The 60,948-nt window shown below is 38.6% G+C and overlaps 4 protein-coding genes across 4 annotated transcripts; 1 reads left to right on the forward strand and 3 right to left on the reverse strand.

The window, feature by feature from the left end:
* The first annotated feature begins 8,357 nt into the window (after nucleotides 1–8,357).
* Nucleotides 8,358–35,582, forward strand: LOC103704802 (cullin-associated NEDD8-dissociated protein 1-like). Its single transcript, XM_039133558.1, has 30 exons — nucleotides 8,358–8,376; nucleotides 8,408–8,442; nucleotides 9,702–9,789; nucleotides 9,888–10,057; nucleotides 12,517–12,727; nucleotides 15,253–15,418; nucleotides 15,560–15,689; nucleotides 20,045–20,159; nucleotides 20,245–20,402; nucleotides 20,484–20,607; nucleotides 20,914–20,964; nucleotides 21,056–21,138; nucleotides 22,187–22,271; nucleotides 22,351–22,452; nucleotides 22,560–22,658; nucleotides 25,859–25,969; nucleotides 26,075–26,158; nucleotides 26,236–26,376; nucleotides 27,721–27,813; nucleotides 27,938–28,059; nucleotides 28,142–28,304; nucleotides 28,384–28,626; nucleotides 28,827–29,075; nucleotides 29,164–29,349; nucleotides 29,433–29,579; nucleotides 29,669–29,785; nucleotides 30,501–30,669; nucleotides 31,011–31,088; nucleotides 31,180–31,318; nucleotides 35,192–35,582. The coding sequence occupies exons 3-30, from the start codon at nucleotides 9,754–9,756 to the stop codon at nucleotides 35,286–35,288; spliced, it is 3,669 nt and encodes a 1,222-aa protein (XP_038989486.1). The 5' UTR covers nucleotides 8,358–8,376; nucleotides 8,408–8,442; nucleotides 9,702–9,753; the 3' UTR covers nucleotides 35,289–35,582.
* Nucleotides 35,583–36,759: 1,177 nt separating this feature from the next.
* Nucleotides 36,760–40,221, reverse strand: LOC103704801 (PHD finger protein At1g33420-like). The gene is made up of 4 exons (XM_026803737.2): nucleotides 40,100–40,221; nucleotides 39,746–39,961; nucleotides 38,044–38,631; nucleotides 36,760–37,831 (listed from the first exon to the last, which is right to left on the reverse strand). Exons 2-4 carry the CDS (start codon nucleotides 39,937–39,939, stop codon nucleotides 37,015–37,017), a joined length of 1,599 nt encoding a protein of 532 aa, XP_026659538.2. The 5' UTR covers nucleotides 39,940–39,961; nucleotides 40,100–40,221; the 3' UTR covers nucleotides 36,760–37,014.
* Nucleotides 40,222–40,614: 393 nt separating this feature from the next.
* LOC113462577 (PHD finger protein At1g33420-like) lies at nucleotides 40,615–41,150 on the reverse strand. Its single transcript, XM_026803738.2, has one exon. It carries the CDS (start codon nucleotides 41,069–41,071, stop codon nucleotides 40,631–40,633), a length of 441 nt encoding a protein of 146 aa, XP_026659539.2. The 5' UTR covers nucleotides 41,072–41,150; the 3' UTR covers nucleotides 40,615–40,630.
* Nucleotides 41,151–48,386: 7,236 nt separating this feature from the next.
* Nucleotides 48,387–53,186, reverse strand: LOC103704873 (protein NRT1/ PTR FAMILY 4.4-like). The gene is made up of 5 exons (XM_039133559.1): nucleotides 52,696–53,186; nucleotides 52,088–52,305; nucleotides 51,199–51,639; nucleotides 49,766–49,896; nucleotides 48,387–49,404 (listed from the first exon to the last, which is right to left on the reverse strand). Exons 1-5 carry the CDS (start codon nucleotides 52,817–52,819, stop codon nucleotides 48,516–48,518), a joined length of 1,803 nt encoding a protein of 600 aa, XP_038989487.1. The 5' UTR covers nucleotides 52,820–53,186; the 3' UTR covers nucleotides 48,387–48,515.
* Nucleotides 53,187–60,948: the final 7,762 nt, after the last annotated feature.

The raw sequence follows: 60,948 nt of genomic DNA on the forward strand, positions 1-60,948 counted from the left end.
CTAAATCTCTATTTAGAAATGCGGTCTTTACATCCATTTGCCAGATTTCATAGTCTAAATGTGCTGCTATCGCAAGCACAATCCGAATGGACTTGAGCATTGCCACAGGAGAAAACATCTCGTCATAGTCAATACCATAACGTTGACGATAACCCTTGGCAACCAAACGGGCTTTATAGGTCTCTACCTTTCCGTTTGCGCCCCATTTCCTTTTGAATATCCACTTACACCCTATGGATTTAATTCCTTCGGGTGGGTCAACTAATGTCCAAACATCATTGACCTTCATGGATTCCATTTCGGATTGCATGGCTCCAAGCCATTTATCAGAGTCATACCTCTGCATTGCATCCATATATGTGATCGGATCCTCATCGTTTTCATCAAGTTCGATAGGATCCCCATCCCGGACCAAGAAACCGTAGTATCTGTCCGGCTGACGTGGTACTCTACCCGATCGCCTTAATGGTGCATCTAATATGGGTTCTGGATCTGATCTAATCAAATCCGACTCAACTGGTTCAGTAGATGGTGTCGGATCTTCTACATGTTGAACTTCTCTAAGCTCAACATTAGAGCTATTTGTTCCTTCACCAAGGAATTTCTTTTCTAAGAAAATTGCTCTATTGCTTACGAACAACTTTTGTTCTTCAGCAAAGTAGAAGTAATATCCTTTAGTTTCTTTAGGGTAACCAACAAAGAAACATTTGTCAGACTTGGGTTCAAGTTTGTCTGTCTTCAAACGTTTGACGTACGCCGGACACCCCCAAATCCTAAGGTGAGAGAGCATCGGCTTACGTCCAGTCCACATCTCATGTGGTGTTTTATTTACAGACTTACTTGGAACCTTATTTAGAATATAGCAGGCTGACTCAAGAGCATATCCCCAAAAGGATATGGGCAGATTAGCAAACCCCATCATGGATCGAACCATGTCTAACAGAGTTCGATTTCTCCTTTCTGACACACCATTATATTGTGGTGTACCAGGAGGAGTCCATTGGGAGAGAATCCCATTTTCTCCTAGATATGTCAAAAATTCACTGGAGAGGTATTCACCTCCTCGATCTGATCGAAGAGTTTTAATACTCTTTCCAGTTTGTTTTTGTACTTCATTACGATATAATTTGAACATTTCAAATGATTCAGATTTATGTCTCATTAAATAGACATAACCATACCTAGAAAGGTCGTCTGTAAACGTAATGAAATATGAATACCCACCTCTAGCATCTGTGCTCATTGGCCCACATACATCAGAATGTACAAGGGTCAATAAATCACTGGCTCGTTCACCTTTTTCGGTAAAAGGTGATTTGGTCATTTTACCAAGAAGACATGATTCACAGGTTGTCAATGATTCACAATCATTAACATCAAGGATTCCCTCTTTACTTAACCTGTTCATCCTATTCTTGTTAATATGACCTAGCCTATGATGCCAAAGGTAGACATCCGTGACATTATCTATTCTAGGGCGCTTATTGGATTTATACATGACATGAACAGGCTGTGACAAAATGTAAATGCCATTACTCAGAATTCCATTCATTACAACAACACCATTCCAAATGACATTGCAATAATCCTTGTTTATTGATATTTCATAACCATTTTTGGCCAAAAGGCCTACAGAAATGATATTCAATAGAAAACTTGGACAATAGTGACAATCACTAAGGACATTTACATGAGAGCTGAATTCAAGTTTAAGAATTCCTAAAGCTAGAACTGGAACTGGTCTTCCATCTCCAACATTCAGGAACCTTTCTCCTTCTTCAAACCTCTTACTGACTGTAGCCCCTGCAACGAATTGCAAATATTAAAAGGATTACCGGTATCCAATACCCAGGTCGAATTATCACAAATAGAAAAATTGCAAGGTGTTATCATATAAGTACCTTGATTGGCAACTGATTGCCCACTTTTCTTAGGCCGGTTCGGATCGAGGGATGCAATGTAAAGAGGACAGTTTCTCTTCCAATGTCCTTGCTTCTTGCAGAAGAAGCACTCCGCCTTGCTCTGATCAGCCTTTTTATTCTTTTTCTGACTAGGCTAAGCATGGTGCACCTGTTTCTTTTGGATTTTATTTTTTTTTTCCCTTTTTTAAAGGAGCGACCCTTGGATGAACCTCCCACTAAATTCACCGTCTTCTTAAGAAGTTGGTGATCATTCTCAAACGTCTGTAGTAACCCCAACAATTGGTGATAATTCACTACAGGTTTCGTCATACGAAAATGAGTGAGAAAAGGACGGTATGATCCAGGCAATGAGTTTAGTATGGCATCCTTTCCCAATTGATCATGAAGGAGAAAGCCAAGAGAGCTTAGACGCTCGATCAACTCAATCATGTACAGTACATGATCAGTTACCGAGGTCCCATCTTTCATTCGGGCGCTGAAGATGGCACAACTAGTTTTGTGCCTCTCAACGTCGTCAGGAACGCCGAATGATTCATTCAACACTTGAATGATATCTTCCGGCTGCGTATTCTCAAAACGCCTACTAAACTCATCACTCATTGCTGCCAACATGATGCATCGAACAGTGATCCGGTCACTGAGCCACTTCTGATAAGTGTCTCTGGCCAATCTTGATGCATTAGCAGCGGGCTGCTCAGGTGCTTGATCCGTTATCACATAAAGGATCCTCTCATGCTCTAGCACTATTTTCAGTTTCCTATGCCAATTATTGAAATTTGGACCAGTCAACTTGTCATTGTCCAACAATGAGCGAAGTGATAAATTAGTAGCCATTTCTGCATAAAAAGAAAATTTGGCTATTAGTATATGAATTGACTAAACACAGTAGACTTGGACTTTAGTCTAAAGATATTCCCACTATTTTATACAAATTGGTAGCCTCTACCTCTAATTCAAAAAATTACTCCTAATTCTTTAGTGGGCACTAGAACCCAATAGATCCCATATAGGCCCGAGTGTGGCTCGGCCAACCCATATGCACCTATTGGTAGGTTCTTAACCAATTGCTTCACCAAGCAACTTCTAGTGATGATTTTGCCCTAGGTTTTTCGGTAGGCGTGTGGCGTCTCCACCGAATACCCTAGTCAGGTCCAACCATTAAATGATAGGGTTAAGTCTAATCAATTAATAGACGACCAAGCCCGAGTGTGGCTCGGCTCACCTGACCGCCTATTGAAGGTACACTTAACTCATCATATATTGAATGACAATTCCAATGCTTGATAAGTACCAGGCGTGTGGCGCCTCCAATAATTATCAAAACATTGGACCCATTATCACCCAACTTAATGGGAGGCTATGACCTAGTTATCTCCATAACCATTTCATTTTAAGGACCTAATAATTTTAGAGGATTTCATAATTAGGATAGATGAGAAGATCCGGTTAGTCTAATTTCTCCCACTGACTTCACCAAATCAGATTAGACTCAAACCGGTTAAGGAGACACCTAAATCAGTCATACTGATTTTCCTTAAGGCATGGGCTAACTCGAATCATTAAGTGATCCAATCAAAATGTGATTGACCATGTCGGCCAGGTAAGTGAGATCGGTGGAAGGGATATGCCATTAACTCGACAAAGACGAATCAGTGCGAGTAGCTCCCAATTAAAAACCACCGGTCAAAACTGCCAAACTTACCTTAGACACCGACTGGTTAATCAATTTCGATTTGATTACTCAAATGACTCGGGCTACACCTCTGAGCCTAAATCAAGTTCCATCTTGGTCTAATCAAAGACATGGAATTGATCAATCTACAACTATTGTATTTAACCTAGAGTTTCCTTGACCTAATCTAGTTACTACTTAATTAGATTTGATCAATTAACTCTAATTAGACCATGTTTGATTCTAACCTTAGGTCTAACCCAATCCTAAGAACTTGATTCAAGCTAACCCATATGCCCAAAGAATTATGCAATGTCAATTAATTGAGTTACAATTCTATTTCATAACACTTAATTCTCAATTAAGTTTAGACTTATGAAAGTTTTGATCATTGCATATTTCTTTTTAATTACATATTAATTACAATCTTTCAGTTCTTAAAACACATTTTCAGATCTGAGTTTTTGTAATTAATCACATGTAATCAGATTTAATTCATGTTTAAGTCATTATGTTTTATGTTCATGCATCACATATACATAACAACATGAATTAATACAAACAACATACATCTTATGTATTTGTTTTTTCACTTTTATTTTCAGATCTGATTTGTTCATTAAAATCAGAGATCATATGAATCATAAACTTTATTTAGATCTAATCTAAACAATATTATGATTTCAGATTTATTCATGTTACTAATCCTAACACAAACATGCATCATATGCATCCAAAATTTCAGATCTACTTAATCATGCATAATCAGCAATTAAATCAATCATAAAAAGCACTTTAGATCTAATCTAAACATGTTAATGATTTCAGATTTAATTGCAAGAATTAAAACATAAAAGTTTAAACATAAACTTGGCTCTGATACCACTGAAAGTGAATCCTAGGTTCTTCGGTGTTTAGCATGCTGAATTTTTTTTTTTTTTTGAAAACCATGGCTGAACCTGATCGGGTTGCCTACGTACCCCTTCATAAGGGGGATCAAGCCATACGTAGTTCTTTTAAGTTTTAAAACGCAGCAGAAAAACTGAATCAAACAATTTAATTCATGCATGCTTACAAGATCAAATCTAGAAATCAGCACCTTAAGAACACATAGGATTATGCCGGAATCGTTTAAACAATTATGCTAAAACTTTTATGCATGATTAACTATCAAATCTGAAACTTAAGAACTCTATTCCAATTAATCTCCGAATATCCATCGAATGGATTCTGGAGATATCTCCGTGAGGAGCCCCAAAAGAGGGTAAAACCTCGGGAAATTGGACCTAGACCTTGACACCATAATAAATGATTAATGCTAGATTAATACCTTTTATGATGGATGAAAGTTGTGAATCTGATTCTTGACTTCGCAGCCACGTACACGAATGGCCTCTACGAGAAGTACACGCGAAGTCCTGAAGGATCTTCTTCCGCAACAGTGCTAGCAGCTGCAGAACACTTGAAAGCTGAAATCTGCCCGCTGGGATTCAATCAACTCTTGATCAATCGTCTTGAAGCAGATAGAGATGAGGTTTGTAAGGGAAGTAGAGGACTCAGATCTGATCTTGAATCTTCTAGATATTCACCCTGAAAACCCTATCTAAAATGGAGAAGAAGAGGAGGAGGAGGCGGGTGAGGAAGAAGGCTGCAATGGATGTGTTTTTGGTGCCCATGTTTGACCCCTTTTAATGGCCTCCGAATTTTCATTCAAAATTCAAAATTTATTTTCAGAAAACCTCTTTTAGTTGGCACATGCAAAGGAATAGGAACAACCCAAATCAGATCTCAACCAAATCTGATTTAAATTCAAATTTTAAACACATGTGCAAGAGGGAAGGAATTTGAAATCCATGCGGCAAGGTAAAACACTTCATAATTTCGAAATCACCTCTTGAAATTCGAATTTAATCCATTCAAAAACTCAAACGCCACCTTGGCTGATGGTTTGAGTGATTAAAATCATTTAACACATTGCTTAATGTTTGAATTTAAATTCAAATAACAAACAATGTCGCCATGTGTCAAGCAATGGGTCCATGTGCCATGCAATAATTTTGGTTTATTTAAAATTCATGAAATCCAATTCCATGTCACCAATAATTGCCACATCATCTGAGCCTAATCCCCTTGGGTTGCACCTAATCAAATTTGGTCAAACCCGAATTAAAACAAAGCAATTTGGTTGAACCCAATCTAATCAGGTCAGACCCTGATTGAGCTCAAATTGAATCCAATTCAATTTTGGCTCATGCAAACTCAATCAAATTGAATTATTACTTTGTGTTGGACCTAATTCAATTAGGTCAATCCCCAATTAAGAACAAATTAATTTAAAATTAATTTGATCAGCTTAAGTCCTTTTTGGTTCTGACCTAATCCAATCAGGTCAAAACCCTGATTGAGCCCAAACTTGAATCCAATTCAATTTGGCTCATCCTTAGCACAATTACTCAATCAAATTGAGTTTATTAGTAATTTAATTACTAATTAATCCTTCAATAATTACTTTAATTATTTTATAAGATAATTTGCCAATCAAATTGACCAAATTACCCCTGAATGATTCTTAATCATTCATCAGCTTTCTTGATCAATCAGGAATCTTCTATGCGTGTGACCTCATAGGTTCGAACCTAAGCCGGTAGTATAGCAATGGTACCCGACGTCCGGATAGGTCGAATATATGCGAAGCAAATATTCTGAAACCCTGAACTATGGTTACTGTATAATTCAATCCCTTTGACTCCTAATGCCAGGATGACTTAGAGCTCACTGTCAACCCTATAATGAGTACATCCATTATGTGATTAACTTTAGATATCCCGTGACTCCTCACTGGGATTACCCTGGCCAAGGTTTTGCTAAATTAATCACAAGACATTATCTTCTGTTTTCAGGAGGGGTCAATTCCATCTTGACTCACAACTGACTACGCAAGTACTTGACTGCACCCAGTGACCTTCCGTCACTGAATTAGAAATTCAGGTAGTCCGATACCAAAGTACAGTGAGTTGCTTGCTAGTCACAGGTTGCGGTCTCAGGTCAGAGGGCCAAACTTATACCTATATCCACTCGGAACATCTCTCGACAGTAGAGCGTTCCGGAATTGGTCACGTTTAGTGAAATGTACTTCTACACTTCACTTGTGTAGCATACCAGTGTCTCCATACTGCTTGGTTAAGAGGACAACCAACATATATGTCACACAACGACCTAATCTCGATAATGTTATCATCCTAGTAACAACATATCATTTCGTCGCAAACAAGTTTAAGGACTCAAAGATAAATCCTCCTTTATCATAACATAAGTCCTAAGGACTTCATCATATAAGAGTTCATTTGAAGATGAAATGATGAATAATACCAAATAACACTTTATTAATTTGTCAATTCATTTACAAAATTCAATCATCAATATGCTGACGATTGACATTTAGGATACAAATTCCAACACCAAGATAATCTAGAACCACACACCTAGTTAAAAAAACTTGTTTTTTTGTGTGGTTACACTCTTGTTGTATCACAAATTGCCAAATGAGATAATTAACATCATCAAGCTGATGCATGTATTTGCCAAATAAAAAAAAAAAAAACCCTAAGCAAAGCACCCATACACGTCAAATCGGCAACAACCATTCCGCGAACATCCATCCGACCGTACCTTGTGTACATTGCCTGTACCGCAGGGACCCCATCACAACGGTCCTTGTTCACCGGATCCGCATCCGAAGCCTACCCACGGGTTTCCCACCCGGGGCACTCCAGTAAAATAAATCAAAATACTGAGGGCTTTTGTGTAAGTCTATACAGAACGGTATTTTTATATTGGGTGGTTCTATATACACCCCCCTATTGCTCAGGACACCCCCCAAAAATTTAAAAAAAATTAAATACTCTATACACCCCCCATTTGCTAAGGACACCCCTAAAAAATTAAAAATTCCTAAATTACCCCCCACCCTCCCCACCCCCTCACCTAAATTGCTCTCTACACCCCCCAAACCCCCCCCCCCCACCCTGCTCTTCCCCTCCAAAACACCTCGCCAACGCCCAAAACCCCCCGTTCCCCCTTCTCCCTCTCGTCGCCGGCATTCTCCCGATCTCCGACCACCTCGCCGGCTTCTCCCGGAACCACCTCGCCGGCTTCTCCCGAAATTTTTTTTTTTCACGGTTCGTGCTCCATTCGGCACTGGATCGCCGAACAAAAGGCTTCTGTTCGGCTGAACAGTGCCGGACAGAAGCCTTCTGTTCGGCACTGTGCAGCCGAACAGATCTGTTCGGTTGAGGGTTGCCGAACAGAAGGCTTCTGTTCGGCACTGTTCAGCCGAACAGAAGCCTTTTGTTCGGCGATCCAGTGCCGAACGGAGCACGAACCGTGAAAAAAAAAAAATTTCGAAACAAGGTGGAACACGTACCTTTGCGGCCGATTCTTCGTCCCAAATCACTAGTTGCTTGTCCATGCTTCGAATGGGGCTTAAATCTCCTTCAAAGATCGCCTAAACGATGTAAATGGATCGAGGGGTTTAAGGGGGGTTTGAGGGGTGTTTTTTTTTCTTTTCAAAACGAAACGGAGGAGGAGGAAGGGGGGTGTATGAGAAAATTTCAAGGGCAATATGGTAATTACACTAAAGGTTAGTTTGGGTATTTTTTTTTTGGTTTTTGGGGGGTGTCCTTAGCAATAGGGGGGGTGTATATAGAACCACCCTTTTATATTCTACTGGACTGCCCAAAGAGCTCCATCCCGCTCCTCCGCTTTCTTTCCCTCGATCGCTCATCTCGCCCCCTCTCTCTTCTTAATCTAAGGTTCTGGGCGTCGCTTTTTAGCCCGGAGACGATCGAAGTAAGTCTTCTCTTATTCTCTTTTAGGGTTTTGGTTCGCTTCCCCATCGATGCACGATTCGGCTGCTCGTTTTCCCTTTTCTTTTCGCTCTAATGTGCTTCCGTGGCTCTTCGATTTCTCGCATGGAGTCCATTTTTTAGAATTACTAAGGAAATACCGCATCTCGAGACTCATTTACTCCGAAATTTAGACAGAAATGGAATCGTTATGCTGGGATCTTGGGTAGAAACAGGTGATATTTTAGTAGGTAAATTAACGCCTCAGACAGCGAACGAATCGTCGTATTCCCCGGAGGATAGATTATTACGAGTCATACTTGGCATTCAGGTCTCCACTGCAAAAGAAACTTCTCTAAAACTACCTATAGGTGGAAGGGGTCGCGTTATTGATGTGAGATGGATTCAGAAAAAGGGGGGTTCCAGTTATAATCCAGAAATGATTCGTGTATATATTTCACAGAAACGTGAAATCAAAGAGTTCATGCCCACTTTAGATTCTTTGTTCAGAATCCTTTTGTTTTCAAAATCACGTCCTTTTCTGTTGGGTTTTTGTTTAGTTTTCTTGGTGAAATGATTCTAAGTCTGCTCAATTGTTGGCTTTCTTAGGGATTCTTCTTCTCTTTTGAAACTTTTAAATCAGATAGAGACAGATTCTGGACTTTTCGTCAGAAAACAAGCTATAATTTTGATTCCTGAACATTGGTTGATAAAAGAATCAAACTGATGCCCGTTTAACGTGTGAGCAAAAAAAAAAAAAAACTATGGTACTTACTTTTGATGTCAATTTGTAATTTTTCTGGTATTTTTTTTGGCAAGCTTTAATTCATGGTTTTGATTGTTTCAATCGATGAAACTTGTTGGTAGTTTTGTTAAAGCAGAAATTTGTCTTGCATGGTTAACAATTTTTTTATGATTAATATATTAAAATAAACTGATTTATAGCATTAATGCAATTTTAAATATGTTATTTTGTGATTGCAGTGCTAGTGTTTCTTTTGCTATGTCTTGTAGAAGTGATGTGTGAATTAGGACCACTTGATGACCTGGATGCAGAAGTTACTTATTTTGTTTGCTGCGATACTTTCATGCAATCATCTATTCTAATTCATTCTTGGCTCCCGTTGTTGTTTTCCCATGGTCCATGGGAGTTTTCTATACTTTATATATGGACTGTCACCATTTTTGTTTTAATAAAAAATTTTAGTCTAAGAAACATCCGGGCAATTTTGGCCTAATCATCTGCAATGTTCATTGCTGCAGGCATAGTGCTGAACTCAAGGCAGCATTCTGAAGTTGGAAAGAACAACAAAAGATGGCGAATATGAATATAAACAACATGTTGGAAAAGGTATTCATTTTGTCAAAGTTGGTAAGGAAGATATTCTACAATATATCATGTACCGGTGCTCTGTCTTGATACTGGCTCTTTCAATGGATTTCTGTCAGATGACAGGCAAGGATAAAGATTATAGATATATGGCAACCTCAGATTTGCTTAATGAGTTGAACAAGGAAGGGTTTAAAGCTGATCCCGATCTGGAAGTGAAATTGTCAAATATTGTCCTTCAACAGCTTGAAGATGCATCTGGGGATGTTTCTGGTTTAGCTGTGAAATGGTTTGACCTTGTTCATTATGCCATGTGATACTGTCAACAGTTTTTCTATTATTTTTGACTTTATCACTGAAATTAGAGTTTATAATCAGATTGTATAAATTTGTTGTTAGACATATATATTTGTAAGGCCCTGCCATTCTTTTACCTTATATTTTCCTTTGGTTCCACCATGACCCCAAAGGAGTGGGTCTCTACATAGATTAGGTTGCAGTTAAGGCAAGGTATGTTACATCATGACTGTGATGGCAACACACAATTTATATGAACATTTTAACAATCTATGATATGATCAGTTGAGCAATGATTCAAATACCATAGGACGGGGCTATACCGATTTTCTTTTGTAGAATGGGATGTGCGGTTGACCTACCCAGAATTGACACTCTAAAGAGGGGATATCTTGGGACATTCCAAATGGGACACTTGGATGATGGTGGGACAGGCTTGTCCCAACACCTGGGATGGTATCCCATCCTGACATCTCGTGGAATGTCTCGTAGGGGCTTGAATCATTGGTTGTGAATACAGATTGACACTGGTGAAGAGATGGTTGGGGCGGATCGGTCATCACTTTGTCTAGATCTGAAATCCAGCTCAGATCTAATTTTCATGAGTAAATTTGAAATGTTTATAGATTTTGATGCAGCAAAGAGAAAGAAGATTATAGTAGGAAACAAGAAAGAGAATTTTAGTAAACCATCACAAAATCACTGTCCCCTGCTTCATTTTTATTTAGCCCAGAAATCAAACTTAATCAATCCTGGGAGCATGAGGGCATTATCTTGATCTAATATCTACAATTTGAGAGGATATTAGGACCCATAGGAAGTTATGAAAAGTGAACGAGAGGGGGTGAAGTCTGCCTAGTCAGCTATTCCTCTCTTTTCCGCCTTCAGATACTAACAGTAAAAAATTAATGGAAAAAATTGAAGAAAATCAACTTCACCAAACCCAATCTAACCATTGACTGCATCAAAAAAATAACTTAATCTAAACTCAAACTCTTGATTGATTGCATCATGGTGCAGTGGGAGAGCCAGGATGGCTGGGTGGAGGGTGAAGGGGAAATTAATTGACAAGCTTGATATCCATCTATCCCAAAGATCATATTGTGTTCTCAAAACCTGAAACTTTGTCCATGTAAAATCTAAAATTAAAAAAAAAAGGAAAATACTCAGAAATAACCTATTACCTATGTTATACAGACCTGATACTCGATCACACTATAAAGAGAACTAAACGAAGCAAAGGTCAATAGAGAAATATCGTTGTCTGAAAACTTAATCAAATTCATTAGAATTCCTAAGTGTATTGTCTATATTAGAACTTTTATAAGAAACACCAAACTTAATCCCATCACCCTTAAAACATGTTTTAAGCAACCCAAAAACCCCATCTTTAATATCTTATGATTTCAAATAATATGGGATAATCATAAAAATAAAAAGAGCGAAAACCTGTTTCAAAATCCAACTTTCTTGAACTAGAAATGACCTATTGAACAAAGGAAACCAGCATACTTCCCAAAAGTCCAATTGAACACTCGATATAGGGCAGAATTTTTTTTGAAAAGACACATATAAAGAACCCCAGGCGTGCGCGAGCATGTGCACTTATGTGCGTGTGCGTGCAAACAAAAAGAAAGACCTTCGATATTGGATTTCATATGCAAAGATCAAGGCATTTTATTGAATATATTGTTGACTTGACTTGCAGACCCAGTAGGAAATACATAACTGGTTTCCTAAATTTTATCTAGTGAATATCCTGTATCTTAAATTCTCAATGGTGCAAAGACCCAATTTAGATATCTCTCGGTTTACTATATTAGAGAAACCTCATCTTCATGGAGGGCAACTTGCCCTGCTCCAACCCCCCACCTCAAAAAAAAGAAAAGAAAAGAAAAAGAAAGAAAGAAGAAAAAGAACCACTGCCACGCAATTTGATCAATGCCACATATTTGTTAGTACATTATTGTAATTTGTTTGTCAATACAGTAATTTTTTTCTTTTCCTTTTCTTTCCTTTTGTTTTTTGAAGTAGTGGTTTGTGTCTCGTGCTTCATGTATTCTGTCTTGGGAATTCTCAAAATCATGACAATATGCTTGTGACTATTAATTAATTCTTGCCACATTGAGCTTCCTTTTTTCATGATTCTTCCTTATCATATAAAACAATGACCCTTGTCGGACTCAAGTTGGAGGTTTGGAAGTAATCATACTATTAAACATTATTAGGTATTCATTTTCAGAATTTACACAGTATTTTAGTAGTGCTAAATTGGGCTTTTGTTATTGGAGAAAGGCATATTCTCACTCTTTATCTGCCTCAGCGAATATTTATGTGGATCAGTTGACTGTTTATTCATGCAATATCTCTAGACATCTTTTCCTAATTTCCAGTTACATTGAAGTGTGCCTATTTATTTACTTTTCTCTTTTGGGTTTTCCTTGATTGTAGCCTGGCTCCACTTGTTAAGAAGGTCAGCGAGGAGAGAATACTGGACATGACAAACAAGCTCTGTGACAAATTGTTAAAGGGAAAGGACCAGCACCGTGATATTGCTAGTATAGCTATGAAGACAATAGTTTCAGAAGTTACTACAACATCTCTTGCTCAACGCATTCTAGTTTCTCTTGTCCCCCAATTAATAAAGGGCATAACTAGTTCTGTAAGTATCTATAAGTTATTTCGTTGCCTTTCATGACCTGTAAATCGTTGCGAGGTTTGTGTGATAAATTAACTTTTGAAACAAAAATTTCTGTTATTCCTCTTACTAAAGGCATCTATTTTGGTTTTCTTTAACTGGCTAGTGTTTTTAAGTTTATTCTGATTATATTTATGAGCATTCTGAAACGTATTGTCTTCTCCACATTTCCTGACTTATGTATTGTGATTCATGAACTTGGTTACTTGTGCCTCTTTGTCATCTAATGCACTAAATGGGATGGGTTTTGTAAATCTCTATATTGAGGAAGAGAAGGGAGATTATATAATGCTTCTTTCCCCCCTTCTTTTTTTATTAGCTCATTCTTCCGTCATGTTTGTAAATAGTTGACATGGAAAGACATGTAAATAATATACTTATTATGGGACATATCACTTTTCAGAAAGTTCATGCTGATGGAAAGTTTAATTACTCTGCTTTTGCACCATTGACAGCTATGACTACTTGATGGGTATTTTGGAAATGACATGAGTGTTGTGAGAATATGATTGTCAGGCATGTTAATTAATTCAAAAAAAATAAAATGTTCTTGAACGTTGCCTCCTTTCTTTTATGGACCTCCTTGCGCTCCCATGTGTCAATAGAAGTGAAACGATGTTAAGGAAGGTAAGACATAAGTTTTATCTAATTTATGTGATTATTACGTATTTTATCTCTAAGATATATATTTTTCTTCCCTTATATGGCGCTTTTATATGCCTGCTATGAGTGTTGTCTGTTATTAACTTTAGTATTTTGCCGTCATGTTGGACCTAAAAATAGATTTTTATATAATGCATTCTTATGTTTGGAGTTGGTGAAAAACTTGGAATTACTTAATAAGTTACACGTCAAAAGTTAGTACAGAAAGATCAAGAGTAACTTAATTGCTTGTGTAGTTGCTCGTTGATTTTCTGCAAACTCTAGAATCTGTTATGATAGAATCACCAAAATTTGGTTCATTTTCGAATTGCTTTCTACTTATTTTCTTCTTCTTCTTTTTTAACTAACCCTTCTTTCTTAGACCATCATTAGCTCACTAATTGCATCACCTTGTCCTTTGGCTGCACCCCCTGGTCCCCCCAAAAAAGAGAAAGGGAGAGAGAGAAATACCTTTTCTTTCTCCAATTTGTACTTTCGGTTTGATTTTTTGGGGCTGACTCCAGTGGTCATCGTTTTCTTGCTTATCTTCATGTCTTATGCTGTTTTATTGGTTGGATCTTCTTCAGTGTTGCTCTGCACATTGGGCTGCTTGCTTATGCTACCTTCTTCACCACTGCAAAGCTTGCCTGCAGTTGGAGAATACTTTTACTAGCTTGGCATCGGTCGTCGAAGCCTTGACATTATCAATCCTTTGAATTAATCTCAGCTACCTTACTGTTCTGCTTGTTTTTTTAATTCATTGGCAGTCTCTCCTTCTGAAATTATGTTTGAAGCTCTTCAGGATTCTATCTGTGATGATGCATCATTGTCCTCTGTCTTCCTGCATCTGTTGCACTTTGCATCTTTACAGCTTTGCTTATGATTCTGCCACCAAATTCTTGACTGTCATAACTGCTGCCGAGGTGCCCATGCCCCTGCTGGGTCTTCTTGCTTGTGGCATTCATTCTCACTATTTGGATTTTGGACATCGCAGTGTTATCTCAACTTACAACTTGAAGCTCTCTGTCACCAGCTTTTGATTCTCATTGAGTATCTTCTTAGCAAGTGTAATGATGCATGATGGTGCTGGCAGTCAATTTATCATAGTTGGATGTCCTTAAGTATCTTGTTTGCTTATCTATTTGGCTTTGTGCTTGGGCCACTTTTTTGCTTTTGCCAACTTGTCACTCTTAGTTTCTTTCTGTTCCTTATTTCTTTCGGATCTGTTGCTGGAGCTACGCCATGGTTGCTCTGTGTGGCAAAGACTTTAGTTGTAATGCAACCAAAATTCGTGGGCAATGCTGGAGATACTTCTATTGGTACCTTTTTTGTATACATGTATAGTATTCTGCTCATTTTGATGGATTATATTGTTGTTTATTGTTGATATAAGTTTGTATACCAAATGTATTTAACATGTTCATTCTTCCTAAAATGTGGTGATGATTTTGGCCTTTTGGGTACAGGTATCTGAGTGCGTCTGCATGAGTGTCTAATGAACATTTCTGCATTTGTTTTAAACAATTCACTCATCTATTTCACAGATGTACTGTGGAGGATATTTCATAAATGTTGATCAGCATAGTACTTTTATTTTTGAAATATTGTCAACTGGTTTAAATCGATGTTTAGCCAACATGTGTTGTATATTCAAATATATTATATCATTTGATTGCCCTATTGACATACCGGTCTAGCTTATATTCTTTTGGCATGTGAACTAATTCTGTTGTGGCAATCTTCATAATGATCAGGTGTACATTTGTATTTGAAGTTTCTTAGATTTAATCTTCCTCCATTCAAGAGACTTCCGCAGAATTTAATTATTTTTTTTTCTTATTTGCCAGGGGAAGAGTACTGAAATCAAATGTGAGTGTCTTGATATATTATGTGATGTGCTCCATAGATTTGGCAATTTGATGACAAAAGATCATGAGGAATTGCTTGCTGCACTTCTATCCCAGTTGTGTTCCAATCAAGCCAGCGTCAGAAAGAAGTCAATTTCGTGCATAGGTGGGATTAATTTTTCAGTCATAGCTTTTATGTCACATAGTTGCATATCTATGCTAGTCAGTCTTGGCAATGCATCATCTTTTGTGGTTGACTTCCCTGCAACTTAACATTTAAATTATATAAACAACATGTCTGCTGTAGCATCTCTTGCTTCAAGTTTGTCGGATGATTTACTTACGAAGGCGACTTTTGAAGTTGTACAACTGCTGAAGAATAAGAGTATAAAACCTGAAATAACCCGGACAAACATTCAGACGATTGGAGCTTTAAGGTAAGTTATATAGTGCCAAGACTCCTAGGTTTTAGTCCTCTATATTGTTTGCCTATTATATATGGTGTACTTTGTTTGCCTATTATGTATGGTGTATACGTCATCATGCAAGTGCATACCTTTTGATATATCTGTATACCTCTGTTGGTTTTGAAAGTGGATATATTTATGTATGGATGCTTGGCAGTCTTGGAGTGTTATTATTACTGTTACATTTTTTATTTTATTTTATTATACAATATGCAGTAAAATTGGTGATTTTTATTACTAAAGGAATGGCAGTTAAGATGAAAGGATGGTGACAAATGTTACTTTTATGACTATCCCTGGATACATTGTAATATTTGGATTCTGAGAACTTCCTTAGAAGTCCAGGGGTTCTGGTAATAGTAAGGTGATGTATACGTGTATCTTGTGATGGATACATATATCTTGCTAGCATGGCTGGTCCCAGTTACACTAAAATAATGAACAGAAGCTGAATATGCAACCAGCCATGTTTTTAGTTTATTCCTCCTAGGACCTAAAGAAGCAGAATTGTTCTACTGTTATAGTTTATCTTTGGAATCTCGTGATGCATCAGACTCTTAATCTAGGAGGCAAGGCAGCCAATTCTCATAACAACTTCCTATGGAACTCTTTTTTTTTTCTTCCTTTGGCAAGAAGATCTGTGTTTGTGCAATCAGCAGATTGCTATATCTTCATTGTTAAAACCACCAATCTTTCACCAATCCATGAGATATGTGACATTTAAGGAATATCTGACTAACACCATTAAGTGATGAAAGTCCATAGCCCCTAATGTGCTAATTCTTCATTTTTGAAACCACTCATCTTGGAAAATCTCGTGAGATATAAAATGTTAGAGATTGCTGAATGAACACAATTAAGTTGAAAAGTTTGGTCACTTTACACTCTAGTTCTGTCTAAATCTGCGATTACTGACAAGGTGTAAACAGGATCACTTCATTGCATAAAAATGCATCTGTTTTCGTGTTGGTATGTTCTTTTCTTTACCTTAGTTTTCTGGACTTAATTTTTGTTGCAAACTGCTATCTTGATATAGGATGGGATGGAGAGATGTACTAGATGCAATTCTAGGATATATGACTCAGAGGACTTCTTTCAAACATGTAGATGGCTTCTTGAGGCCAGTTTTGGGACTGCTGCAATCTTCTTTATCTTCGCAATAATTACTTGCTGATCTTAGGGTCTCTTGAGAGTATCCGGGAAGCATAGGCTAGTGCTAGTGAAGAAGTCAATTATTGATTTTACTACAGATCTAATGACAGGTTGACTCATACTCTGAGTTGTTATGCAAACAACAATTTGCTGCTATTTTGGGATTCCGAGAGGGAGTCTTGGGAACTTTAGAAGAAGCCACTCGAGTGTCTTTTTGGTTCTTTTTAATGGAAGCAGGTTGTAAGGATTGAAGAAGAATTCCTGAACTGTGGGAAGGCGGCTCAAGGGTTGTTTGGTGGTTTGCTGGGTTGTTTTGGGAGGTATGATTGTGGTCTGGATGGATATGAAGTCAGAAAGTGCTGAATGGGTATATGGAGTATGCTTTGGAGTCAAAATAGGGCCTGGCAGGCTGATCTGTATTGGTGACTCTGTTGGCTGTCAGCTGCAGCAGTCTGTTCCTGTTAGGTTGTGGTGGCTGTCTTCAGATGTTGGCTGTGTGACCAGCAGCAAGAGAGATTAAAATAGATGGGGTGGAGGCCTGTTATGGAAGCCTGCAGGGGACTGGTTTAAGGGTGATGGGGAAGAAAGGAATACATATTAAAGCAAGAGCAAGTAAAAGAATGCAGTAGAAAGTGGAAAAAAAGAAGAGGATAAGGGAGAAAAGGAAGAGAAAAGGGAACCAAGGTTTTCAGGTAGGTATTTTTAAGAAAAAAATTAAAAACAAAATTTATTTTTCTAAGAACAATAGAAACCATAGGGGCAGCCAAGCTTCCCAGCTCTCCTCCCTCCATAGGATTCATTTCAAAAGACGAAATCTCTGAAAAATAGGTCCCTAGGCTCCATAATTCTGTATGTAAATTAAATTTATGTTAACTAAAATCAACTAATTAATAATTCAAATAGGCTCAATAAGTTATGCAAATATTACCGTGGTCCTAAACTACTACATCACATCCCTATCTTGTCTATCACATGTCATTATGTGGCCACAGGTATGTTTACGTTTCAAAAATCATGAGGCTTGATAATATATCAAATGTGAGCAAAAGCTTTGACAGGGATCAAGTCCATAATTCTAAAGGGAAATTCCTGACTCTAAGATAGAAGAGAGTGAAAATAAGAGAAAAGATGAAAAATTATGTATTCATTTTCTGTTGGAAAAAGATATCAAGAGTGATGACCCTTTTTAAACCTTAGTCATCCTCTTCTTTCTCCTAAAATAGAACTCATACCTGTAAAAGGACTTTACTCTTGTTTATTCTCTCGGCTTTAGAAATAGAAAGGAAAGAGATACGAGGGACCAACTGACAAACAAAGGATCATGGTTTGCCATCTCAGTACCGGATATCGGTACCATTTTATTATAGTGTCGGTATGCTCGACGTGGGAGCTAGTTCGGCGTACTAAATGTCGGTACGCCTTCTGTATCATGTATCGGTGCCGGGATAGTACGATCCAGCCGGTGTGCACCGGCACTAATTGTTACAGCAAATCTTGCAAAGGATAAAATTAAGATTCAGCCAGCAAGCAACTTCTCTCCTTTTGTCGGCACTTAGAAACAGCCTCACCCTGTGTCTCTCTATATCTCATGCTCAAGTGGGTATTAACTGTAATATCCAGCAATAAAGGACCTTCTTGTGGTGGCTGTCCTGCTCAACTTCGACCATCTTTAGGAGTAGGTTTCCTATGCTGACATGGCACAACAAAAGGCTTGGCCTAAAAAGTAGACTTAGGATGCCACCTAATCATTGAATTGCAGTCTATTAGCTAAACACCAATGGCTAAGAAAGACAACCATCTAAAGTACCAGAAATTAAAATGGAACCTTTCTTAAACCCCGCGCTCCACAGAAGGAAGAAAGAAATTGCCGCTTTTACCCGAAAAAAAAGGAAGAAAGAAAGAAAGAATGTTTAATTAGTATTTTTCCTCCCAAATTAATATTTGAGTTAAAAATACAGCTTTATGCAATTTAATATTTTCCAAGTCTTTCTCTTTAAATCATTAATATATTGTCTACATTAATTGCATCATTGTCACATTTTTTTGTACTTGATCACATAGTATGGCAAGATGAGAATGGGATACCACAGTGGCAGTCTTTTTTCTTTTCTTTTGTTATTTTTTGTGGAGGTAATAGGGATTAATGCATGTGCATCCATGCAATGCTGTCCAGAAAATTTGGAAGGGTTGCTCACTAGAACATTGGAAGAGGGAACCTCTGAAAGAAACAGAAGTATGATACATGGATTTATAAATAGAAGCCAAAGTTGTAAGTAACGCAATCTTATTGAAAGTCGCATTCATAGCTCTGGGAGAGAACATGCTTGACTGAAAACATGTATTAGACAACAGTTGTGGGAGCAAAATTTTGAAGTGGGCACGCCATCCTGGTTTCAAGTTCTCTAAAATGCACAAAATTATCCCCTACTGTCATTTTCCTTTTATCCCCAGGTCATACTGTTTTGTGGGCCATCCTAGCTCTATCACACTCAATAGCTATTCTTTCAGACTATATAGTGCTGCTTGTCTTGTCTTGCCTCAAGATGCCTTATCTTTTATTTCTTTTTTCAAGTAAAATTAATTGAACTGTGTTTAGACAAGCTCATTATTCATATATTAATAGGAGGTGTTCGAACCCTGCTGAACGAAATGGATGTAACTAATTAGTAAAGGTCAGTGGCCATAGGATGCATTGTCTGAAGTAATAGGATGCATTGCCTCAAGATGCCTTATCTTTTATTTCTTTTTTCAAGTAAAATTCATTGAACTGTGTTTAGATAAGCTCATTATTCATATTTTAATAGAAGGTATTCGAAGCCTGCCGAAGGACATGGACGTAGGTAATTAGTAAAGGTCAGTGGCAATAGGTTGCATTCTCTAAAGAAATAGGGAGGTAACTTTAGCCATTCATGGATCATGCATTGGGTGGCATATATTGACTTGATGATCAAATTTTAATATGTTATCTTGTAAATGATGCATTTTTTTTTCTGTGTTCTCCACTTTGGAAAAGACTTAATGGACATACTTAAAATAATTATGGATTAAATCAGAGCTTAATTAACATGCTTAAAATGGTTATGGATTAAATCAGTTTCTCTCCTGACATTCCAGTAGGAAGGTTAACTTTTTTGATTTTCTAGAAAACCATAGTAAACTCTGTCATGTTGCAGTCGTTCTGTTGGATATCGATTTGGGCCTTACCTTGGTGGAACTGTTCCATTGCTTATTGATTACTGCACAAGTGCATCAGAAACCGAAGAAGAACTTCGTGAATATAGTCTGCAGGTATTCTAGACAATAAACTTGAAGTAGTCTTAGTTGTACTTTGTTTGGTTTTCTCAAATCCATTTCTTTTCAAAATTTCTTGCAGGCACTGGAAAGTTTCCTACTTAGATGTCCAAGGGATATATCGTCATATTGTGATGACATTCTAAATCTTACTTTAGAGTATATATGTTATGATCCGAATTTCACAGATAGCATGGAGGAGGACACTGATGATGAAGGCCATGAGGAGGAGGAAGATGAGTATGTTGCTTGTACATTCACATGGTAGTTTTGAACAGTTCCAATGCATCTTATTGAATCATCTAAAACAATTTTTGGCAGTGAAAGTGGAAATGAGTATACTGATGATGAGGATGTAAGCTGGAAAGTTCGAAGAGCCGCTGCAAAGTGCTTAGCTGCTCTCATTGTTTCACGACCAGAGATGCTCTCAAAAATGTATTTGGAGGCATGTTAAGTACCTTGAATTGTTTTGATTCTGTGATGATGCTGATCATGATATATATCTTCCTTAAGTGAAATAGCTCTACATTAACTTGTTTCTTTATAATATTTTTGGAATAAATTATAAATTTTTCGATTGAATCTGATTGGCTAATGGTCTTTGAATTAAGTGATGATTTCTTCCCTCAAAGTCTAAGCTAATTCTGTTGACCAGTTCTATATGCAACATCAATGTTTTGACTTTTCTTTCATGTTTCATGGATATCCTAATGTGAAAGCTTGAAGTTTATAAGGTTTTATGGTACCGCAGGCATGCCCAAAGTTGATAGAGAGGTTTCGAGAAAGGGAGGAGAATGTAAAGGTACTACCAGTTCTGTGAATTTATTTGATGGAAGTACTTGTATATGCTCGTTTGTTCATCTAGATCCTTACAAAGTTTTATATTTCTTCAGATGGATGTATTTAATACATTCATTGAGTTGTTACGCCAAACTGGAAATGTGGCAAAGGGACAGATGGATATCGACGAGTCAAGGTAGTGATAATTGGTTATAGTTTCAATTAGAATGGCATCTTGTTTTTACTTCATGATTTATCGAAGTTTACCGGCTATATTCTTGGCACATGGTACAATGATATGAAATAAATAGAATTGGGCAATCTTAGATTCTATGCGCACAGATCATTGTTATTGGAATGTCCTCCTATCATGATTGGGATGGCTCTCTCTCTCTCTCTCTCTCTCTCTCTCTCTCTCTCTCTCTCTCTCTCTGCGCACGTGTAGCCATCACCCATCCTGCTTGTGGTGCTGGTGGCTACTTGGTCAAATGAATTTACTTTTCTCGGAGTGTTGTTCTTTAACTCATGGTTTTTAATTATCAACATATGTTCTCAAGAAAGATTGTCAATAAGCAACACTGAGAAGTGAGAATTATGTTTATTGAATCAAAGTAGATTACAGGAGGAACTTTGACATTGATTTTAAATTGCAGGTCACCGACAAGCGATGACATTTTTCCTTTTCTTTTTTCCCCTCTTCCTTATCATTTCTTATATTCCTTTCTCCTTGTACTCTTTTGCCTGTTTCTCTTTGATTTTCATTTTCATCTCTCTCTCTCTCTCTCTCACACATGCACACAAAATGCATACGTACGCGCGCGCGCACAGACGTGAAAGCTTTCCATTCTTCTTACTTTTTGTCGAGGCATTCAGGGATCTCCTATGTGTTGAAATTGCCAGGCTGCTTTGAGAACCTCGGTTTGATGCCGCTTGCAGATAATGAACGCTATAATTTTCTTCAAAACATATTAATATTTTTACCTGAACCTCTTAACTTTTCATATATACTGCAGTGGCTGCGCCAGCTGCTCATCTTTAATTACCAACACTGGTAAAGGTGAAGCAGCAATTAAGCAACTTACATCAGTAAATAGATAACTGTACAAAAGGATTTATGCTCTCACATTTAGAAAAAGACCACATGGATGTTCATGTATAAATTTTTCTTTAAAGTTACACTTTTTCTAAAGTGAAGTTAGTGAATAAGGCATTCTGTTGGTTCCTTTTTCTTTTGTGAATTGCAGTCCACGATGGTTATTAAAACATGAAGTGCCAAAAATTGTCAAATCTGTTAATCGGCAGCTACGTGAAAAATCTATCAAAACGAAGGTGGAGTTTTGTACTTCTTTTTTGGCCTTTTCTGGTTTAATATTTTGGCAGAAGTGATTTCTATTCTATATATTTCCAGGTCGGGGCATTCTCAGTATTAAAAGAACTCGTTGTTGTCTTACCAGACTGCCTTGCTGATCATATTGGTTCGCTTGTTTCTGGGATTGAAAAGGCTTTGAATGTGCGTTAGTTCGTCAATGTTCTTCATTATTTTTACTTTTTCCTTGCACTAGAATTCTTATAGAATTTTCTTCTGATCCTCACAGCTGTCCTTCATTATTTTCCCAGGATAAAACCTCTAACTCAAATTTGAAGATCGAAGCCCTTTTTTTAACCAAATTAGTGATGGCATCACATTCTCCTTCTGTTTTCCACCCATACATCCAGGTACAAGCAATATTTGTCGTGTCTTCCATGTGCACTTCTTATGATGCTTACAAGTGCGTTATAAATGGGGGGGTGTATCTCTGAGTAGGTTTCCACTAATTTTTGGTACGGATGGTCATGCTTTCTCAGCAAGTTTGTGAATATAGTTGACATAGAAATTGTACACTCATCCAGTATTACGAACATCAACATTCACTTGCAGTATATTACTCTTTTTTCCACATCCTTCAAGATGTTTTTCTTACCTTTTCCTATATGGCCGTCTTTAGCTAAGTATTTTGCTCCTTGTTTTTTATACTGTATTCTATATTTGATTTTCATGCATGCTTTATTGTAAGATATGCAGTTATAGATTTTACGTTTTTTTTTAATTGTTCATTAAGATATTTGCTTGGCAGTTTAGGCAAAATTCATGTTTTCATAGAGAACTTGATTCCTGCAACACAATGTTACACAAGATACAGGGATCTAAAATGTAAAATGTTGAGTTAGTTAATTTTAGATCTATATGGAATTAGTTTTAATAATTTTTGAGCAGGCTTTTAGTTATGTTCTAAGGTATTAACTATTAATGGTAGTACATAGATAGAGAATCAATGCATATAGATTTTAAAGAGCATATTTACCTCAGTTATTGGGAGGATTTAAATGGTACAACAAAGATCAAGGAAAGAAAAATCCAGAGCATAGTTTTGAGCTCCAAATTTCAGAAGAATATCTCACTTGGTTTGAACCTGTGGGAGCCCTTGATTGATGTGCTCAAGCATGTGAATGATGAAGAGATCCCTGCCATGGGTTATATAGGGGGCAATTCAATGAATGCTAAGGAGGAGATAACCTTGCATTTGAATGAAGATGAGAAGAAATATCTTCCAATTTGGAAAATTATTGATTCATGATGGAATGCAAAACCTACATGCCTGCTGCATAGGGCGGGCTACTTCTTGAACCTCTACTTTTTCTATGACAATAGGAATGAAATGGAAAATGATGCATAATTTATGGATGGGCTGATTGAGTTTATTTTGAAATTCCATCATAATGACCAAAATTTGTGGGACGTAATTTCAAGGTAGGTCCCTTGTACACCAATTCTGTAGGGTCTTTTGGAAAGGACATGGCTGCCAAACAAAGTTCGTGGCTTAAGCTTAATCCAGGGAGTTTACCAAGCTTTTCACTCAAGCTTAGTGACTTGTGAGTGATTATTTCCAGGGAATTTACATTTACTGCTTGAGTGTGTTGCTAACCACTAATATCATAGTCTCCATGTAGCTGAATGGTGGTTCAAGCATGGAACTGATGCAAAGAATTTAAGGGTGATGACTATGAGAATTTTGAACTTGACATTGTAGTTCGTCTTGGTGTGAATGAAATTGGAGCATATTTGAGATGGTTAATATTTAAATTGTTTGTTATACTTGTCATTAAATTATGATAGGATAAATGAATATTTAAAATTTCATACATAATCTTTTCTTGCATATATACACAAGAAGAGGGACCAATTAGAAACAAAGAAATTAAGACCTAGTCTTTATCAAGTTCAATGCAAGGCTCAAGCAGAAGAGTTTCAAGAAGAAAAGAGATTCGATAGTAGTGAAAGATTTTGATGATGGTGAACCTGTTCAGTGATTGGTGAAGAATTCAGCAAATGAGCCTGGAGATGAAGAAATTTTCCATGGTGAAGGCTGACTTGGAGGATGGTCAAGGAAGCAACTGGGGCTAGTAGTGTTAAGAGATATACAAGGAGGAGAGCTGGATCTAAAGAACCTGGAGCTGCAGGATCATCTTCACGGGCAAAGAAAGCAAAGAATCAAAAGATACACATTGATGAGATTAAGTTGAGTCACATCAGAGTCAAGTGAGGAGGATGTTCAGATGGTTGACTTGGACTCGTCTGGTTCTGATTTTCAAGGAGCAGATCTCCTAGAAGTGGCAGACATTGATTGGTCATGGAGATAGTCAATCACCAATTGGTCATTTGCATTTTTATCTGGACTTAATGGTCTCCATTATTTATTGATAATGATGTTTTTGTTTGGTGCATTATGTTATACGAATATTATTGTGGGCATCCTTATTTTATGGTTGATGTTATGTGATTGTGGACATCTTTATCTAATGTGTGATGTTTTTCTGTTTGATGGATGATAATATTTATCATTAGATTATGGACCTTTATGTTATATGTATGTTGATATGATATTGTGATATTAAGTTGATGATGTCTTATCATCTTTGTCCTTTTTTTGCATGAAGTTGATGTAAAGAAGCTATTGCCTTTAAATACATTGTTAATGCTTATATCATGAAACTTTCCTTGAATAATATAGTTTGAGTTTGATTTGGCTGTAACCTGTAAGTTGTCACTTCCTCCAAAAGGCTAAGGGCAAAGAAGTTACAACTGAAAGTTTAAAACTGACAATACATGCTAAACTACTATAGCTAATTTTGTTTGATATCTGGAGGGGGTATGATATACAAAGTAATGCTGTTTGTTGAGGTCATTTAATTGACAACTGCACCTCAATGCATTTACATGTGATTATATTAGTTCTTTGGATGCATGGGATATGTTGGTGCGTGTTTCATGTATCTTCATCATTTATGGCCTTCTTTGATGAGAGTGCTGCTGACTTAGTGAAATGTTTTGATAGATGGAAGATCCTTAAAGGGTTTTTGGTGGACAATCCAATACAAAATCACTGCCAGATATTGGCCTTCTCTTACTAGATTGTTTCAATTTTTGTTCCCACTGTAATCTGAAAAGTTGTTTTCATTGAGTTATCGTACATGACTGGATTGTAATTGTCAGAGGTTTATTTAGAGAAACCTGCTAGATTGACATTAATTGACCTCTTTTCCCTTTAACCATTTAAAGAAATTATGTATTGGATTCTCCAGTTGTTATGAATTACCCCATTCTAACATGTCCATTTTTAGCTATGATTCTGAATTGGTATTTCGGCTTTTTACGTAGGCAAAATGCTTTCTATTCTCAAGTTATTTTTGCATACGGAATTTGCTTATTTCTCCAAGTGCTTTTAAAAACCTGTGTTACTTATGATTATAGGTACTCAGGGTTTTTTTTTTACCTTATGATTCATTTAATTACCTTGCTGGTGTTATCCTAGAACTTTTTAGATGCTGTCATGAGTTGCTTCTTTATGCATATTTCTTCTGACTGATGTGAATTGCAGGCTCTTTCAAGTCCAGTATTATCTGCTGTTGGTGAGAGATATTATAAGGTCACTGCTGAATCTTTACGGGTCTGTGGAGAGCTTGTCCGTGTTCTTCGCCCAAATTTCGAGGCAATTACTTGTTAGCTGACTTTATTAGGGAGAATGTTGTTAGCTGACTTTACTATTTGGAAATATCACCGTATCTTTATTGAGATGAGTTGCCTTGTGATGCAGACATGTACTCTGGATTTCCGACCTTATGTCAGTCCGATTTACAATGCTATTTTGACACGCTTAGCAAATCAGGATCAAGATCAGGTTGGTCACACTGCATTTGATAATTCTGAAATTGTCACTATTTCTATCTAACAACAATTTGATTGTTTTCTTACCAGGAGGTCAAGGAATGTGCTATATCTTGTATGAGCCTCGTAATTTCAACTTTTGGTGATAACCTTCAGCTTGAACTACCTGCTTGTCTTCCCATACTTGTTGATCGGATGGGTAACGAGATAACACGACTCACTGCTGTGAAGGTAAATTCTTTGAGTACCCTTGTATTATTTGTCCATTGAAGGGGTGCTGGTTACCTTTGACCTTTAGAATGTCTTACTATGAACTAAACCACGAAACTTTTTTTGCGGAAGAAAAATTACTGCAAAACAATCTTATTGCTGTAAACTATTGTACTAGAAAAATTTACGGTGCTTGATATGGTCCTTTGCCTATGCCTTAATGCTGTCTACGTTATGTAGCTTTTGGCATCAGATAAATACATCTTCTAGTTGTCTAGGAATAAGAATTTTATTGCTAGCTTTTTACCGGTTAAGATGCTATTGGTGTATGCGATGAAGATCTATGGGGCCCCAGTAAAGTGAGAAATTTGGATGTGAACCTGTTAAGTTTGAAGGTAAGGAAGCGGTAGGAAAACATGAATGATAGTTCTGATAAAAATAATAATAAATTGCTATGGTAATAGGTGAATCTTGTAACAAAATAACTGAAAAAGATGATTTCTGAAACCAACATAGAAGCATGTTACTTTGGTTGTTAATTATGGTAAGGCTCGCTATATCAAATTATATAAAAAAAAATTATTTTGGTTCTAGTCTACTGTGATTCCCCAAGGTTTTCTAGGCAACTCTTTACATGGGTAACAGGCTGGTTCTTCTAATTTGGGAAGAGTGTAAACACTTATCATTATATTGTAAAGTCTAGGCTCACTACACAATCTCATATTGTTTCTAAGGGATATTGTGGAAAACTGGAAATGGCTATAGAGAAAATGGCCAGGGATATTATGGAAATGACTATAGAGATAAAAAGCGGTATGTTTTGTGTTGGATGGTCTTGAATTAGATAGGGATAGTTATTATTAGAGAAATCAGTGTAATAAATAATTTTTACTGTTAAATAATGATGATATCAGCTGTCAACGACTAATTTGAAGCTTAATAATCCAGCAGAAACTCAAGAGAATTAGAGGAAGTGGTGCAAAAGTTTAAAGACCAGCATCTCCTCCTTGTCGGGATGATTACACATGCTTCCCAACATGAAATTGGTCATCCTGGCTCAGTATCAACTGTACTGGGCAAAACATGGAAATGACCCCTCCTGCTTCTCTTTCTGTTTCCTTTTAGCTATGATTTTGTTTTACCTCTATGTTACATTCTCTCTTTCTTGTTTAAAATAGCAGGGGGATCATATTCTCCCTAATTCCATGGAGGTTTGATGGCCGGTACAAGTTTCTTAAGTGATTGCAATATTTTAGTTAAAAAGTTACAACATGACACTCTTATGGTGCTTGTTATCTTGATTTGGGATGTTAACTTAATGTTTTCCTGTTCTACGTTATCAACATTGACGTTTTATAATTCCAGGCATTTGCAGTAATTGCTAACTCACCTCTTCGGATTGATCTCTCATGTGTCTTGGAGCAATTAGTTTCAGAATTAACAACTTTCCTGCGGAAGGTACCCTCGAAATAGTATATGTACCTAAGGGACAAATGACATACCTGTAATAGATGTCTTGTAAAATCAGGAAACTTGAGAAGTATCTTGCTAATATATTTTGATCATTACACTTCTTTTACAGGCTAACAGAGCATTGAGGCAGGCAACTCTTGGGACACTGAACTCCCTAGTTTTGGCTTACGGCGATCAAATTGGATCATCTGCTTATGAAATTATAATTTCCGAACTTTCTACCCTTATAAGGTTTGTTCTCCATACTGATCATACCCTCATGTTACTGCATGTCTACAAATCAATACAACAAAATTTGTTATTGGTTTGGCAGTGATACAGACCTTCATATGACTGCACTTGCTTTGGAACTCTGCTGTACAATGATGACTGATCGAAAATCCAGCCAAAACGTCAGTCTGACTGTTAGAGATAAAGTCCTTCCGCAAGCGCTCATATTAATTAGAAGCTCTTTATTGCAGGGTCAAGCTCTACAAGTATGCTTTGTGATTTAAGTTGCATCAATGCAGAGTTTCCTATTGCTGCTTAATACTAAGTATTCTTATCATGCTGCAGACATTGCAGAGATTCTTTGCTTCATTAGTTCATTCAGCAAATACAAGCTTTGAGACATTATTGGATTCTCTTCTTTCAAGTGCTAAACTGTCACCTCAGTCGGGTGGGCTTGCTAAACAGGCTCTATATTCAGTTGCACAGTGTGTCGCTGTACTTTGCCTAGCAGCAGGTGATCAGAAATGTGCATGTACAGTAGAAATGCTTAAAGGCATTTTGAAAGATGGTGGTGGTGGTACTAATACTGTAAGTTCTTTTCTGAGGATCCCCTTCATCTATCTATTTTAAGTTTGCACATATTTTCTGCCTTTTTCTTGTTTTGATAATTTTTTGGCTTTTGATAGTTCAGAATCTATGAAGAGGGTTCTGTTGATTCAGATTTCATACAAACATCATCTTTTTTTTTAAGAAAAAAATAGTAAATAATTATGCTTCATTTGTTTCAGGCTAAACAACACTTGGCCTTGCTATGTCTTGGAGAAATTGGACGAAGAAAAGATCTTAGCATGCATGTACACATTGAGAATATTGTTATCGAGTCCTTCCAGTCACCTTTTGAGGAGATAAAATCTGCAGCATCTTATGCTCTTGGAAACATAGCTGTGGGCAATCTGTCCAAGTACTTGCCATTCATTTTGGATCAAATAGATCATCGGCAGAAGAAACAGTACCTTTTGCTTCATTCATTGAAAGAGGTGTGTTGTTTATTTGGAAATTTTGTTGCAATGCTTATGCTCATCCTTTTAACTTTCCTTTTAATGCTGTTTGTCTACATCCTTGAAGGTTATTGCAAGACAGTCCGTTGATAGAGCTGGCCATGGCGAACTCCAGGATACATATATTGAGAAGATACTAAGCTTACTTTTCAATCATTGTGAAAGTGAAGAAGAGGGGGTTCGCAATGTAGTTGCGGAGTGTTTGGGTAAAATTGCACTCATTGAACCTGGGAAGCTCATTCCTGCACTCAAGGTATACCACATTGGACAATTAAAAAATGACAGCTGACTTGAGTTATCCCATTGGTAACATCAAGGGGTTTTTGACTTCTTTAGGACCGTACGGCAAGTCCAACTGCATTTACAAGAGCAACAGTTGTCATTGCTGTGAAATATTCCATTGTTGAACGGCCTGAAAAAGTAGATGAAATTCTATACCCTGAGATTTCCTCATTCCTGATGCTAATTAAAGATAATGACAGGGTAATCTTACAAGTCTGACTAGTTCTAAATATACCATCCTGTTCTTCATTTGAACTACTTATTTAATCCATTTCTTTTCTGTTACACAGCATGTTAGACGTGCAGCTGTCCTGGCTTTGAGTACAGCTGCTCATAATAAACCAAATCTAATCAAGGGGCTTCTTCATGAATTATTGCATCTTCTTTATGATCAGACAGTTGTTAAGGTATGTTGTATATTTCATGTTATTAAGCAATAAGCACAAGCTCCTATGCAAGGTTCGGCATCTTGATACTGGACTCCATACCGGTGCCACATTAGCACTGTGTCGGTATGGTACGGGATCTTTTCAGCGTACTGAGTATTGGTATGCCACCCATATCGGGTACCGGTACCGAACCTGTATAGTACGATACGTTCTGTGCCACTCGATTCGGGCCAGTACGGTGAACCATTCTTCTATGGCTGTTGTATCATGGTATAGCATGATTGTAGTGTTGTTTTTGATGGCAGTATTAGCCATATCTCCATCTTGATTCGCTTTCTTCTCCAAGCTTTTCTAGTATTAGTACAACTAAGTAGGTTTGACCAGCAAAACATGTTTGAGGTTTTGTTTTCAGGTCATTGGAAAAAATGTGCAATAACTTTTCACCTCTTTGTGGTAGCTGTTATTTTAAGATAATATGCTGATGCTTGTTAGTGCCTTGTTTAATGTTTAATTTCCTCTGAACTTTGTGAATTGGGTCTTCTTGTATCTTGTTTGACATTACATTGGTACCAGAGGCCCACGCACGAAGACCCACCCTGTTGAGAACATTGTGACAGCTGCCATTTTTAATATTTTCTTTTTTTAAGATAATTCATATATGAGCTCTTATATTAACAGAAAATCCTCATATTTTATCTGTTGTGTCATCATTAACTTACTGTTTTTATTGCAGCAAGAATTGATCAGGACAGTTGATCTTGGACCTTTCAAGCATGTTGTAGATGATGGTCTGGAGATTAGAAAAGCGGCTTTTGAATGTGTTGACACATTGCTGGATAGTTGTCTTGATCAAATGAACCCGTCATCTTTTATAGTTCCTTACCTTATATCTGGTTTGACTGGTGAGTTTGGTTTGTGAAATAATCAACCCATTAGGCATGATGAAGGTGGCTGTTTAATCTTAAATACCTACCGTCTAATCTGTCATTTTATGCGTACAATGTACTTTTTCCTTCCAAAGCTAGCACCATTTTGAGCAATTATGTTGGGAAAAATGTGGTTTGCCTTGAAATATCCTCATTTGGATTCTTCTCTGTCATCTGACTTCTTCCTCGTTTTGAATCTTATGATCTGTATTTAGTATTCATTGGCTTGTGTACCCAAGTTTGCAGCAAGCTAGAATGATATTTATTGTTCCTGGGGTTTCTGATTATTCTTTTTCATTTTTTAATGTTATCATCAGATCATTATGATGTCAAGATGCCTTGCCATCTTATTCTCTCAAAACTTGCAGACAAGTGTCCTTCTGCTGTCCTTGCAGGTTGGTTGCTTCTTCTACAGTGATTGCTATTTCCACAGAGTGCTATAAATGTATCGAGAATGCAAATTTTAACTAATTTATTACTTAGCAGTCTTGGACTCGTTGGTTGATCCTCTCAACAAAACTATTAATCACAAGCCAAAGGCTGATGCTGTGAAACAGGAAGTAGATCGTAATGAGGATATGATCCGAAGTGCCCTTCGAGCCATAGCTTCCTTGAGCCGAATAAGGTTTTAGCACATTTACCATGCCAATTTTCGTTTTATTATCTTTCACTTATCATAAGCTATGAATTCTAGGTATTTATTGGGGATGGAAATATAAATTCTCACCATGGATGCACTTGTGCACTCGTACACACAGACACGTTACTTGCTGAATTTTGAGATGGTTTATTATGGTGCTATCATGTTTGACATGCACGGCTCTTATGCATATGGAATACAAGTTATTTTTCAAGTAAGTTTCACAATTTGCTTCAGATTTTGGTTTGGGCTGGGTCAGTTGACTTCCTCTTTTCGTAGTTTTGACAGTTCAGATTCAGAGTTTTGGTGGAAAAACATTAAGAAAATGATAAAAATTAGGAAAATGAAAACATGTCAAGAAAGTATATAAAATTCATTTGAGAAGATGGCTTTGTCTTTGCTTCGTTGTCTCCGATTTCAGTGGGGTGCCATCCTTTAAGCACTTTCAGAAATTAATAAGAAAATAAAATATATAAAGAACTAGCTGCCGAAGTAGATTAGGAACCATTTTAAAATCATAATATGTTATTTGGTGAGATTCTTACACATTAACATGTACTTTCAGTTGGAACGACAGTAGTTTTAATGTTTTATACAAAGGTACACATTTTTTCGTATATCATATACTTCTTTTGTTTCATGACTCTTATGATATGTAAGTATGGTCTACTTGAACAGCATATATAAGTTACATGCCTTATGGTAAAATGGTTCTTATAGACTTCTTATAACCAGCAAACACGTGCTTTAGATTTCACTCATATCTAACAGATTTCTTGCTTGACTTTGCAAATATTTTTCCTTGATATTTGTTAACAATCTATGAGTAGTCACAACTTTCAAAAAAAAGGATTAGTCCAAAATTAATGCTTTCCTTCCTCAATGTTAGTTTCAGCTGTAACTACAAAAACTGGCTGAAACCACCGAACCTGTTGAAATGCGGGCAGTTTTGTATTGTTTATGTCTGCAACTAACCCATTCCAGTTTTGGCCAAAACTTGAAAACTTTGTATAGCATCTTTCACTAGTATTGGTGGAGTGTGCCACTTTTTTCTGGATCAGGTTAATCGATATTGGCGAAGCTCTGAGACACTCTTCCAGATTTGGTCTCTTCATCTTTTTCTTTTGCCGATGAATGATGACTTGAGGCCAATTCTGTCATGTGTTTCAAGAAAGGTCTCATGAATCGGGTCGAACCGCCCGGTTCAGGCAATACCTAACTGACCCGATGCGAAATTGGATCGGTTCGTCATTTATATTCGGTTCCGTCTCCTACCGGACGAAACCGATATTGGACTGGCCGTAATCGGTCCTTTACTGTCCGAAATAGGCCGGAACCGACCAACCGGTGCCGACTTGGTGTGAACTGGTTCGCACCGAGTCAACCTGATTTTGAACTAGGTTGGGTATGAGCTACCTACCATTGCCCTATCGGTTCGGTCTGATACCGAACCAGTACTAAACCGTATCGGGCGCCAACCGGTATGGGTCTCGGTACCCGGTTCGACGGACCTTTTCAAGGGACTAGTTTCTTCCTAGGTTCTTTGGCTTATCTATAAGATTTGGAGATCATTTTTGTCTAAATTATCTTGACCTTACACTAGCCAAGTGTTCTCTCATGATTTGACTATATGTCTCTCCTAATTGGATCTCCCTCATTCGTATTGCTTTAGAAATGTTTGCGAGTCCTTTTACGTGGAGGTATTTAACCATTTTATGGCGCCTTTATACCTCCCGTCTTATCCTCCACCCCCACCCACCCCCCACTCTCCCCCCTCCCCCCGCCCCGGTGCCGCGCATCCTCTCTCTCTCACTCTCTGCTGCAATTGTCATCTTAAATTGGTCGAATTTCAGGAAGTTCCCACCGTTGCACTACCCATTGCCTTCTTTTGTTAAGATTTTAAAAGCATATTGAGTTCAACATTAAATCTTCTTTCTTATAATTTTGTTTTGCCTGATCTTGTATAATTTCCTCTTTGATTCCTAGGCTATTAAATTTATAATCCCTTTCCTCTTAGTGGTTGTATTAGTGAATTAAATCTCTTGAAGACTATTTTGATAGTTTGAGGCCACAATTCTTTGTTTTTTGTCTAGCTTTTGCTCATGTTTATATTGGATCTGTGCTGTTCTTTTGGTTGTCAGCCATCAGTATCATTACCCCCTCTCTCTGTATGCCTCTCTCTCTCTCTCACACACACACACACACGCACACACATGTTGAAACACGTTCTTATTATATGTGGCCTCCAACCATCCTTGGACGGTTGTCTTGCTGGTTACACCTTTAGATTTGGACTGATGCTAAGTTGTTCCAAGGACATATGTAAATCATGACATCAGTGGAGCTCTAAATTTATTAGCTAAACTTTACATGTTTTGCTTTTAGTGTAGTCATGAGAATTGGACATTTCTTTTCAAGTCATATTCACAATCCAATTGCTCATTGGTGAGTACCTGGTTGTGCAACAAGGAGAGTCATCACAACCTCCTCTAATTACAATCCGAACACTAATTTCAGGAAATCAATCTGTTTATTGCCAACAGTTTCATGCCATATGGGCAATGCTTCAACCATCCCACACGTGAGCGAGAGTGCTATAGGGAGTATGAGGACCTCTATCATTTTATGATATGCATTCTTTCTCCAAGGTTGAGGACATATGGCTGACCTCATGCATCATAAACATCTCTTGCATCACTATATGCCTGTCCAAAGCCCTACATAATTGTTAGGATCATTGCTATATCAGTGCCAGTTATCATGCTTGATGCATAAAGAAAGAGCATTTAAATCAATCACTATATTGGAATAGGGGTTTCTACTCCTTATTATGTCTCCTCAACAATTGTCATTGGAACTAAGGACAATAAATCCAGCAGTTTAAACTTTGCAAGTTCAATTTTGATAAAGTATCGGAACCTTTTTATGGATTCCATGTGATTAAGGGTTGCTGGACTACTGGACATAGTAAAAAGTCTTTGTCGTATTTAATGCTATCCCTCTTTAACCTTATGCAACCCAAATAAAATTAAGAATGGGTCGAACCTTATAGAAAGATGCATTAATGAAAACCAAAATCAGCTAGAGCTTGACCTTCTGATTTTGTAACCAAGTGTATATGTCTTCTTATCTTTTCAGCAAGATTGTGCAATTTGGTTTTTGGTCTGTGCTAAAACTCTCTTACACATAAAAATCCCTCCTTTTTATTCCTTCACTGGAGAATTCTTGGTGTACTTGAAACATGCTCTACTTCCAGCCAGTTTATGATTAGAGGAAAACCTTTTCAGGGATTTTCTTTTGGGTGGGGGGGAATTTAACACCTGCCGAAGTAGGCCACCCGGTACATGCTAAGGCCTTCCTCTCTGCCTCGGCCACCTCGATAGGAGTAATTGACAGAATTAGAACCCCCTTAAGTTTGACAGTTGCTTGCTCTTTCATTGCCTGCTTGTGAGATACGAACACATGGGAGTCTAGATACTAATTTCTGCATGTTATATTTAAGAAGTCTTGAAACAGCAACTGGAATAATTTTCTGTGGCTTCACTGCTAAAATTGGCTTTAAGGCATGTGCATTCAGCAGTATACTCCTCAGAATAACAAATTATGTTTCCGTATTCTCTTCTAGCACGCAATATACAAACTACATGCCTTTGCAAATCGTAGAGTAAGTCAGTGCTTAATTTTTCAAACTAGTTGACCGACCTTCTGAATTTTTATTTGAGATATTAGCTACAATCTAAGTTGGTTAGCTTGCCAACGAGTTTGTACACTATGCAATTTGTTGCTTTACTTTCAATTACTCAGCTTGCCATTTTCTTACAGTCCAGATTTTTATTCCCTTGTATTTATTTTCTTCAGTGGAGGTGACTGTAGCTTGAAGTTCAAGAAGCTGATGGATGACATAATGAAGTCTGCTCCATTAGCTGAGAAGTATAACTCTGTGCGGAGTGAGTAATAATGGAAGACAGGTGTATGGCTTTAGCAAAATACCAATGGAGTACATGCTACATGCTTTGATAAAATGGCATGTTGGAACTGCAGGGAAGTTATTCCCCCTTGAATATAAATAGATCTTTTCTGGTTCACATCTTTAGCTAGTACGAAATGAAATTTTGCCTTCATGAAGATTATAGGGTTGCTTGATTTGTAGAGTGAAATTACAGCTACAAATTTTTTGTAAATTGACCTTTTTCATTATTGTTGGACTTAAATAATCAATTTATGGGATTCTGCTTCCTTTATGAGTTAATGGAAACTTAGAGGGTCAGAGGAAGAATGTTTCAAATAAGTTGGGTTGCCGTCGTTCTCTTTTTCAAATATCAGTGGGCAAGACTGTATGTTTGGACTCCGCAAATCTAGATTCTTCACTATGCTAGAGATTTCTTTGTTCTAGCCTCAAAGAAAAGGCATTACTGTTGCCTGATTTGATTGTGACTTACGTTTGCCAGGAATTTCTAGACAAATCCTAAGATGGATCAGCTGTTAATCTGTTTGTTCTGGCAAACCCACTTTGGAATGAAAAAAGAATCGAAATAGGAAGGAGAATGGAGGGAAGGGAATCAAAATCACGATTCCATTTCTGTTGGACTGCGTGGAAAAGGAATAAAAATTTTGGTTAATTTTTTTTAATAATTAATTTTGGTTAAACTGTTTATTTTATCTAGTTATATATTAGCATGCGATCATTTTTATATTATTTTTTGCAATATCCTTGTTACAGTTTTATACCTTAAAGGTTATCAATTACTTCATTGAAAGAAAAAAAAATCATTCATTTCCATTTTCATGTAAGTGATCGAGTGGAATTGTCATTCTTGAAATAAATAAAAAAATCAGGATTCCAAAAGAATAAGGATTTCGTTCTTTAGTGTAATACCAAATATTTGAATGAGGCTAAAAAAATTGGAATCTCCATCCATTCCAGTGCTCATTCAGTGAACCAAAAATAACATGAGAGTCTCAGAAACATGATTTTTTTTTTTTTTTTTGTGTGCGCGTGTTTTTGCCCTTCTGCAACTCGCTCTTGTAATACCTAATCTTTTCTTAAAAGAAAGTCAGCACCAATCTTGGGCCCACACAACGATAATGGCCCGAAATATCATTCTCAGCAATAGTAGGCAAGACGGCTGTGTCCATAGTATTATGGCCATACGAAAATTACTTCGATGCCAAATATTCTAATTCAAAAATATAGGGCCTAAATATCTCCCTTAGTTTTTTATAATCCAATACAAGATCATTTGTTCTAATTTAACTTGAACTCCGGCTAATCATGTGCTGAAACTGTAACCCGACTTCCACCCATCATAAGAACCAAACTAGTTAAAGTATATAACCTAAAAGATAAATTTGCACTTAATTCTTCAAAATGGAGGTATAGCTCGAGTTTTACCTCCTATAATGCAGCCAACTCATTACACTCGAAATGGAGCTCAAGTTCTGAAAATTCTAAAAGTACCAAGGCTCCTAATCTGAGTTAAATATAATATATTACATCTTTTTCTCCTCTTCCTTGACCTTGCCATTTGAAGTCTGAGTGAAACCGATACATTGTGCTGTATTTACCCATTGCAAGAAGAGAGTAAAAAAAATTTCTTATAGTAACTATTGCAATCAACAAATCTGGTATCCCTAATCTATGTATGCATATCAGTTCAATTCACATTGTCACCCCACTGAGGTCAAACTTCTATATTTACCCTCTGCGGTGACTGATGAAATTGCTGATTCTGGCACCTCCCAAAAGTGGTGCTGTCACTAGAAATGATGCTCTTGCTGGAGCTTCCACACAGCCTACAGACAAACTGTGCAGGTACCTCCTCATCCAAATCACTGATCCCAGAACATCTTGTGTGCTGCCACACCCCACACATATCACAAGCCAGCATTCTCTCGCCATCATCATCTTTGGCTCCACAGATGCAGTCCACTATCCATTCATCCATGCCCCTCTCCATCCGGAAGTGCTCGAGCCTGTCCTCATCTCCCGCCAGGCACCTCCCTCTAACTCGGACGATCTCGTTCGATCTAAGTATATGCTTAATTCGAGTGGCATCACCAACACCTCTGTGATCTACTAGAACCTGTTCAGCTTGGAAGTTTTTGAAGATCAGGTAAGTCTCTTGGAATGCTTTGGTGACTTCAGACTTCAGGTCTGCAACCGTAGCAGCTGTGGGAAGGACCAGGAGCTCCGGCGGGGGAGCGGTGTAATCCTTCGGCCGGTCGACCACCTCGACACGACAACAAATGCGAACTGCAAATGGATTTGAAGCCCCCAGATCATCCATCTTGTCGTAGTGTTTAATGAATTGCTTGCAGTCGAGGAGCTTCGATGCGGCATTCCGGGTGTGCTCCCATTTCAACTGAGGCTTGCAGGGCTGCATGGTCGTGGGGTTTAGAAGCGCATCATACAGGAACTTCATGTCATGGAGGAGGTGATAGGCTGATGGCCTGCAGAGGTACTGAGCAGGCAATGGCTTCGTCGAATTAGCTTCAAGCCTGTAAAGAGGCAAGCCAAGAACTAGCTTGAGAAACCAGTGCATATTAATGACCAAACAACGTACAAAAAAAAAAAAAAAAACCAAGGTACAGCATCAAAGCTACGAATTAAGGACCTTCAGATCACAGAGGGTCGCCATCTAGAACTCGATATTAGTGACAGGTTTTGCAACTTTATCTTAAAGAGTTTCAAACGATAAGAAGAGGCAAACCTGTACTCGATAACATTAGTCCCAGCATGGCATCTGACTGCAACAATGGTGCCATCATCAGTCAATTTACCACCCATTCTCTTGAGGCAGTAATCAAGCAGCTCGGGCGACCGTATAGCCCGGCATGTGGCTTCCCTGAGAGAACGCTGGGTGACCCACCGGAACCAACCAACGTCTCGTAAAAACTCGATGATGGCATCCTCAGCCAGCACGACATCCTCCGCTGTCCATGCCTCCTCCTCCTTCGTAAGTTCTGAATGTTTCTGTTCATGGGAATCCCGAAGCAACTGCACCAAGTATCTGAAGAGGTCGCTCACCGTCCTTAGCGGGCGGTCCGACAGGGCTCGATACAAGGAGATGGTGCTCTCCAGTTGGGTGCGAGGTGGTCGGTCATGGGGGAGGAAGAGAGATAATGGCGTGCTGGAGAGGGTGTCTACTGCCTTCTGGTAGGCATCAGCGGTGAGACCAAAGCTTCCAGCACCGAATTCGTATCCCCAGTCTCCATACCACGATCGGCCTGAGGTGACTGCATGGAGGAGCCGGTACTCCATGCCTTGCTTCTTCGAGACATCCATGAGCGTAACCTTTCTGTCATAACCACAAAACATCATCCTTAGTCAATAATGCTATATAATATTACCCTGAAAACACAAAGTCATGCATAAATGATTGCTAAAAGTCCTCTCATGGGTGCAAGTGGGTTGGGTAGATCTAGATTGGATTTGAAGCTGACTTGGTCTTGACTTGATCCATTCCTGAAGTCAAGATGCATGGGTTAGACATGGGTCCCCTTGTTGGGTCCCCATCGACTTCCTATTAAGACCTGATCCAATCGAACCCTAACAGGTCTACTTTGAACTACAAAAATTAGATCACAAAACTTTGGATGTTGACCTGACATGTTAAGGTCCGGGTGTAATCAGATCCAAAACCCAATCCAACTCATTTGCATCTTTAATTATTTTTGATATTGATAAATAAATTATTAGGATAAACTTTGGCGGAAGATTGCTTCGTTTCTTTATTTTTTTATTAATATATGTATAAATAATAATATTAATTTTTTTATTAACATATTTGTATTTTCTCATATTTATCTGCACACAGGTGGGTGACAGCATTTCGAACTGACGTGGCAGGTCACTAATGGAAGGAGATGCAGATTATATCTGGTGGGTCCCATGCACTACCAACTTTACTTCTAATTTAAATCAAAATTGATGAGCCCTAAAGGATCCGGATCCCAAAAACAGGTCCATCCATCTCAGCCTCATTGAAGGTTTGCCGTATTTCGAACGGAGACATTGATGGCAGTCATAATTGAGGAGTGATCATCCCTGCATAGGTAAAATAATTACTAATCATTACTGTGGAAGCCATAATTCAGGGGACTCCGTTTCATTTTGGCCATTAAGAGCATTACTTTTTTCTTGAGCCAAATGTTGTTACTACCTACTTACTGAATTGAATGTGTAATCTGATTTCAATTCTAGCTATAGTGATGATTGATGATGATCATGATGGTCAAAACACCACAAAATGATGTTATTACCTACTGAATTGAGTGTGCAATCCCATGAGACTCTAGTGCTCGACAAACGAAACAGGATGAAAGTATGCAAACATTCAACCGATTATCTTCGAATTGATAGAAAATTAACAAGATTTAAAAATATGAACTTGGAAATGGATAGCAATATACCTGACACGGAGGAATTTACATAGCCTGTCCCAGAAATCCATTAAATCACATCCTCTTAAAATCTTCGAGCCACCCTCGCGGCCATTAATCCTAAGAAGGTGGCCGTAACCATTAGCATGCACGACACCATGCAGCAAATGAGTAGGATCTTCGAACTGAAGACTCATCCAATCTTCTATATCACCAGATTTCATCTCGTAGTTGCATGAATTGCAGCTGCAAAACAACCCGCCATCATACAAGATTAAGTCAACATTGGGTTTTGGAATAGCATAATCTCAAATTGCTATTACTATTCCCATGTATTCTTATCATCCTTTAGCTTAGGATAAGTGCGAGGTTACTTGTTCCCACCTTAAGCCGGACGAGTGCAGCGGAGCCCGACAGCGCGGACATGTCTGCTGGTAACTGGATATCGGAATACCGCTATTCCGGATAATGAAGTGATATCGCTTTCCACAAACAGGATGACCGCTCCAACCTGTCAAGGTATCCCCACCAATAATTCTTACGTAATTAAAACAGATCAATTATTTTTTTCCAAAAATATCTTGATTAAAGGAACCACAAATCAACATCAAAACGATCAATTCTACGCTTTTCTTGAATCGAAAAAAAATAAAAATAAAAACTTATTCAGAAAACTTTATCTTTTAATTTTGGAGTGAAAAATTATTTAATCGTCAGCAATCAGGGACGGTGGGGTACAATCACCGCAGCATGGAGATTCGTGCACGATCCGTGATATGGACCCCGCCTCCTCTGACTTTTACGTCGGGTCAAAATCTTAAGACTTTTGAAATTAAAAGGTTGAATTAATTAGACGGGTATGGCGTGCTTATCAGATCGAATAATTTAATAGCCGGAAATTTTGATCAGATGCAATCACAGCCATCGATATATTAAAGCAATAAAGATCGGCGACGGACCAGCCGAGATCGGATTCTTACCGACGACGCGGCAATCGTCGCAATAGACATTCTTCGACCGGGCGACGTCCTCCTCGACCACGTCGACCTCGACGGCCGGCGGCCCGCCGCCATCCGACTCGCCGCCGAGGCGGAACGCCACCCTCCACGTCGCCAGCTGCGGCCGGGCGAGCACCGCATGCGGCGGGACTCTCCGGCCGCACCGTGCGACGAAGGCCCGCACGTTCTTCCGGAACGGCCCCTCGAGCCCGCTCGAGGGCTCGTCGCCGGTGGACGGGAACGTCAAGAAGTCGTGCATACCCGCCGTCACCCGCCTCTTGGTCCGCTTGACGGAGCGGCCGTCGGCGGCCGCGATCCGACCTGCTTTCCCTAGGGTTTGACCGATCAGCGTTCCCATAACTTTCAACGAAAACTAGGATTAGGGCTAGGGTTAGGCAAAGGGATTTTTGGGTTTGGGGTTGCCAACTTAGAGAGGGGAAACGGAGGAAAGCCGAACCTATATTCGTTTCCCACGATATTTTCGGGGGGTGAACCAATTCCTTGGCCAGTGCGAATAATTCGTTGCCTTTTTTGGGAACAGAGACGAGGTAATTTAGAACTCTGGCCACGTGTCGGATTCCTATTCGTTAAATAACATTAGATTACGAAAAAACCCTTGCTTACTTGGTTATTATGGTAATCCGGAACGTCTCCTAGTTCTACCAGGATTATTCCGGGAATAAGGATTAGTTAGTTGTGTGGATTTCGGGTCTTGTCCTTCCGGATCCGTTAATTCCGAGGAAGCCGCCGGGTTCTAGGCCGGGTTAGGGGGGGTATTCCGTGGTGGGGAAGGGAGTAGCATATCCAGGATCCAAGCGGATATGCTGTTCTTTCTGACCGCGAATCTGATATGAAGTCCTTTGGAAGTCTTGCCAGATTCAGATCGGAGTAATCCGGACTTATGGATAGATAGTGAAGATACGCAGGTGATCATACTGGATATGCATGCACGGGATATCCGGACAATTTTGGCCGCAGATAATGATGTTGCAAGCTTGGTATACGGAAACATGCCATCCTGTGTCAAACTGCCAATTGTTATCCATCTACGCACTCACGATTGACTGCTATTGATGAAATAGAGAAAAAAATGGATCTCTTGCATGCATGGTTTTGGAACAATTTAATTAGATCTCTTGCAACCAGCAACTGAGGCTTTGCTTATGCAAAAAAATAGTACCGGCCTACTAGGAGTTCTCAGAAAATGCATGTCTGCATAAAAAGAGAGAGTACTGACAGGATGATTGCAGTCTCATTTATAATGTTTGCAAGCTGCTTGTGAGCAAGTTTGTGATTAGCTCAGAACTCAGTTCTGTGTCAACCTGCTTGACCTTTACATTGTTTGTTCATTTGTGGCTTGATGAGCCCAGAAGTACAAATAAATCAATAAAAAAGTTATAATACATTTTTTAGCTGTTGTTTATTACAAAAAATAAGCTTCCTCTCTCTGCCTCTCCCTTCCTGCTTGCTCCCTTTGCACATACCCTGAAACAATGGATTGTTCTTTTATCACCCTACTTCCTGAAAAAGGATCTGCAATTTTATGAGACTATCATCCTATCAGTCTCATCCATGGAATTATCGAAATAATCTTCAAAGTGTTTGCCATGACAGCCTGTTTTCCTTCATGACTGATTTATGCTTGGATAGTTTACTTCTTCAAATGAAAGTATCGGTTGCTGCAAAACTAGAAACATAGTTGGCATCATTCTTAAGAAGGATTTAGAGAAGTTTTTGCCAAAGTTAGCTGGCACTTTCTATTTACAGATGACACCTTAATCTTCTGTATCTTTGAAGCATCTACTCAACAGCTCACCATCGGAAAATATTCTTTGGGTTCCTTAGTTCTGTATAAGTACTCAAGATCTTTTCGATGAATAACCGATGTGGGACTAAACACACGCATGCACTAATTCTTATATCCTCTTTTCGTTCAAGCTCCGACGTTTTCGTCATGCTAAGAGTTCAAATCCATTCAAATTTAATCATAAGTACCACGATAGTCGTGGTCAGCCTCTACTAACTCGTGCGATCTCTTCACCAAATAATCAATGTGGGACTAAACATATGCCTGCATGGGTTCTCAGACCAACATTTCTTAAAATTATTTACCATAGATAGGAAAGAGAGCACCCAATCAACCATCTTGGTTTGCAATATGTTGACTTCCACTTATTAACCATGTTGACCATAAACATGCTACATGGAAGGCACCTCGCTCTCTTAATTAGGTGGACAGCTTACTTTTGTCAACTCAGTTCTTTCTCCCCCACCATTATATTATATCTCAGCTTTCGAGTTATCATCTTGAGCTATTTCCTGCTTAGATGCATCCAAATATCCTTCTTCTGAAAAGGAGTGGGGAGGTCTGTATCGAAGTCAAGGGCCCCTATCTGGCGCGTCATTGTTGAGGTCGGAGTTCCTCCGACCTCAGACCTTAGCCTCTACCGAACTTGAACAAGAAAAGAAGACCGCGTCCCCACAGAAGGTATTGTCCGCTTTGAGGAAGTGCGTACGTATCGCGTGACGCGTGTCATGGGCAGCTTACTCCCCTCACGATTTTGCCCTTTAAAAGGCGCCTCATAAGGAAAGAGTAATCGAGCCCTCCATTTAAGGCACAGACCTTTTCGCTATTCAGTTGATGTGGGACTAAGTTCGAGATCCTTTATTCCCACAACAGGAAGTAATCTGATCTCTGGTGGCTTTTGTCTGATCAACTGGAAAAGATATTGGTCTCAGTATTAAAGATCTAAAATTAATGAACCTTGATTTGTTAGGCAAATGAAAATGGCGGGTATTACTACACTGACAGCTACCTTGGCAAACAATCATCTCGGGGAAATTATACTACACAAGGAGACTTGTATTCTCTTCCGCACAAAGCTTGAGATCCACCTCCTCCCTCTTCTGGAACGCAGACCTACTATGCTAGCTTTCTCTGCAGTCTCAAATCCATGCTGCAAATGGAGCAAACCTTGGATTCTGGTCTGGTCACAGTACCTTAAAGATCAATTTCCTAAATTATTTCTCTCATCTCCTTTCCATGATGTTTCACTCATGAAAGCAATCAAGTTGGTACATTGAGGCCTGCTTCACAAGCCAACTGCATCCTATGCACTCGAGACACACCGCCGATAATTTTATTGCTTAATTATTACCTGAGTGTTATAGATTCGAAATATGAAAATAATATGTCCATAGAGATATATAACTCTACTTATTAAACGGGAGCTTTGTTTACTGGACTGAATGCCCTTCCTTCCATTTATTGAAGCAAGTTTCGAAATTGGTGAATGATCACCTTCGTATTCTCTACTCACCAGCAGACATTGAAACAATTTGCTCCTTTCACCAAAAGAAAAGGAAAAAAAAAAAACAATTTGGTCTCCACCATTAGACATACGTGTTGGCTTTCACTATCCTCTGGTTCTTACAGAACTCATTCGAGGATATCTCCAACAGTGTTCACTCTCTTTTTGAATGGTAATTGGGAAGGCAACAGCCACCCGGCTTTTATTACCAATCAAAGTGAATGAGTTACACCAGTGAGGGAAGATATCACCCTGAGAACAAAGATGGAGCTGTGAAGAAATAAAGGATGAACCAAAAAAAGAAGAAAAAAGAAAAAAAAGTATTGAAAAAAAGGATTAACAAAAGGTGGCTGCTACGAACTGCAAAAGGCATTGAAAAAAATTAAAGGATCCCAAGGGGCTGTTTACAGATTGCAGAAGGTGTCTTTTACAAACTACAGAAGGCTTGATGGATCTCAGTAGAATCCACAAGGATTCATTTGGAGTGAATTCGAACAGGGGGCAAGGCATCAGCAACCCAACATCGACTAACATTGTTCACTCAATAGCAAGCATAAATAATTTAGCTACTTTTACCTCTCTATTTTCACTTTTTTAATTTCTCCTTCCTTTTATATTGATTAATCCAAAATAATTAATTAATCTGGATCCAAGTATACGTCTTCGTATCTCTTTTCTGAAATATAATGCAAACACCAGGGATGCATTACCACTCTCGAGTTCAACTGTAGATGGGCCTCTCATATCGTTCAACTCTACTATTTTATTCTCTCTCTCTCTCTCTCTCTCTCTCTCTCTCTCCATACATGGCTCATAAAGTAGTCTAAAGTTTTCCGAAAGTGGATATGTTTCAAAAGAGAACAGCGAAGTAGGAGATCGAGCTCCTTAACCCTCTAGAATTGCAGATGTACCGATGCAAAACTCATGAACTTTGGTGGATTTTCGGTGAGCTCCTTTACTTTTTTTTGTCAGCTATATAACACTATAGAAGATAAATGCACCGAAGAAAGTGAAACTGTTCATGCGGCTTACCTTGAAACAAAGATCCACACGGAGAGAAATTATTGCCAATACGCTGCATGCACTAGTGGATCCATGCGCGTAACCAATCATGACCGCTGATTATGATGGTGCACCAAGATGTATGCTCGTTGAATGGAGTCTATAGAAACCAGCAGCCATTATTGGCTGCATGCACGGCCATACCATGCATACGGCGTAGGTAATAATTTCTCCCATACCCAAGAGTATCTCTGAGCTGGAAAAAGACGTCTCATGAGTTCTGGTTTCCTCTCATGCAGAGCCCTCCAGTAAATTGTTAATCATCATCTCCTTCTCTGCCCATTCACAAAGGAGTATGGTCGGATATTAAAAAAGAAGAAGAAAAAAAAAGTCCAGGATGACTGTAAAGAAACTCGTCATCCTCTCCAGGCAATTTTTAATAGCTGTATGTCGGCTATTAAAAAAGATTTTTGGTGACTCAAAAAAGATTCATCGCCTTGTACTGGTTATGTTTTGGCAAATTTGATAGGAGAGGAACTCAATGATATTTTTATAAAAAAAAGGACGTCAATCAATTTGCTATGTGCGAGGGCTATGCTTCGACAAGAGAAAGACCTGACATGGGTGTTTATGGAGGAAGAAGAACTGAGGCTTCAACTAGAGATTGGTCTTTATTATTACAGCTATACAAATCCACTATTTACGGAATATATCTCATTACGGCTTGGTATATCTCAGCCACCACAAAAACATATATCGAATTCGTTTGAAGTGCTGCCAGTTCATCCCAGTATCCTTTAATGGTATTATAATAAGCCATAAGTGAGAGGTTACCTTGATTGAGAGTACAGATATCACGTTTAAGCTTGAAAACCCATTACAGAATATATCCCATTACGGCTCGGTATATCTCAGCCACCATGGATAAATCTACCATTACTATATATCCCATATCTCAACCACTATTTAAGGGATATATTACATCTATACAAATCTCACAACTCATCAAATCGTTGACCTCTCCTGATTCTCTCTCCATATAAATTTATCATTATTGTATATTCCATATCTCAGCCACCATTCAAAGGATCCTTATTCCCTAGAATTGTGTATATATATATTGTACGCTTTTGTTTATCAAAGATAGAGAAAACATTTCTCCTCAATTTTCTATCTATGTCATAGTTTCTCTAACATTTGTTCTTGCATCACTGTATTTTTTACTTCTTGCTTTCACTTATAAACTCCATATTCTTTATTCTGTTTTAATAAATCGAGGGAAGGTCCTTCTTTCCTCTTCTTACGTCAAAAAAAAATGAGTTATATATATATATATATATATATATATATATATATATATATATATATATATATTAGTTTTTTTTTTCTTTTGGGCCAAACTCTGATCTGACTCAACCTCGGATCCACCTCTACCACTATTTATTTTTTTGTAACCTCTTCCCATACTACAATAATTTTTTTTTCTTTCTAAAGCTCGAATTAATGTAAAATATTCAAGCTGGATGTCAACTTTCAAGCTGAAAGCTAATTTTAAATCAAGCTTGATTAGATCCAGACTAGATCAAGCCCGGCCTTGGCCTATGGTCCCATTGGACATAAATCAGAGAAAAATGGTTCTATAACACAGAATATCATCCACCCATGTAGCTCTCCTATATATATACTTGGGTCTATCTATCAGTGCTTGTAACTAATTGAGCATCATCTTATCTCACCAAAATTGCAACAACTAATGTGGCACAATCCAGCTAGCCTAGACTTAACCAAAAAATATTTTTATATGCAGTTAATGAATCTAATTGAGAAATGTCCCAACCATTGGACAACTCTCCACACATATGCAGTTAATTTTCAGCAGCTAGGACTTTGGTCCAATTTGGCGTCGCGGCATGGGTTCATATATATAGGGTGGTCCAGCAGAAACAAAAGAATGAATTAGTGAGGCTTCTTTCAGAAAATGTAGATTAGCGCAGTTTCGCATGATTCAGTGCAATTCGAATATATTTGAGCATATTTCTTTTTTTTTTTTTTCCTAACCTGGAGAACAAGGCTAGTTTAGTGCAGGTCTATGTTAAGTTTGTCGCAGACCGACGCCGATACTGAACTCATCTCATTCTTATCCAAATCCCAGACAACAGAGCATGTTTCATGGCATTTAGATGCCACTTCTGCTCTCTTTCTTTCTTCTTCTTTTTAACAAGAAACAATAAATATTTTACTTATGTTCAAGATTAGGTTTGATTTGTAATTTTTTTCATCAAAAAAATATTCAACATATTATTAAAGGAATGTTCCTCCATACTACTTCATCCACTACCTCTGCTAAAAATTCCAGGGCAATATCAATTGCTTCTAGTTACTAGGCTTTCTTTTCCTTGGCCTTTCCAATATATATATGTATATTTGTTGAGGGGCCTTTCCAATAATTAAACACACCTCAATGAACACTCTAAACAAAATAATTGGCTCCCAAGAGTAGCCACAATCTGATGGTGTCATCACAACATATCCACAAAACGCTATTCCCAGAGAGTTTCCCTTCACGGCTATTGGATGACTTTTTTTCATCTCTCATTTCCTCTGACAACGGAAGTTGCAATTATAACAAAGCTCGAGAGCGTGCATCTTTCTTTTGCCTCCAAGCTCTTAAAGCCACATCTCCCGGAAAGGATCAATTTTAAGTATGTTTCACTAACAACTCCAGCTTCTAGAGTGGGTAGCTTTCAAGAGAAAAGCCAGCTCCAGAGCTCATGGGGTCCATTGGCTTCATGATATCTTTGTTTGGCAAGCATAAGGATGTCAACTATAATGCCAAGCTCAACTCTATGCTCCTTGAATGAGAGGGCCTATATATGTTCCCACCAGGACATATATGGGACCTGTTTGGATGGAAAAGATACCTGACAAAGGCATAGGAGCTCTGCTGAGCTCTGCTCCAATCCACCATCTTGTTCTGTGTTGCAGGTTTCATTCACCTCCCCATAATGCATCAAATCACAAGACATGGACCGTTCCTAAGTGGACCTTTAATTTCTCCTTTTTAACCACCTCAGCACAAGTTCTACTCTACCACATCCATATCTCAATTTCCTTACAGAGAGGAATCCATCTCTTAATTTCTCACACAACAGTATGTGACGAGGACTTTGATGACAACAACAGTAAAGGTGGACAGGAAGACAGCAAAGCCTAATAGACATCTTGACTATGTTCCTGCACCTAACTCCTTCATAGCTCTATTCGAGACATTTACAATGTGGTGTTTGGTTAAATATCCTTGTAATCCAGTCAAAGACTTCGACATCATTAGTGGACATGTCAGCCCGCCACTGCAACAAGTTTGGTATAAAAGTAACATGATCATATATTTATGTTTTCCATTATTTTACCTTTCTTTAGCTTAATACAAGGTCAAGATAAAAAGTGAGAAGTTAAAAAAAAAAAAAAAAAGTGGTGAAGCTAGCCTTTTCACACTATATTCCCAGCTTCTACATGCTTTGAGGAACTGAAGCTGAGGTGGTCCTCTTCACCATAGGGACCATGCGCTGGAGTAGTTGATGGAGATGGAATGCAAGAGTACCAATTGGACCAGTAAAGGTAATTGAAGAAATTAAGGAGGCTGAGGGCTGCGAGGAGCCAATAGAAGTAGTCCAGCCTATCCTTGTTGAGGTCGTTGTCACTGAGCCAGCCACCCTTTGATGAGCTTGAGGTGATCTTGTTCGCCAGTGAGACTAAAAGCGAGCTTAAGAAGAATCCAAATGAGTAGGAGCAATAGGTCATGGCTGTCAAAAAGGATTGCATCCCAGCCGATGACTGCTTGTAGAAGAACTCGATGAGGCCCACAGCTGTGAACATCTCTGAGAGTCCAAAGATGAGGAACTGTGGGGCTATCCAAAAGACGGACAGAAGCTTATCCGAACCAATAGCCACCTCCCTTCTCTTCTTCTCCACCAAGGCTGCCGCAACCATCGAGAAGGTCACGGTGCAGAGGCCGATGCCAATGCGTTGGAGAGGAGTGATCCCTGATTCCTTTCCAGTGAGCCTTCGAGCTAGAGGGACAAAGCAGATCTCATACAGGGGGACGAGAACAATAAGAATGATGTAAGGGATGGATTGGAGAGAAGCAGGAGGGATATGGAAGGATTTCGTGAGTTGGGTGTTCATGGCACTTCCTTGTTGGACTGAGAAGGTCTGAAGTTGAGCTAATACTGTGTTGAAGATAATGGTGCATGCGAAGATAGGGATCACCGAGAGGATTATCTTCACCTGCTCAACTTCAGTAATGGTGCACAGCCTCCATGGGCTCTCCTTCATGTTAGAATCATCTTGAACTTTGATGCAGGCCTTGTCCAGAAACCTGCATTTATATCAAAATAATAATGAGTATGGAAGTTACAGATCTTGTAGTTAAAGAAATTAGCCAGCCTACTTCCTCCTTCTCTCTTCAAAACAGCCATGTTATTATACATCCAATGAAACATATATATGTAGAGAGAGAGAGAGAGAGAGAGAGAGAGAGAGCAGCCTATTCTAAAGCTATCTGCATGAGCAGTAAAGCCCTAAATCCAAATGGATGCAACTGAGCTCGTGACATCTAAACTATCCTGTCTTCAATTGTTAATACCAGTGGGTTTAAATAATTCAAGGGACACCTCTTAATCTTTGTTCGTGTGGGCACTGCTCTATGAGGGATTTATATTATATATAGAATTGCAGACCTGAATTTGTCGGTGTGTCGGAGGCCACCACCGACTACAAGGCGATCAGGTGCATTGTTTCGGCACTGGCGAAGCATTTCAGAGCTAGATGGACAGACTTGCTTTCTTTTAGTAATCGCAGCTACGAAGACCTGCAAAATTTTTAATACCAAACTATATTAGATACCATAGCAAATGGATCTGAGGATAAGAATATGCATAGAGTTTAAATTTTCTTATTTTGAATAAAGTTGGTAGAAAGAAGATAGTGTTTTAGAAGTCTTAAATCTTAACTAAACAGCATACACACTTCGATGTTTGTTTATTTATTTATATAGGATGCTTCTAATTAATCCTAGAAATCAGACACCCAAACTATTCGCTCAGCAAATTTTAGACCCTTCTCCATCAGCAGAAACAGAGGTCTAGCAAGAAATAGAAGGTGGCTATTTTAATAATCATTAGAGGGGGGAATTTATATATAATGAAAGTTAATCTTTCTTGACATAGAATAATCCTGTAAACCGACCTACATTTTATTTAGACTAAAATAGACCTGTGTCGTCATCAACAGCCTAAGCATGTCTACAATCAACATATATATAAATAATATATATATATATATATATATATATATATATATATATATATATATATATATATATATATATATATATATATATTAAGAGCTTTCATGTAAGTACAAACTTAAGGACTCAAGAGAAGCATGCTCATGACTTTCTACTGTTTGACCATTAAAAAAATATCAATCAGCACAAAAACCACCTATAATTGAATATAATATCCTTGAAAGTGATGGAAATTTGTTCACAACAGGCTTAAAGTAATTTATATGACACAATCAAGCAATCACAGTGAACACTAATGCAAGTAGACAAGCAGGCAGCATGACCAATTAAAGAGGTACTAATTTATTTGTTAATTCCAGGATTTCTGAGTAAGATAGAAGATGATATCCATTAGTTTCGAGGAAATAACAAGGCAACTAGTTTGACTAAGCACAGTAGCACCAAAAAGATATTCCTTAGATTCTTGAGCAACAACCTAGAAGAATTATCCACTCACCATGAGTAATTATAGAACAATTGCAATCATATTAAGCACTTTACTCTCAAAGAGTACACCTCATGGAAATTTGTGGACCTAACGCCCAGGATAACATGAGTACCATCATAATAGCCCACTTACTGGGGGTAATCATATCATGTTTTCTTTGCTTACCACCAGAATTTTCTTAGAAGGAATCAATCTGGGACATCCAATTGCTTTGACAACATCTTGGATGATCAGAAAAGAAGAAGAAATCGTTATCGAATTACCTGCTAATAATTGAAACTGTAGGTACTGTGCAATATAACAACTAAGAAGCCCTGCCAATTATCTTATGAAGCCAATGAGTGAAGAGAAGGGAAAGCAATGATATTGAAACTTACTCTTGCAATTGGGGTAAAGATGCTGCCCTGAGGTGGCTTGTTCCTATAGAAGAGCATACCAGATATCAAGCTGATAAGGGCCATTGCCATGGCAGCTGCCGACACACCGAAACCAACATCCATCCCGGATCGAGTCTGAACCCAAACGAGCAAGGTGAGAGCAATGAGCTCACCAACACAGAAGCTGAAGTAGGCTGTGTTGAAGTAGGTTGAGAGCTTCCTCGACTGTTTTGGGTCATCCTTCCTGAACTGGTCAGCACCATGGGCAATCATGTTAGGCTTCAGGCACCCACTCCCTAAGGCCACCAGGTAGAGAGCAATGAAGAATATAGTGGCCTTGAAGCCTCTGGCCTCCATGCAATGCTCTTCTTTGGACATCATGCTGCATTGAGGTGGCCTCAGCTGGGGGAGATGCGCTTGGACTGCTAGTAGTATGAATCCCTGGATAAAATCAGCACATATACCCATGATGTCAGGGAAAGGATAGCTTCTTTTCCCCCTTGTTACCTCCCATTTTCTTTTCTCCTCTCTTGATACTTGGTTTATTTATTTTATATTTTGAAAAGAATTTGGCTACAAAGTTTTTCTTTAGTGGGTGCTCATTAAAATTTTTTTTTTTTCATACCTTGATTATATATATATATATATATATGAATTTTGAAAGCTGGCAATTTCCTTTGATGGTTTTATTCCTTTTCTTCGCCTTTCTCAAGTGACGAGGGAAGGACTAAGAAAATTTCATTATATTTGTCTCCTTAATAACAGCCTGCAGATTCTTCTTCTTATCTATCTCTGTCCTGCTTGCTCAATTTGATGTTCATGTAGACAAGAAGCAGTGGGATTGGATGTCTAAGTACAATTCAGTGAAAAAGAGAGACGCATGACTTACTGAGAGCTCCACAAATCCAAATATCAACATGGTCCAGAAGCTCCCCAGATAAGAATCCGAAAGGAATCCCCCAAGCAGAGACAGGAGAAAGATAGTCCCTACGAAGTTGGTGACTATGTTTGCGGATTTCGACAGAGGAAAGTGCATCTCATTGAACACATATGTTATGAGGTTGTTCCCCACAGCAGCAATTGCCATGATTTCAAATGCTTGAATGCCTGGAAAAGCAAAAGCAGGAGCAAGCAAGATGTTTTGATATATGTAATCTGCCATCTTAATTCCAAAAACATTAAACTTAAAGAAAATGGAGAACTTTAAAAAAGAGATGGGAAAAAATCCCAGGTAACTGAAATTGCCCATACAAGAGTGTTTCAGCATATTGACCCTCAAATAACCCAACAAATGAATTAAAAATAATGCACATACGCTCATTAAATACAATTGCATAAGCTTAGGAGCCTTTTTTTATGCAAAGAAGAATTCAATAGCCTTCGAGAAAAAATAGCAGTTAGAATACCAGTCAAAATTCAGACTGTGTGTGGGCACAGAGAGAGAGAGAGAGAGACACACACACACACACACAGAGAGAGAGAGAGAGAGAGAGATACCTAAAACGAAGACAGCAGCTTTCATGCCACCATGCTTGGGCTTGCAGGGCTTGCCTCTCCAATCAACAGAGACCACGGCAAGCACCGAGTCCCCTTTGAAATTTTGTCTCGTCTCAGCGTCCATATCCTCTTCCTCACACACAAATGCACGCACACACTCTCTCCTTCTATTTGGCTCAGGTGGGGAGAATCTCTTGGAAAGCTCACAAACAACTATACAGCCAAAGCTCTGCTTCCAAGAGAACTTGGGTAAATCCAAGGCAAGTTGATGCTCTTATTTATAATGGTTAGCTGGGGAGGGGGAGGGAGGGAGGGAGAGAGGGAGGGAGAGAGAGAGAGAGAGAGAGAGAGAGATGTTATGGTTGGTGGTGATGTGCTTTAGGCCATGGTGAAGGGAATGATGGTTGTGAACAGCCACTGGATAGTGCAAGTCTCTGTTGGAGGGTCAGAGTTTGTTATGCTTTAGAGAGAGCAAAGCGAGGAGGACAGCAGAAGACGGGTCTTCCACATAGAAAATCTTGGAGTTGGAGAGCTTATTAAATCCACCTCTCACCCATGTCTTGTATCAATCATCTGCTTTTCTTATTCTCTTAATATGAACTAAATAATGATTAACAATAAATTAACACTTGGCTCCGGCATAGAAAATCTTGGAATTGGACAGCTTTATTAAATCCATTTCACTCGTATCTCTTAGCAATCATCTGTTGTTCTTATTAACCTTCAATATGAACTAAAATTTGATGAAAAACTAACACTTGGTGTTGGTGGTGATGTGGGAGGCAGAAAGTTGGTCTTTACCATGGAACCAATATGATATGCTCGTACATTAAATAATTGAGTTGATCATGATACGCGCATATCTACAGGCACACATGAATAATATGTACATAAATATTATATACACGTAGCCCTAATACATAATTTTATATGTAATAAGATGCACGTACATATGCTCGTACATTAAATAATTGAGTTCATGATACACACGTGTCTACAAGCACGCATAAATAACCCTAATACATATTTTTATATGTACCAAGATGCACGTATGTATCGATTAAAAATTTAGAAGAAAAAAAATGCATGCAGATGAAGTAAATTATTTTTCTGTACAATACTTTTGCTCAAAAAGTATATACCGATCGTATCATGACCCGATGATGTACATGATCTAATATTGTGGCAGCCAAGAAGGTGTCTAACTTGGAACACGAATCTATGTTGCTACTTATTAATCTAAACAGTAATACAGGTTAGAACAGTTAGTTTAATTTTATTTATTTTTTTTTTTGCGAAAAAGTTAGTGGTGAAAAGATAATATGAATAAGATAAAGAAATGCGTGACAATGTGGCAATAGATGTTGAATGTTGTGCACAGTGTGAGGACTTGTGCGGGTATGTATTTAGTCCCACATTGATTATTTGCTGGATAGATCTTGGGTATTTATAGAAACTCAAATAATACCTTCCGTCTAGCCATTTTGAATTAGGTCCTGAGTTGTTACAAGTAGTATCAAAGCGGACCTGGCTAATAACCTATATGGACTGAGGGACACTGCAGCACGAATCTATTACGGCTGACCACGGGCAGCCTGACGAAGACGTCAGGGCTTGAACGGAGAAAGTATATGAGGACCAATGCAAGTGTGTATTTAGGTCTATATCGGTTATTTGCTGGGTAGATCTTAGGTACTTATACATGATCAAAAAATCCAAATAATATCTTTCAGTTTGCCATTTTAGATGATGTTCTGGGATGTTACACACATAAACTCTACTTACATGTTCACACGCGACATGCAGAAAGATATACATATAAATTTGTGCTATCCAAAACTGTTCATTGTCAACTCTCGGGTTTGTCGATACATGCATGGGTTTTATTTTCTATTAACAACGTGCTTACGTTGTGCTCCTGCTGCTGTAACGAGAATGCATTAACTGTTTGTTAATTCATTAATTGATTCTAAATGTTTCAGCTGCTAAGAAATGGATTGTTAAAATATATCAGGCACAACATTTTTATCTTAGAATGTAAAGTTAGGTGCAGTTTCTTTTGAGAAAATAATCTCTACTATTATGAAGTATGTGTTATTTATTTCAATTTATATATCAAGGTAGAGAAACAAAAAGATCACGCAAACTGAAACTATGTAATGCATCTATTAGATGAGGATTTCAATCACTTATATGATCTTTTACATGGCCACTCATCCATGCTTTCTCTTGTATGCGTTACAAGTGTTCTCAGGAGCCAATCTCCCAGAAGAATTCTAACAGTTTATCCTGACCTTTTAAAAGTCGTGTGTGAACAGTGAGGACTCCCCTCTCCTGTCCACTATTGTTGGCCGGCACCTTTGCACTCTCTTTTCCATTGTCTTCTCGGTTACATCTACCATCTTTTTTTTTTCCATGGGAGGGGATCACGTATTTTCTCCGTAATCTCCCCGTTTGTATCCTTGAATTAGCATGTGGAGGGTTAGATCATAGTTTCTAGACCTCTCGCCAGCCCATTCTTCAAGTTGTAGCTGCAGAGAAGCTTTTGGCACAGATTCATATCCCAAGGGACTTTGTTCCTGAGCCTTGGCATCTAATGATACAAAAGAAGGGCTCAGAGCTCTGCGTTTGGGAATATTGTCTCGATAGAGAATCTATTTGTCAAGTGGTGTGATGTCCCATTCATAAATTTGGTCACATTTTCCATCAGAAAAAATAATGAAAAAAAAAAGAGAAGTTCGTAGATTAATTTGATCACCTCTCCTAGGAAGGTGTTACGGAGATATGCGATACTTTCTCTCCTTATTTTATTTCATCTCAACTTGAAAGGTGAAGCAACAAATCCAATGCATAATCGGGAAGCTGTACTGCTTGAGGGCGATTCGACGATGGTTATTAGCTGAATCTAACAGAGCGCAAGCGGTGTGGGCGATTACCATGCACTGAGATATTCTTTGGGTTGGGAAGAGAGAGCTGCCTAGTGTATTCTGAGTAGTCAGACTCTCTTATCAACATGTGATAATAGGAGTCAGACTAATTTAAAATTATATGATAACAGAAGTCGACCTCATCCGACCTCATACAGTGTTTCCTTATCTAAACAGGTTTTTGAGTTGTAACTAGTTACTCTCACCATTATATAATACATAATAAAGGCAAAACCTCACCGTGGAGCATGGCTGAGGTGTTCATTGTTCAGATTTTGTATTTCTTTTTTTTCCTTAGGTTCAAAACCTCAACAATCAATACCATATGGTACATCCGTTTCAGCAAAAAAAAAAGAAAAGAAAAAAAAAAAACTCAGGACAACCTTCTGAATTATTGGCTATTAGTGCTGAGTACTCCAGTGAATCGTAGCATGACCTCATATGTTCTCTGTGTACACTGATGGATCCTTCTACATCAAAAAAGCTCTCGTGCCGAAAAAGAAAAGGTTCGAATCTTCAAATGGCTAATGAGGAGGCATAAACACTGACACATGATGTTTTTTTCTACCCTTGCTTATTTTACTGATGTTGAAAACATCAGTAAAAGAATCAATGATCTTTTTACAAACTTCACCAACCAACCCCTGAAGCATTGGTTGGTACTTAATGGTGCTGAACTAAAGCTGCTGCTCTTGCTCCTACTAAGTAAATATAGCATCACCATCACTTCCATTTACAGCTATTTTCCACCACCACCACCACCACCACCACCACCACCCTCCTTGGTTGTCGTTGGCATGTCTTTGTTTGCCAATTACTGCCCACTATTTAGTGGTCCTATCTTACCAGTTTACCACTTCACCACTTCTGCTGTTGCCCTGCCAACTGCTATAGCACCACCCTAGTCCCACACAATTGCAATGCCATGGTCATCATAGAATACAATCTCATAATTAAGTTTATATATATATATATATAGATGTATAAAGCATGAAACATGGGCCCCACCGATAAGACATGGGCTTATAGATGGGCCCAGTGGGCCTTCCTTTTAAAAAGTCAAATTCGACTTACAAAAGTCAGCAGTTGGACTCTTCTTAGCTGGATAAGATGACTGCCCTCAAATCATAGTCCATGGATTGCGGAATCAGGACCCTCCATGCCCTAAATTTGGACCGTAGTGTCCGAAGGATAGGTGTGCCCGCACGATCGGTGGGTCAGGTGGGCCCAATTCATGCCCAGCCCAAATCGGGTGGATGAGAAGGCCATGCCGGCATCAAGTGTCCGGTCGAAATGCTGCAGTGTTGGCGATGGCTCGGTATGGCTGTAGTAAATGAAACATCTGATGCACATGATCATGTGGGGCATGTAACCCTAATAATCCTCACAGCATGGTGAGTGGTTGTAAAGTAGAAGGCTCCAATTACCCCATTTTGCTTCCTTGGGTCAAGAAGGCAAAACCTGGGATACCAACTCATAAGGAAATGGATACATGAACACATTGTTTTGGTGAAGTCATTCACTTCGTATTTGTCTCTCTCCAAAATCTATGTAAATCAAGATAAGAGTGCATCTATCAGAAAAAAAAAAAAGAAAAGAAAAGGGCAAAAAAGGAGAGTATGTTTATGAATTACCTTTTCACAAAAGACAAAAGTTTAATTATTTGCCATTGTGTGATCCATGGACCAACCTTCTGTGAAAACTAGAAAGAATATTCTTCCTTTCTGTCTCACTTGTGTAGCTATGCAGTTATGTTAGGCTAGTCTTGCACACGTAGCAATATAGGTTGAAGAGATGACCCGAGATGCTGGGAAAGCAAAGATTGAGAATAAAAAAGTGAGAAGAGAAATCTGGTAATCACAAACCGTGTCACAAATGTGCTGTGAAACATACCATGACAATAAGTCATAATATTGGTTCAAGATTGGACAGTAGATTTTCAGTCTCCCATCACCAATAGCTTGCGCATTGTGTAGACCCGTGCGGGCGTGTTTTTAGTCTCACATCGGTTATTCGCTGGATAGATTTGGATACTTGTACAGAATTAAAAAACCCAAATAATACATTCCGATTAGCCATTTTGGGCGAGGTCATAGGTTGTTACAAATCGTATCAGAGCGGACCCGACTCATAACCTATGTGGACTAGAGAACGCTGCAATACGGATTCATTGGAGCTGACCACGGGTCAATCGTGGTATTTGTGATTATATTTGAATGAATTTGAACTCTTAGCCTGACGAGGACGTCACGACTTGAATGGAGAGAGTATGTGAGGATCCGTGTGGGTATGTATTTAGTCACACATCGGTTATTCGTTAGGTAGATCTTGGATACTTATACGGGATCAAGAAATCCAAATAATATCTTTCGACTAGCCATTTTGAGTAAAGTCTGCCCTACACAGTCTCTACATTGCTCAATCATCTGCTGTCTCGCGGAACATAAATGACTTGATGATAGGAGATGGACCTCTCCAACACAAGAAGAGGATTTTTAACTCCATAATAGTCTCTCGTATAAAAGGTACTTTGAATTACGTCCCTAATAATGCCATGGACTTTACAAATTGATAGAACTCGTAGTCTTGCCATGATTACTTACCTAGCAATAACTCCAGAGTTTGCTTAATGGATGGATGCTCGCGCACTAAGACTATCACAAAGCAGGCATGATAATTTAAAATGAGCAAAATGAGATGAATATTCTGCAAACAGAAGGAGAAGGAATAACAAAGGTGGTTTAAAATTAATAATGTCGACCAAAAATGGACTGATGTAGAGGAGATGCTGCACACAGGGTGAAGAAAACAGAGGAAGACTGATAAGAATTTAAAAATACTCTCTCAATTTCAGAGAACGGGAACCAGTGTAGAAACCACCAGCCAAGTAGAAACGTAGAATATTAAATATGAAAGGGATAAGGCTTATCCGTGCTCATATCTCGGATCACATTGAAATCATTCCATTTTTTTATTGTTATCTTTGTCCTCTTCTGTTCGTTTGACAAACTGATGCAGCTCTGTTTGACAAAAGGATGATGTTTCCTTCGTGTTTCTTCGCCATTTAAAAAAGAAGAAGAAGAAGAAGAAGCAAGTAGAGCATCATGTGCAAGTGTAATAATGTCCTCGCCTAATCTTTTTGCTGCTCTAGTCAACAAAAAGAGATGAAAGAGACTCCGGAATATTTTATTCCAAATGGAAGCTGAATTATAGCGTGGTAAGGCGTTGGCTTGGGTTATTCTAACTTGGAAGGATAGAAATGGTGGGGCTTTCCTCCTTCTTTTGTTGTGGTGTGCTAACCACCATCATTGCTACCTCTTTCCAAGTCAACACTAGTTTGAATTTTGCGACCTCTCATTAGGTTTAGAAAGTCTGCGGGGACTCATTTTTCCCCGCCCACTTAATCCAGACAAAAAGAAAGAAGTAGAAAATAAAAGCAAGCATTGGAGAAACAATTTTGCCGACCAAGAGCACTTTCCAGTATCCATTGCTTTGTTTGCCGAGAAAGTAGAGGCCAATTGGATTAACCGGTCGTCAAGCACCACATAATAATGTATTCTTATAAATTTTTTTTTGTTTCTCTTGCTCTATGAGCCTCGGGTCCTGATGGATTCCCTGATAGTGCTCTGTCTTTCTAAGAAAAGTTCTATCCCTCTCAGACTCGTTTCATAATTTTCCACGTGAAGTGGCAGCCACTTGCACTAATGGAGTTCTCCGGGTGGCTTCCACTTTGTGGTAGCATTGGGTTGGAGGAAACGATGCTGATCGAGCAAGTAAAAGAAGCAAGTAATTTAGTTGGATTGTCGAGACTTTGTGAAACAATCTATGGCGTTAAGGTGGAAAACTTGACTCCATGCATGGGTGGGTCCTCTACATGTCGGAGTGCGTGCGATAGACAATAAAGATTCTGGACATTGCTCCTAGATTTGGCTGAGACTTGTCAACCACAATGGATTGATATCCAAGCGTGCCAACCCATCCTTGTTTGAAGATCTTGAGAGGCTTTCAACGCGCCATCCTTTCTCCAAAGGCGTTTGACCATTTGCCAAAGGTATCGGTAGTGCTGTACGTACCAAAACAACATAAGTTTTCCTTTTCCTCAAGTAAAGATGCATTATATCTATCCGCTATAAGTCTCCCTCAGAGTATCCATTTCAGAAAAGATACATATGTTAGTTTTGATTCGGCGGGTAACAATGGAAAGCATCCATTGGTGTTCTTGAGATTAGGTGTCACTTATGGCCCCATACCATGGTGTAAATTTAGCATGCATCTCTCTCTCTCTCTCTCTCTAAAGTCTCTTGGCCTGCACCTTGCTTTCAACGAGAATGTCACACAGAGAGAATAGGGGAAGGCAATTAAGCAATGTCGGACGCCTCCATTAAGCTAGCTAGGAGACCAAGGAAAGAGGTGGACCATTGTTTGGTCAAAGAAAGCACACTCCTATTAGGTTCTGAGAGTACGCTTTTGAACATTTGTGGAATAAACGTGGAGAGAAGGAGGAGAATGCATGTCGAACACTTACGTCCTTGTATTATAAAAAAGAGGATGTATCGAGACACCTGCTGGCCGTGTCGCGTCCTCTCATTGGCTGGATCTTGTGATACGTCACCACCTCCTGGATTTCCTATTTCTGTCGGTAGATTTTCTGAAGTGGTGTTGGGTCCCCTACCACTTACTGATCAAGCCACGTTGCTCCTCTTGGGATGCGACACCTGGCAGAAACACCATCCTTCGTTTGCCGACAGCTTCCCCTACTTGTAGTCGTCGTTTCTCATTTGTATCTAATATTCGTAAGTGCATCAAAGTTGTTGATAGATTTATAGGTTCCAAATACGATATGGTTCCTGGAATAATTCAAGTGTATCGCATATGTACATCTTCCATCCTTCCTCTTTCTTGTTGGTGTCGTTGGCGTTGCTATGAGGCAAGATAATTGAAAGAGCATCATATACTTGGGTTACCATGGATATGCTATCTTTCTCTCAAAGAACAGTAGCATCGACATGCAACCTACTTGCCTGACAGTAGCTTGAAAAGACCCTGATGTTAATGAGTGTGTCTTGGAATTGCATATAAGTAAATATGCTTTATCTAAAGATCATCCTGTGGAGAGTCATTTCTTGCTAGTTTTAGCATCGACAAAGCATCCATCAAATTGGTTTTGTGATTTTCTATCACACAATGACTAAAGCATACCGATAGCCTTTCATCATTACCCTCCTCATCCACTTACCACAGAACACCTCTGCACCTAGTTGATGAGGTTATTTTTTGCCCATCTAATCAGGCGAAAGGAAGGGTTCTGAAAGAACCCCGTGGATGA

This window comes from Phoenix dactylifera, chromosome 14 (assembly GCF_009389715.1).
Source record: "Phoenix dactylifera cultivar Barhee BC4 chromosome 14, palm_55x_up_171113_PBpolish2nd_filt_p, whole genome shotgun sequence".
NCBI lineage: Eukaryota > Viridiplantae > Streptophyta > Magnoliopsida > Arecales > Arecaceae > Phoenix > Phoenix dactylifera.

Coding starts and splice junctions, on each gene's coding strand:
- LOC103704873 (XM_039133559.1), bottom strand. CDS start 52,819: ATGGACGCTGAGACGAGACAAAATTTCAAAGGGGACTCGGTGCTTGCC. Junction 52,306..52,695: donor AGCTGCTGTCTTCGTTTTAG/GTATCTCTCTCT, acceptor TTGCTTTTCCAG/GCATTCAAGCATTTGAAATC. Junction 51,640..52,087: donor TTGGATTTGTGGAGCTCTCA/GTAAGTCATGCG, acceptor GATTTTATCCAG/GGATTCATACTACTAGCAGT.
- LOC103704801 (XM_026803737.2), bottom strand. CDS start 39,939: ATGAAATCTGGTGATATAGAAGATTGGATGAGTCTTCAGTTCGAAGAT. Junction 38,632..39,745: donor TGTAAATTCCTCCGTGTCAG/GTATATTGCTAT, acceptor TGGTTATGACAG/AAAGGTTACGCTCATGGATG. Junction 37,832..38,043: donor ACTAATGTTATCGAGTACAG/GTTTGCCTCTTC, acceptor GCCTCTTTACAG/GCTTGAAGCTAATTCGACGA.
- LOC103704802 (XM_039133558.1), top strand. CDS start 9,754: ATGGCGAATATGAATATAAACAACATGTTGGAAAAG. Junction 9,790..9,887: donor TAAACAACATGTTGGAAAAG/GTATTCATTTTG, acceptor GATTTCTGTCAG/ATGACAGGCAAGGATAAAGA. Junction 20,608..20,913: donor TCTCAAAAATGTATTTGGAG/GCATGTTAAGTA, acceptor ATGGTACCGCAG/GCATGCCCAAAGTTGATAGA.
- LOC113462577 (XM_026803738.2), bottom strand. CDS start 41,071: ATGGGAACGCTGATCGGTCAAACCCTAGGGAAAGCAGGTCGGATCGCG.